This window comes from Sinohyriopsis cumingii, chromosome 1 (genome assembly GCF_028554795.1).
Source record: "Sinohyriopsis cumingii isolate HCF-2022 chromosome 1, ASM2855479v2, whole genome shotgun sequence".
Classification (NCBI taxonomy): domain Eukaryota; kingdom Metazoa; phylum Mollusca; class Bivalvia; order Unionida; family Unionidae; genus Sinohyriopsis; species Sinohyriopsis cumingii.
Genome location: NC_142961.1, coordinates 62,931,738 through 62,989,073, shown reverse-complemented (window position 1 = coordinate 62,989,073; position 57,336 = coordinate 62,931,738). Strand labels below are relative to the sequence as shown.

The following is a 57,336-nucleotide window of genomic DNA, read 5'->3' as shown; positions in this document are numbered from 1 at the left end:
ATACATTCGTTGCCTCTTTGTAAATTTTAATCATTTCTGTGAACTCATTATTTAAGGCCTGATGATATCCACAAAAATAATTTGGAGTATGCTAGCGTCGCTGTATGTAAATTTAATGTATACTCATGTAGTTTATTTTCGCTACATGTATATTTTTTTTGCGATGATATTAAGAACACCAGCAAAATTGTTGCTGCAGCTAAAACACAGATTGTTACAACTGCTGGTGAAGTCATTGTTATTGTTGATAGCAATACGGCTGTTCCAGCGATAACAGCGGACGCAGAATACGTAATTATGTCAACGACAAAATACACGTATGCGATTTTTCTTTACTTTTACTGTATACTCGTCAACGATATTCTTCAGATTGGTTTGCCACTCACATACTTGATTGTATTTCTAATGTTGAACGTCGATTGGGGAGTTCATTATATTTTAAGTAGGTGGTGTGTGTGTGTGTGTGTGTGTTTGTGTGTGATTTGGATTTGTAGCGTAGCTTTAACATTTTTTCAGTCGTATCGCTACGATGTCTGCAGTGTGGCAGTTGATAGTGATGTCTAGCACTGGGGCATCATGCCGCAGACATGTAGCATGATATCCCACCCAGTCATATTATCCTGACACCACACAGACCAGTCCTAACACTAACCTCTGAGCGCCAAGGGAGACAGCAGTTAGTACCATGTTTATAAGTCTTTGATATGACTCGGCCGGGGATCGAATCCAGACCTGCCACATCCGAGGTGGACGCTCTAACCGCTATTTAAGTAGGTGGTAGTTTAGCGACTAATACAAGACACCAATAATAAAACACGGGTTTGCTTTTGTCTTCAGGTTCCACCACGAACGTTCCCTCATCGTTTTGATTCAACATAACTAACACACATCCAGTAAACTCGTTAACTGGTTGACGCCGTTGTATTATGGTGGATATAGTAAATGTCGTAGTAGTAAGTACTGGGAACCTGTATATACCGGTAACAACAGCGCGGTGTTTAATGGATTCATTAAGTGGTGAATATAACGTTGATCCAGATGCTACCTTATATAAAACACTGTCGATAATATTTTTATGTCAGCAAGATTAATGTCGATGACTGGTGATTTCCAAAAAAATTAATTAATGGGTCTATTTATGTTTCTACGAAAATTTAAAAACGTTTTTACATGATTAGAATATTCAAATCTAAATGCGGACATTTCATCGTTGATTGTCATTTACGAGTTCATCATCGGAATGTTGCTATCATCGACGTAATTCTTCGATGCAGCGTCATTGCTTGATTCTGGTTCTCCAAGACCAGTCATTTTATTATTAGTCATATTGAGAGGACCAGTTATTGTATCACCTGCGATTAATAAACGGTCATTGATTTCAGTTCTGATCGTGTTGTTGTTGATTTCGACATATTGTTTGGTTACCACATCATCATCTGAGTTTGGTTCCCTCACATTAATAATTGTATTTTTACTCATATTGAGATCGCCGTACATAATGTCCCAATTCTTCTGATACGTCATACAGTTTCTCCCATGATTGATCAAACTGATTCATCCGATTGTTTAATTTTACCGATTTTAGCAAACACCACTAAGTTATCTTTGGTCGCATCTGGAACCCGCAGACTAATATCTGATCTATCAACCGGATATTTCTCGTCTTTATTCGTCCTTGTTTATCCTTATAAACAACGACTTCATTTTGGTCCACATTTGTAAGACTCAAAAGATTAGCGAGTTCATCCTTGGCCTCATCAAGGGTTGCATATTTAGATAAGTCGCCTTGCTACGGTTTACTCTGAGTCTCACTCAGAGAAGATCTTCCGTAAATTTCTACCATTATACTTTAAGATCTATTTAAAACGACGATGTACGGTTAGACCGTCTATTTGTATATTAGTGCACGACTTTATGAGGTGTTGTTGTTGATGATGACACAGCGTCGAGTACAGCAATTACTTCACGGCGACATATTGGCGGATCAGTTATTGTTTGTATTGATAATGTTGAATGCCAGACGGGAGTGTTTTGAAGATGAGTGCTTTGCACTCTGCCTAAATATTTTAAAAATTCTTTTGGTGGTGCCAGTCCATACGAATCAAAATAAACAATTCCACGTTGATCAATTGCGTATGCAACTCAATGAGTACCTGGACTAGAACTTTATTCTTGATTAATGATACTGGTTTCAATATTGTTTGATTGTTTTGGTAATTGAGCACGCATAAACACCTCTGAAGTTTTTATGTTTAGTTTTTTAGCAGCATCAATTAAGTCAAAATTTAACATAGGAAGAAGACGATTGCGTTTAACAACGTGTCCCGGGAAGTTTCAGACTTTTTCCGTAGCACAAATGAGGTGTTCCTGGTAGTCTTAGACCCTTTCCCTTTTTTAGAAGTTTCAATTCCTTTTCCTGTTGCTTTCTTTAGTGCCATCCCAGCAGCAGTTCCAGCAGCACGAAGTACAGCTGCTATTTCAACAGCGGGCTGCAGCGGCTAATAACGCTGGTATAGCTGCAGGAAATGGAAATATACCACCCGTCTTGACTGCGTCTTTAACGGCACCTGCAGAATGATTAAGTCTAACACCAATAGTTGATCGTTTGGCGTTATTTAAGTGAGATGATGTTCAGTCAGTGGTAGTTTATTTTGACCACCTGCGATTGATTCTTTTATTAGTGATATTTTTATTTCACATTTCTCCTTTGGTATTGATTGTAGCTTTTTAATCTGACCAGGAGTCAGACTGACACTAACATTATGATATGACATTATAATATCATGTGCGATTTAATTACATGCTTTCTACTGGGGCATCAATAACTCTCATTCGTCATCCAACATGTTCAAGCAACATCGCTTTATTTGAAAGTGTGACAGGGATTGCTGTATAATTAGAAATAGCTCCTATTGTCACACGAGCTCGAAAGTGTCAATCAACGACATATTGCCTAACTAAATTCAAAAGTTCTAGAATAAAGTAATAAATTGGATACAACGTTGTAAAATCTTGTTGTGATATTTGCAGACCAGAATCAACATTTTGATCACGTCCCATGAATGTCATCAAACGATGATATGTACATGCAACATGATTATTCTCAAAGTTTAGTATTATGGGTCTTGATTCCCGTTTATCCTTAATGAAAATTCAGTAACATCAAGTTTGTCAAATATCATTGGAGTGCGTGTTTGTGAGCTTACTCGTGTAGCATCTTGAAAATTTAGACATATATGTCTTGGTGCAGAATCACCTTGCTGTGATGCTACATTCCATGTGAATAAACCATTACTATTACTTTGAACACTATCTGTGGTCCTCGTCAACCATTTACCACCTTGACTCATAAAAGAGAGCAACGGTTATTCTTCGTCGATTTATGAAGTCATTACTGGCATCCACAACGCAAAATTTGTCAGTATTAATTTACCAGCATCACCGATAGGGTACCAGACTGCTTCATCGTCTGTAGTTTTTATTACAAGTACAGTTGTATGCGTAGCTCCAAAAATAACCTTTCTGACATTTTTGCAAAATCCAAATATATGTGACAGTGGAATTGCACATGAAAATCCTCTACGACCATCTTTCGGCATTAATCGACGTGTTGTGAATACCAAGTTTATTCTGTGTTAACGTTAATAATCATACTTTCCACATCAACTTCAGCAGCGCCGGTATTGTTTCTTGGTCGTCTTATATCATAGTGTCTGTTGTCAGGTTGATCAAAATTATCCTTGACAAACATCACTGACGGACGAGCTGATCTTGAATAATCATCTGAATATCTTGCTAGATCCAATATCGTAGTGGCAACGTTAACATCGTCCTGACATATTTCAATGTTTCTTTCGTCAATCATGTATGTAGCACTGTTGAATAACGCCATAATACCATTACTAACAAAACCAACTCTAGCATCAGATCCATATTCAATATCATCTGCTTTAAGAATTTTACCTTCTACTTCAATAAATGCTTCAGCTGGGAAGAAATATACATTTGTATCCTGAACTTGAAGTTCGATTCGTCCACACTGATTTGGCTCTCGTGCGTCATGAAAATAATACTGATAATCGCGCACAGATTCATCTTTGATAACTGCCGCATCCATGTCAAATGATGGATCAGATATACGTTTAAACATTTTATTTTAATTGCTATCGTCTAAAACGAAGACCACTATCAGACTTGTATTCATATCTTTTTCTGATAGTGGTACACCAGTCAACTCTGCTAGTGTTTGAATTGCAGAGTAATTTATTATTTTACTAACATTTGAAGGCATAACTTCAGTACTGGATAATTTTACTGGATGTTGTTTTCGTCGTATTAATCTTGCTAGCCTATCCTTGATTGACGATAATGCTTTGCTTCAACATCACCAACGGCACCTTTGTCACGAACAACGTCAATAGCAATCATTGATAATTGTTTTGCAATCGGTATGGCTTTTGGGAGTATCCCTCTAAATAGACCCTGAACAACATTACCGAGTCCATCACCGTAGATCGCTTTGTACGTTGGTAATTGCGAATTTATCACCCTGACCATGATCGGTTCACGTTGAGCATTTAGTATAATCATCTTATTTTCTTGTCACTGATCTATTTGCATACCCTCAATCACGTTGGTAATCGTCAACGATTTCATCGATGATGGATCGATAATTATTAATGTCCATGATGCCCCCTGTAAATAATCGTTGACAAATATCAGATGCTTCATTAATGATTTCTTGGAGAATTATTACCGGCTCATTTTCCGACAAGTAGAGGTTCCAATCGTTCAACATCGGCAAGGACATTCTTGGGACATGGAGTAACAAGACCACTTCCTCGAGTAGCAAGACCACTTCCGGTTGTTTCTTCTGCTGCCTTCTTATTTGGTGAAGAATGTAATTCTCTCCTTCGTCTAATTTCTTTAGACATTAATTTTTCTTTTCTTTTTGTTTCCTTTCTAGTTCAACCTCTTTATGTTTCGACTTCATTTCTTCTTTTTCGTTTCATTGCTGCTTTTGTTTTTCGAGTTGCTGCTCCATTTCTTCCTATCTTTGTCTCTTTTGATTTACTTGTTCAATATACTCATCTTTTTTCTGGTTAAAACTGTTAAACTGTTTAATATCTCTTTCATATCTAATCTGCGTAGTATTAGTAGCGATGTAATATTTACATCTCTGACCCAATCGAGAGCTTTTAGAGTTTTAACATATTCGGGGTTTACATAATTATCTCTATTATGATATCCAAACGCGGCAATATCAAGTATTTGGTCTTTGTCCTTGATAGCGGTAATACCTTCAGGTGTGAATTTATCCATAATGTTAATTCTAACTCTTGGCAGAGGATGTGGCTCATCTTCAGGTTGTGGTTGAGAAGGTTGCTGGGAAAGTAAAAGACGGCCAGAAATATCAACAAGCAATAATTCAAGAGCTTTTTGAACCGCCTCAGTTGTAATAATTTTCTTTGTTGGTTCGACAATTCGTTTAAATAATTGTTCTGCACCTTCTGCAAATTCCACCTGAGACTCCTGACGAGCTTGTAGTTGTTGCTTGACAGCATCATGAACAGGGATATATTTCTTATTTGCTTCTAGTCGCACTCGAGCTAATCTAGCTGTGTGAGATTCCATTATTGACATAATAATGATTTAATTACGCACACACTACAGCAACAGCGAGGGTGCGACCAACATAGAGTGTCCGACAGGTAACCGAAAACGCGTACAAATTTGAAAACACGAACGACAAAGATGAGGTAACACGATGAGCTAACCCAATTAGATTAACTCTCTGTTTTGGTCAGAGACTTTGGTTTGACGTTATTGACTTTATGTTTTTCATTTTGATCGTATGAAGTTTTATTTTCAAAGAATACTCTTCAATAAAAGAGGTCGATTCACCCTCCCTGCTGCTCCGACTCAGTAGTAATCCACGACTTCAAGGTAAACAACGCATACATGCACATGTACTCAATGCCGTAGTTACTTCCTTTATGATTATGATGTGTTACTAGTAAATGGCATGTGTGAGCGGTGCATAAAGGACTCAAGGTACTAATTCATTTCCCATAGTAAACCTATGCATACACCATGATGTTAAAAAATTTCAATCACTTTAGATTTCTGAGTGTTCATGATCTATTAGTATAGATGAAACCTGGATGTCAGCTTCTGTGTAGAGAAAAGGATATGAGCCTTGACATTCTGTGGATCTACTTGTGTTTGAAACACGTGCTTCCGATTCTGCACCAAAGAGTCGGGTGCTAATTTCAGTAATGCGTGTTCCAAACTTAAGACCGCTAAAGGACTGAAATTCCATCCATAAAACAATGATTATAATTTTTTCATTTACAACTAGGATAAGCTCTCAAAAGATTTTTTTTCCGTGAAAGTAAATTGCATTATTAACCATTCCTGGCCAGCCAAACCCATATATACTCTATTTCATGTTCACCCATTTCCAGGTTTTAATTTTTCCAAACAATTATTACCGTGTGTCCTGTAAGCTTACAAAAATACTTGGAGAGTCGAGGAGAAGCAAGCTAATTTGGGTACAATATATCACATGGTTGGTGAGATGGCGCTCTACTTAGGCCTCGAGTCAGAAAAAACTATAATTTCAATGATGGAGGCATTAGATAGGTTGCTAAAAGGTGCACGGACTGTTTCCTGATTGATAGTTTCGTTTCTTTAGTGACTTTGATTGAAGCACAACAGCCTTGGTTGAGGCTGGGTTGCTGGGTTGGATATATATATATATATATATATATATATATATATATATATATATATATATATATATATATATATAGTACCATGTTTATAAGTCTTTGGTATGGCTTGGCCGGGGAAATCACAGGAAAATGACAAATGACAGTCTCTTCAAAGGCACTGAATAAAAAAAAGTTATTTCCAATTATGGAGATATTATGTATGAAAGAAAAAGTGGCTATCAACAGTGCAAAAGTGGTACGAAACCAGCACAAGCCCTTTCGGATACTACTGATTAATTTTTCAAGGGCACAAAGCCAAACAAGAATATTTACACAAATGAAAGGATAACAAAACTCAAAACCCTACACAATGCGAGTATTACACAAAGTCTACGTTGTGTTTGCTGTACATATGTATATTCGATTACAAATTAAATTTGAACTTTATGATGCTAGCAAGGCAAGATAGTCTAAAACAATTGATCCCAATCGAAGGCGTTAGTAGGTCAGCAAATAATTGTTTGCGCCTTCTACAATAGTTTACATTCCGGATTAATATTTTATTCTAGATGTTGTATTTCACTGAGCTGGCTGTGTGTAATTTGGATTTTAACGTAGGTTTTACAATTTCTAATCATTGTGCGACGATAACTGCAGTTTGGCAGTTTATAGTGATGTCTAGAACCTCTTGCATCTGTGGAGGACGCTCTAACGAGTTAGGCCACCGGAGTGGTGCATGAATTTACGTTCTAGAGCAAAATTGCATTATTGAGAGCTGGTAATATTTAATAAATGCTTTATAATAAGTTTATTAAGATGAGCTGTGATATTTTTATATAAAAATGACAGTTAAGACCATGTGTTTGAGAAAGCGAATAAACGGCAGGAAATGTTTGGTAACTTGTAAATTCCTTGTTACCTATGCATAGATGAATGGCAGTTCTGATTATTCCTGATTTAAGCATCGCTGGATTTGAGTGTACACATTCGGCGAATCCAATAGGCTTATTGGGATTTCCTAATTGCTGTGCACCATTCTCAGCTATGGATGATCCCATTCAGGCTTACATCATTGAAAGCATGGCCTGGAGAAGAGAAATGTTCCGCCACTGGGCTCTTTTCTACTTCATTGGTTTGTCAGTCTGATCTGTGGAGATTCATTCTAGTATTTAATGTCTGCTTTTCTTCAACTTATTGGGAGCTGCATACCTTACATGTGATGAGGTAGATCACATTTTAACATTTTGCAATGTTATAGTATGGTTGTGAATATTAAGCTTGTCACCCGTGACTTTGATGGAAATTAAATGTATTTATTTTCTTAATGTGTTGGCATGTCGTGCATCACTTGTTTCCACAAGGCTTCGATTTAGCATCAATTTTTTTTAAAGAGTGGCTTTCAATATGCCTTGTCCACTATGTCTCAAATGTTGAGGTCTGCGATAAGCTCCTACTGGTTTGTGTAGAGAAATCAGTTTAAGTTGTTTAAACGATTAATTGTTAAATGTTTGTGAATGATGCGACCTACTTGTGGGTTGTCTGGGTTGAACAGGAGGACGAAGGGTGTTCGTTCCACGTTTTCTTTCCCTTGTGTTTTAGGATGTCAGCACGGTTTGTCAGTTTGGCATTATGTATCGCCTCCACTATTAAATGATTGTTGTAGCCCAGCTTTGTCAGATGCTGGGTCAGTTCTCTGCACCTCTGTTAGAAAGCTGTCTCATCAGTCAAGTACATAGAACTAGGCGGATTTGCTCTGATAAGACGAATTTCTGGAGCCACGTGCCCAGCTAGTGGAATAGTCAATGCAACATACATTTTCAAAGTCATCAATTGTCCGAGCATTAGAGGAGATAGTATTGCAACAGGTACTTCGTCGGTGGAGTCTTGAATTATTACAATGCAGGGAGAATACAGATTAGTCACTGGAGTTCTGAAGTGCTCATCAACGATTCGGACTAAATCATTATCTTGAAATTCTTCTAAATGCATTCAAGGAGATATTGGATTATATCATTGAGATGCATCAAGACTGTTAGCATATAAACACAATTCCTTTCTATTGGTATATCAGTACATTTAATATCGAAATTCATTCCGAATATCACAGAATTTATTCGGAACTCTATGTATTTGGTTTTGTGATAGAACAGTTAGGACTATTTGGGATTTAAATACTATATTTTATTGTTTAGTTTTCATCTTGTACTCTAGGAAAATAAATTATTTGTTAATTTTACTAAACTCGTTTGTTTTTACTCTTTTCTGTTACTTAGTTTAAGACCATAGAGTCGTAACACCTGTCGGTAAGGGGCTTAAACTTGGCACGTATGTTGGTTATTACAGCAACATTCAAGAGGCAACCAATGAAATGATGGTCAGAACCAACGTGTATGTCAACTTGTCCAGGATACTAGTGTTGTGGCAAGGCAGATAACAAGAACCTCAGAAGACAAAGAAGGAACAGATGGGATTCGACCTATCAGTGCCAGTATATATTGAAATAAGGACTAAAACTAGCACGATGCATGTCGTTCCGATAGTGCATGATTTGAAAGAAGCCTAGTTAATTAAACACCACTTGTGGTAGAGGAGATCGCGGTGGGATTTAAGCCGTCTATTTATTTTTTCTGCTGAGAGCTTGCACATGAGGCTAGCTAGCGTATTTGATTCAAGAGCAAGAGAAAGGCACTTGTGTGTTCCTAAAGACTTTTAAGACTGGACTATTGTAATCAACTCCTATCTGATTCGTCTCTGTATCTACTACAGAAACGATAAAAAGTTTTTAAAACACGGATGCTCGGATCATCCTTAGAGTACACCTCCCCTGCTTTGTAACATTAACTGGCTATTCGTTCGATCTAGAATCAAGCGCACAATATGTTCACTATGCAACATTTCGTTGAGTGGTTCCAGTCTAATATAGCTCTCTGGCCTCATCGATTAATATATTCACTCCACCTAGATACTTACCCTCCTCTTCCTACATTCGTGTTAATTTGTTCTACTGTTACAACGAAGTCATATAGAGAATGTGCTTTATCGTACCTGGGCCTAGCTAAATAGAAGGAGTTGCTCTTAGCTCTTAGAGACAATGATAATGTGATCTAATTTAAGACTGCCCTTTAAATTATCCTATTTTGACTACAAGAATACACTTAAAGTCTTCATGATGTTTACTTGCTTAATGATTGTCAGCGTGTTTTAATTTTGAATTTCATGGTGTTTTTTCGTAATATGGTCGTCGCATATGATTTTGTGCTATCTAATATTGTGAAACGCTTAAAGCTGCTAAAGGTTAGTAGCTGTACTAAGTCCATAAAATTATTATTATTGTTGTTGTTGTTGTTGTTGTTGTTGTTGTATGACCACTTGTGTCCATTATGCCGCGTGAAAATGTTGTATATTATCGAAATCAAAGATTAAAGAGAAAGAAAAACAGTTAAGCATGCTACATTTCACTCCAGCTTTAAGCTGGATTATGAGAAATTACATAATGTCTAGAAAAGCAGAACACAACAACTTTCTTTCGATGATATAAATCATTAAAGGCAAGTAGATAGAGACAGACGTAATTTTCATATGGCTGTCGATAACTACATACCTGTGAAGAAATGCTTGTGTACTCAACCGGTGTTCGGCTCAGACAAATGCACAAAAATAGCACCAAATCTAACTGTATGAGAGAAAATGATTTTAATTATATCAAACTAGAGTTTAAATGCGCTGTCACTCGCAGTGAAAATGACAAAATTATTATTTTCCTACCTAAACGCAAACTGCAGGTACCAAACTCAGTGGATATTACGGTTACTACTCTCTTCTCAAGTAAATATCGGTTCTTGAATAACAACATACCGATTTGTAAATGAAGGTCACATTATATTGTCTTTGTATTATCTGACAGGTCATTGTTAATTATACAACAACATAAGTAGATTTCACGACTCAGAACATTTTCATTGTCTGATATGACATTTCCATTTCATTTATCTGGTATTGTTTAACCACCTGTAAAAATTATTCCCTTGAAACTGGATCAATACATAATAAGTAACTTAAAATATAAACCTGGTTAAAAGAGCACTTTGCCATATTCAAGGTGCTCAGTACCTAATGTCAGTGCAAACTTCAAATTAGTTATAACCTAAATCTTACAGTGATACTACAACCATCAGAAGCAAGCATGAAAATAAATGTACCAATTTATAAACCAATATGTCATTTTAAGTATGAATCCAACTCTTAGCAGGGAAAACACAAATTTATTGGTTTTGTTACCTAATTGCAAGTTGCATACCCAGTCCACAAGACGGTTACTACTCCTCAAGTGAATATCGGTTCTTGCACAACATAACGAAGGAGATGATACTCTCTGTATTTGGGAAATTATATAAGATATCATAGTGTTAATTTTGTAATCGCTGAAGTAGATTTATCTTCCAGAACTTTTCATTGTGTGATCTGACATTTTAACGTCATTTTTCTAGTATTGTTTACCCAGCTGTATACATCATGCCGCTTGAAACTGTGTCAATACGTAATAAGTAACATAACTAGGTAAATACGGTAAAAGTGTACTTTGCCATATTCATGGCGCTCTAACCTAATGTCAGTGAAAAGTACAAATTAGTTCCAACCAAATCCTCGCATTCATACTACAACTATCAGAAGCAAGTTTGAAAATAAGTGTACTACAATTATAAACTATTAATTCGTTTTGAGTAAAATATCAAGTCTTAACTATTTTCTTGACTGTGTATCTATTTTGATATTTTGAACGCTTGAAAGTATTTAATATACATCCTCGTATAATAATAATAATAATATATATAGTCTTAAGAGTAATTCTTCTTAGGCCAGTGCCTGGAGTAATGCGACATTATTCCCTTATATAAATAAAACCAATCAAAAATGTTAAAACTATCTCGATATCTCGATTTTTTCCATCGCGTCGGACGTTTCAATGACATTATTCGTACAATAAGAAAGTAAATTAACTCAAATTTATTTCATAGATGCTTGAAAAATAAATTTTGGTTGCAAAGATAATATGGAAAAAATATAAAACGTTTTTGAAAAATACAATAATATTAGGAACGCGTTACATGCCAACCTCATGCTGTTTTTAAATAATGATATCAAAGTGGGATAATGAAATAGAATAGGTTCCATTGCCGTTTAAAATCTGCGATTTCGGTATCACTTAAAGAGTTTAATTTATTTTGTACTTATATTTTTAATGTTCTCAACATAATTATTTTTAATATTAGTTTTCATCAGAAACTTCTCAACTTAGTGATTACTAAATTAATTCGTTTATTTCGTATGTGGTATTAAATTTTATGGTGATTTGCAAACCACAGAGCGAGAAAACCACAAAGTAGGCAAACGATAATTAATGAATTAATGTGTATACACGTTGTTTTAATATATGTGCTACAGGATTAAAGCTATTGCTTTTCAAGTCCTAATGCACGAATTTGGATTGAAATTCTGAAAGGGGAAAGCTTTTATGTACTACATTGTGGAGGATGTATGTCTGCTTCAATAATTGTTTTAAACTTTGAAAGGTTTATGATAGGCGCCAAAGTGCACCGGAAATATTGTGAATAACAATGTTAAGAGCTTTTTCATTTCGCTTAGGAAGAGGGTATGCTCATTTAGAAATAAGATCATTGTTAGTAACCTTTTGATAAGAGTTTCACTTTGCAAGCTGACGTGATTCGCCAATAACTATCGTCATTTTAGTATTTCCTTTGTGGTTGTGTATGATGTTTTACGTGTAATTGATGCTAATTGGCTTTGGATTAAAGTCTGAAATAAAGTTACTATATAACTATATATATATATATATATATATATATATATATATATATATATATATATATATATATATATATATATATATATATATATATATATATATATATATATAACTATATATATATATAACTATTATTTATTATTATATAACTATATTTAGTTATATAATAATAATAATAATAATAATAATAATAATAATAATAATAATAATAATAATAATAATAAATAACTCATTCAATTGGATTTCTCAAAGCTCAGATGAAATAAGCGTATGGATATTTCTAATTAGAGACTATTGATGGTCAAGGTCGGAGGCGAAGAACTGATAAAAATGAAATGCATGGGTCTCATGTATTTGGTAACTGCAGCTTTAATCCGTTACTACCAATTAAAAGTAAATGTGGGCTATCTGGCCAGGTGTTAGTCGAAAAGCCCAAAGGACAGCAATAACTATTTGAGTAGTACCAGAAAAGCATTAAAGCGGGACGAGAGAAATATATATAATCGGACAGACCTGGTAGTGTTATAGATAACGGCAGGCCAGGATGAAGATGAAAACTCCCACCAGGATCTTGTTCATACTAGTATGTCACTGTAAGTATCAACTTACTGAAATTACAACACTTTATAACTTTTGCAGAAAGTGTCCTCGATGCATGAATAAAGGTCAACCGACTAGGAATATATTATTTTTTGGAACAATGATTAAATCTTATATTATTCTGATACTAGAACCATTGCATCTGCCTTTAATGAATCGGCTTTGCGATCCTGATATTATTGGGTCCAACACCATTTTTACCTTTTGAGTTTGACGCCCTGGTGCTATTTGATGGATTAGAGTGAAATTGGTTATAGGACTTCTTGGTCTAGATACATATGGTAAGCAATGAGTATTATATGTTTTCTAAATACTTAAAAGCTGTTTTTTTATGATACTTTCATCAAATAATCTCAAGGTGAAATTTGTTTAGTCATTCTAAACTTTTAAAAACTTACACTGTAATCACATTTGATGTGAAGATTCACCATATTTCATCGCTTTGATTAAATTAAATATTTCAGTTAGCTGTATTTCTCCTTTCAAAGAATCCAATTGTTGTTTAGCTAGTTTTATGAAATGAAATGTTCTTAGCAGTTTGTCCAAATCAACAGTTACGAGTTAAGGCTCTTACAAAAGTAACAGAAAAAAAGTAAAGACAACAAGCTTTGTAAAACTTAACAAATACTTTCTTTCCTTAGAATATCAAGTGAAAAATGAGAAAAAAGAACTTACTGTTTTACGAATCAAATCCAAAAAATAATCCAAGAATTAAAAAAATAGAAGTTCTTACTAATAAAATGTCCTGAATGAAGCTGAGTTCGAATGCCGATGAAATCCAAAAATGACGACGTCTGTTGTAACCTGCCAAGTTTCGTTGGGTCAACAGTTTCTTCTTGAATCACAGAAAATATAATTGCAGTTTTTAATTCAGTATAACTTCTATAAATGTTTTTATCCAAGAATTTTGTAGAAGCAGTTGCGTATTTCCAAGGAAAAGAATCACTTGTAAATGAGATAAATACAATTTCAACTCAGACCGGTCACAACATAACGTGAGTTATAAGACTAACTACAACGGAAATCAGATTTCCGGATGGGGGCCAAGAATTAATCATTCCAGAAGGAATGGAAGTTTGTTACATGATAATTATCACATTGTCAAGGTATGGCCTTGACTTAACTTAGTAATTCTTACCCTCAGAAAGAAATAAAAAAATTGTTTACCAAAACTATTACTGTTTCTGAATCAAGGTCAGAAACTAGATACAGTGTTTCTATTCTTAGGTGTTTATCAAAAACAGTCAGATTAAACAGAACTGAACTGAATGTTTGGACAATGTCAAATCCAGTATATAAAGTTATATTACAATAGCATGTAACGGAAATAAAAAATTTACAACTAAGAAAAGAACAATTAAATTAAATCAAGCATACATAACACTTCCCCCAAAAAAGAAAAAGAAAGATTTAAATAATGCAGCTTTCTTTTTACTATAGGTCATTTTTACATGAGATTATTAAAATAATGACATAAGAAGAAATCTTTTGAGTGGTACAAAGTGTACATGAACTAATATTTCTATACACGGGAAAGTGCATTTGCTATTAAATTGTCTTTTACCTTGATTTGCCCGATGTCAATATTATATTCCTGTAACAGCAAACTCCTTCTTAATAATTTCTGATTTTTTGATCTTGTGGATGATAGGAGGTGGGTTGTGACCACATAACACAATAGTCGAAGAAGGAGCTGAACTAATGTAAACTTCAAAATGTTGTAATGCTAATATCAAAGCCAAACAGTCCTTCTCGGTTGATGGATAATTTTTTTGGTGCTTATTTAATTTCTTAAAAAAATAGCACACTGGATGATCAACACCATTTGTATCTTCTTGAATCCATACTGCTCCAACCCCAACATCACTTGCATCAACAGACAATTTAATATGGCATTTAACTTATCAAAAGACTCCTGACATTTTCAGTCTAATGAAACTTGGTTTTCTTGCTCAGTAAATTTATCAGGGGTTCAGCAATTATGGAAACATTGGAGCATAATTTCCGATAGTATTCAGTCATACCTAAAATCGCATCAGTTGCTTTTTACTAACAGGTACAGGGAATTCAGAGATAGCTTTGACCTTATCATCTTAAGGTTTAACTTGTCCATGTCCCACGATATGTCCTAGAAATGTTACACAAGCATGGCAAAACTCACTTTTGGATGAATTAATTGTCGAACTTGCATCAGTCAGCCTGTCAAAGAATTTCCGAATTGTCGCCAGATGTTCTTCCCATGTGTCGTTGTAGATGATGACATCATCGATGTAAGCATCACAATTATCTAGACCAGAGGTAATCATGTTCCTTAGTCGTTGTAAAATACATGTTAATTAGTCGTTGTAAAGTACTTGGCGCACCTTTCATCCTAAACGGCATCACTTTATATTGATAAAGTGCATATGGAGTCAAGAATGCCGAAATTTCCTTTGCTCTTTCCGACAGTGGAATTAGCCAAAATCCTTTCAGAAGGTCAAATTTGGTGACATACCTTGCATTTCCGATGTTATCAACGCATTCATCGATTCTTGGTAATGAAAATGAATCTGTTTTAGTCACACTGTTCAACTTTCTACAATCAGCGCACGTCCGGAAAGTTTTAACTGGTTCCGGAACAATTATACATTGTGAACTCCAGTCCCGTTTACTGGGTTCTATAAAATAATTCTCCAGCAAATTCTGAATTTCTTTTTTCAAGTATTCCTGTTTGTGAGAGTTCATCCTGTATGGGTGTTGTTTCACAGGTGTGGAATTTACTATTTCAACGTCATGGTAAATTTTGCTTGTTCTTCTAGGAACTTCTGATAATAAGTGATCATATTCAAGTAACAACTGTTTAAATTCATTCCTGTGTTGTTGTTGCAAATGTGAATGTTTCTGGTCCAGATTATTCATAATTTCTGAATTCCAAAGATCTGTTACACCAAAAGCAGTACAGTCCGATTGCATTAATTCGCTTAAATCTTTAGTGAGTGGGACAGGTACAACTAAATTAATGGTATGATTAACCTGAGTATCTCTTTCAGCATAATGGTGCTCCTTTAATTTATTTACATCCTAGGAGTACTGATGTCATACTTTAACTCATTCATTGTGTTCTTAACTTTGTAAGAGCTGTAATACCTAATCTGAAGAAAATTGTTAAGAATGAACAAGAGAGACAGAACTCTATTAGAGACTCAAAAGTTGTCTCCATTGTAGTTCTGTCAACCATAATTTCACTTTTGACTTGAATTGCTGAATTCCAGGTGGAAAGTTTGACCCTTGATAAGACTGGATAGATTTGGGAAGGCCAAATTGAGTACAAAACTTTATGAAAACTTATACTATTGTTTTAAATGTTATATGCATAAAAGGAATAGCCTATGGGAACCTTCTAGAACGCACACATTAATATCAACAAATAATGATTACCTGACTTGGTCTTAGGTAAGGGACCAACACAATCTACCATTATTCTGCTAAACGGTTATTCAAATGCAGGAATAGGTTGCAGATGAGCCTTATGCATCTTCTGATTGGGTTTATACCATTTGTTAAGTATGAAAAGACCTACATTATTTACAAATGTCACTTTTAATTTTTGGCCAATAGAAGTGTTTCAAGATCTTGTGATAAGTTTTCTTCATCCCTAAATTACCAGCCAAAGACGTTTCATGGGCCAGACTAAGTAGTTCCTGTTTGTATGGTTTTGGAACTACAATTTGATAGTTCACTGACCACTCGTGACCAGCAGGTACCTCGGGAGGTCTCCATTTTCTTATAAGAATTCCATTTTTGAGAAAATAACAGACAGGTATTTCAGTGGCTTCAGTTTCACTAATGGCCCTTTGAAACAAACAGGACATCTCATTATCTCTTTCCTGTTTGACGACAAGTGATTGTCTTTTGTCACCCTGATTAGAATAAAGAGAATGATTAGTTAAATGAGGGTCACTGTGATCACTACCTTTTGATTGATCCAAACAAGGAGTGAATATGACCTTTCTTTACCATAGCTCTAGTAAAACTGCACAAGCTGAGAACAAATTAGTGAATTCATTTCCAATAGTATCGACATTCTGATCCGAACAATGCTTGTCAGTTACAAATGGATTAACCACAACCTTATCGTTGCCTAGTAATAAATAAATGCCCTCAACGTGTAAAGCATACATAGTTTCGACTGTCACGGGTCCTGAAACTAAGTCTGATGACAAATTTACACAATGGAGAGGAACATTAACAAAGCCACGCTCTAACTCCTGACTAAGAACACTCTCATTAGAAGAAGACTTCACAGCAAAGACAAAGTACCTGATAATAAAAGACTCGGAGAAGCTTCCATGTCCCTTAACATTTTAATAGGGATAGGATTGGCCAAGTCACCCAAGAGTGATATAGAACTCTTTGACATGAATGGTTCATAATTGTCGATAATAAAATCAGGCTGGGGTTTATTAGACCCAACAAATGTATTGTTTTCAATAAATGATCGTGACCTTGAGCATTTGGAATAGGTGTGTCTTGATTCTGATGACTATTTTTCAATTTGTAGCAGTCAGAAATAAAGTGTCCTTTCTTCTTGCATTAGGTACACATAAGAAGAGACAAGGAATTTTCATCAAGCTTATCCGAAGCTTCATTTCTAAATGTTGTGCCAGACTAAAATTTAGAATGGATAGTACTGGGCTGAAATACCGTTCTACCAGACGACTCCTGAATTGAAGACTTGCATACAAAAGAAATTTTATGAGCTAATAAATACTCGTCAGCAGTACGAGCAGCATTTTTCAAGGTTTCGACCTTATGCTAATCGTGATAAGTCCTAATGTCACTATGGAGACAGTTCTTGAACTCTTCAACTACTATCAGTTGTCTGAGACTTGATAAACCTTTTTAGTAGAGCACCACCTATCAAATTGTCGTGCTTTTTCCCATGCGAATTCGACATAAGTCTGGTCAATTGATTTTCTATAATTCCTAAAATCTTATAGATAGGCCTCAGGGACTAACTCGTAACCCTTTAAGATGCATTCCTTAACCAGATCATAGTCAGCAGTTTGCTGTAGTGAATTGCAAATATCACTAGCTTTACCAGTAAATACACATTGTTTTAATAGAGTCTAACGCTCCCTTGGTCATTTCAAATATTCAGCATTTGTTTTCAAACTGAGGAAAATATGCGTCTACTTCTTTTTCTCTACAAGGGGCACTAAGTTAATATTCTTAGTAACATCGAAATTTGAATTTGTATGTGAAGTGGGAGCGTGCATTTCACTTGACAACTCTATTTCTTTTATTCTCAATTGATATTTCATCTCTTCCTTCTCTCTTTGCATCTGCATTTGCATCTAAATCTCTCTCACGTCTTTCTCCGATTGTAACTGCATTTGTTTCTCTTCTTTTTGTAACTGCATTTGCTCTTTCTGTAACTGCACTTGCAACTGCATTTGTTTTTCTTCTTTCTCTTTCTGAAGTTCCAGCTTTCTTAACTCTAATTACATTTTGTATTTTAATTTTAATTCATTTACTTGTATGTCAGTCTGATACAGACTTAATGATCGAAATGAAAACACTTTCATCCAAAAACATTATTTTCCACGAAATACTGGACCAAAATAGATTTTATTTCTTGCTTTGCTAAAGACGCTTTTGCCTCAGAAAGATTATATTTTCTGGTAGGTTGGAGCAATTCATCTTTGTTCCAAAGGTGTAACTCTTCCTAGGTAGGATTTGAAAGAAAGATCTCCACTTTTGAAGAAATTGTATAAAAAAAGCCAGTTGATTTCGCTAAAAATTTCTAAACTGTGAAATAATACTTGGGATTTTGAAAACTATGGGGAATTTAAATGTCAAAAATCAAAGTTTTCTGAAGTGGTGTAGCCATAATTCATATATCCCAAGGTCGAGCGTCCAATTTTCCTGTAACGAGTCTAGTAACAGGAAAAAATGAAGACAAGAAGCTTTGTAAAATGTAACAAATATTTTATTTCCCTAGAATATCAATCGAAAAATGTGAAAAAGAACTTGCAGTATTACGAATCAAATCCAAAAAACAATCAAAGAGTTAAAAATAGAAGTCATAGTAATACATGTTCTGAATGAAATTGTGTTCGTATACCGATGAAATCAAAAATGGAAGACGATGACGTCTATTGCAACCTGAGAAGTGTTGTTGTGTCAACAGTTTCTTGTTGAATCACAGAAAATGTTAATCCAGTTATGAATTCAGTTCAACTTTCAAATAATGCTCTTATCCAAGACTTTGGTAGGATCATTTGTGTATTTCCAAGGAAAATAATCACTTGAAAATTCAATAAATTAAAATTTCAACTCAAACTGGTCACATCATATTTTTGGAGCCCGACTGACAATTCTTTATTATAAGACTAACTACAAAGCAAAACAGATTCCCGGATGGGGGTCAAGAGTTCATCTTTACAGAAGGAATGGAAGTTTGTTACAGGACAATTATCACGTCGTCCAGGTATGGCATTGACATTACTTAATAATTCTTACTCTGAGAAAGATTTTTTTTTTAAAGTAACATTGTTTACCAAAACTATCACTGGTTCTGAATCAAGGTCAGAAACCAGATACAGTGCTTCTTTTATTAGGTGTTTATCAGTAACAGTCAGGTCAAACAAAACTAAAGTGAATTTCTGGACAATGTCAAATCCAGTAAATAAAGTTACAGTACAATAGCATGTAATGGAATAAAAAAATTAAAATTAACAAACAAGCAATTAAATTAAATCAAATATACATAACACAACGTTTATTCGATTTATTCAATCTTTTAATCTGATACAATTGCTTCTGAAGTATCTATTCTAATAATCAATTTTGTAACAATTTTTTCCATAAGGCACACACACGCATAACCTTGTCGTTTAATTTGTTCTTAAATTTTTGAGTAGATTTCTTTCTTTTACTTTAATTTCTCTAATTATATATTTAGGTCATTTTCTAACCAATAAATTTCGTTAACTGGATTCCTTTTTCCATATCATCCCATTCCTTTTATTTTATATATAGCCAATGAAATCGGTGTGCCCCGTTATTCCATTAAAACACTTGTATAAATAGACGATTATAAACATTATTATAGGTATCTGGTAGACTCATATCATTGAACTCATCAATATTTACAACAGAGAGTGTGAGTTAATTGTTTTTGTTCTGTTCTTTGAATCGTTAACTTTCGTCGCATACTCGTTATCATTTAATAGACTGTCTAAGTTTCCAGAATCCTTATCCGTGCGTAAAGTTATTTAGTTGTATTTTAAGACTGGCGATCTACTAATTGGACCTATAACATGATGCGATCTTTACTTCATTTATTAAGTTTATTAGACATTCAAAAATAAAGAAACGTAAACTACACAATTCGTAATGCCGGTGATACAGCATAACAGGTACGGTAATGGAGGCTTGATTTCGGGCACATATACACCATTTGGTTTTCACCAAACAGCACGTTTTGCACGTGCATATATTACACAACCACATATATAATGTTTGGAATGCATATGTGTAAGCATTTCAAGCAGAACAGTACAACGCTCCTCGCGCGAAAAAAGTAAACTAATATCACCATAGATAGATAAAATAATATCAGATAGAAGTGTTCATAAATCGTAACATTCTTTCTTGATATTAATAAACTACAATCAAACATGGATACACCTTTTAATAATCATTGTTTTGTATTTATTTATTTACTTCTTGCGTTTTATATTACTGGGCATGTTTTAGCAGGGATTTACTTGTACTATTGAAGATATAAAGATGAATACATGAGCTATTGGGTTAAGAAGTTAACGCTTGATACGATTTGTTAGTCGTTTTGCTTTTGTCAACCAGTTATTTACGGAGTTTCACGTTTTGTTTCCAATGCGTATATGGGCCGTAAATAAATCTACGTATCGAAATACGCAGTTATTTTCAAGAATGTCTTTTACAATTAATTTACAAAGTATGTCGGAAAGGTCCTTTCGAAAACCTTAATGATGGACAATATAATTAAGCATGTACACGTCTGGGGAGACTGATAATTGAGAATGACCAATGGCTTTAATTTTGTGACAGGGAATATGTCCGGTAAGTTTAAACATCGTTTTAATTATCTGTTTGACTTCCTCCTGCTCTGTATTGTGGGCATCTCAAAAATAAACGTAATGTTTAACTAAAAAACACCAAAAAGAAAATATTGTTGACTGGTTCCTCTTTCATTTTTTAAGAGGTACTGCTTGTTATTGTTACACAAAACGTTATTCTCTGCATTATCAATTCGTTCAATTTACTGTGATCATTATATTGAATATTATATAGTCGCTGCACCAGCTAAGTTACTCTTCTCTTTATTTCAGGTTTCATCAAGGGCTCGCATAGTGTTTGCTACAAAGAAATTGGATGCTTCACAAACAACAAACCCTTCAACATCGCTTTATTTCATGTACCTCAACCACCTTCTGAAATAGATGTCAAACACAAGCTCTTCACCCGTCGAAATTCAGACAGTCCTCAGATTCTGAAAACAAATGTGTCTGACATTCAGATATCCAATTTCAATAGAAGCACACGTACCAAATTTATAATCCACGGTTACAAACACAGCGCCTCAACTGCATGGGATATCAAAATGAAGGATGAAATCCTTGAACGGGCAAGCTAGTGTTGTCCGTCTACATGTCTGTCCGTCTAACTGCATGTCTGTCCGCCTGTCTGTACGTCGTGTGTGTCGTGTCTGTCTTTCCGTCTGAACGTCTGTCGAAACGCCTGCCCGTTCGTCGTGTGTGTCGTGTTTGTCTGTCTGTCCGTCCGAAAGTCGTTCGGGACGCCTGTCCGTACGTCGTGTCTATCTGTCTGTCTGCATGCATGCAGTGGGTATTGTCACAAAAAGCTGATTAGATTACAGCAATGGACATGAAAATGAGAACTAGGCAACTGTTGCCGTTATTTTCGAGCAGGACGGATTCATGCCTGGAAGGAATTTGAGGTCTTTAACCAGTTGAATTATTTTATACATACATCCCTGGCAAGGATACCTTTGCATATTTTTATATACGTGAATAAGAGTGTTTTGATAAAAGTATAAAAGCTTTCCTTGTGTTTCGTTCAGTTAAACCCTTAATATAAAATTACCCTTCGATAGATTTCGCTGGTTCAATCATTTATAATTCTTAGGGCTCGAGGACGGAGAAATCAAGCCAAAGAGGAATCGCTGTTTGTATTCATGTATCCATAAGGAAATCGAATGTTTCTAAATAAATATTTTTACAAAAGTTGGCAAATAAGGTATGGAAAGAATTTGTAAACACAGAAGGAAAGCAAAATCAAATGTAAGTCTGAAAATGATTTCACCAAGCATCAAAAGCATTCGCCTTAGCTACCGTGTTCTATGCTTTTATCAACAGCAGTAAAGCAGCTTTTAGCAAATGAAATTTGTTTCTTCAGCATATAAAATCTCAAAAACATTTTTCCTCTAAACAATCTTCTTTTAAAAGTCAGAAAAATAAGTGAAAGCTTGCTTTCGACATATTGCTAATTAATTTCATCGTTACAACATAGTGTATTTGTTTATATAGGTCATATGTGTCGGGATGTAAGTTTTCAGATATTTGAAGTACCCACCAGATACAGTGGAAAAGATGGCCTACACTGTATCCCGACGTGGGGAAAAAGTAAACAGCTGGACATCTATGAATCCAACCCATGCTTTGAAATAGAATAGATTTATTGCCGTTACAGATTACTAATTATGTATCGGGCAAAGCGAATGGTTCTATAAATCCCACCATGTTCTCAGGTAACGTGATGCGCAATATTTGAAGATACAATTTTCTGATCTTAAGTAAATTTAGCTTCAATACGGTATAATGACGAACAATTATTTTAGTAATAGTTTAGTCCTTTTTCTCAACACATTTGGATAAAGCTGAAATCTCAGAATACTGGAAAGTATTTTACTTTAGTTTCGAGTCTGAAGTAAGTTTTTGTTCTGTGCAGGGTTATATTAGTTCTTGTTCTGAAGCACACACGATGTTGGCCTATACTTATTATTGGCATCATATACTTCTGCCAGAATCAAGCATGTTAGATTATCGAATATCATCAGTGAGAGGTTTCTATAAAAGTACTAATATATTATATCTGTCGTTATTCAATCAGGAAGATGTGAACGTCTTCTCCTGGACTGGGTTAAGGGTGCTAGGGATATGAATTACGCTCAAGTTGCGGCAAACACACGCGTGGTAGGGGCGCTACTTTCGAAGTTCATGGAAACACTTGAAAAGGTAGCAAATGGAAATGGAACTTACTTTAAAAGAATGCATCTTATTGGATACAGTCTGGGGGCACATGTTGCTGGATATCCTGGAGAGAGAATTGATGGACTTGGAAGAATTACGGGTTGGTTTCATACTGTCTGAACCCTTGTTTTAATTCTACTTTTGAAATATTTCTCGTAAATAAGATTCACAATTAGAATCCATAATATAATTGTTATTTTAATGAATAAATGGTTTTAGTTTTAGACGTGAAAAATGCTTACAGCATGGCCTGGATATTTTGCCCCCAAAGTGCTATGTTTTGCTGACAATATTCCACCATATTATACAATTTCATTTTGATATTGCAATATAAATGTGCTCCTTGTATAACAAAATGACTTTTGCAACACTTGTACCCTACACGAGAGATATTTAATATCGCAAAGTGTATAGTTGAACTAAGTTGTCAAATAAATAATGTATTTTAGTAGATATCATACTACTGATCATAAACACGAATCGATAATCAATCTGAAGCCCAAAAGGTTTGGAATGGACCTACCACGCTCCTAATCACAAAATTAAAGATCTTGGTTGTAGGCTTGGACCCTGCTGGACCGTTATTTGAAGGTACAGATCCAATTGTTCGACTCGATCCGACTGATGCCTAATTTGTTGATGTCATTCACACGGATGGAACAGGTAATCTACTGGATTTCTATATTTGGTTACACATTATACTTTCTGCATTTACTTTAGGATCCTAATAGTATGAAGTCAAGTATGAGAAATGATTCTAAAAGCAGTATTAGAAATGAAAATGATATCAATGGAATGGGCCTGCTTCTGATTTCTTAATCTATTCACGTATTTCTGAAATCTCTATGATTGATGTAACGTTTTACTAGCAACCGACCCATCTCGTTTTCTTTGTTTTAATATTCAGGCTTCGGCATGAAATCTTCTATTGGTCTCGTGGATTTCTACCCAAATGGTGGACAAAATCAACCTGGATGCCAGGCATCGTACTCAGATTATTTTGTAAAACTCATCAAAGGTGAAATTAGAGGTAAAATTTCTCTTGTACAAGATTCTAAATGTTAACAAAAGATTTCTCCTCTTATCCATCATATGTACTTGAATGTCTTTATTCATTGCAAGTAGTAAATGGGGCCACCCTACGTACAATGGGAATTAGCATTACAAGGACCCCTGGCCCACTCTACGTACAATGGAAATTTTAACATGGCGAAAAATCGTGGGCCACTCTACGTACAAGGGGAATTGAACATGGTGAAAAATCGTGGGTCACTCTACGTACAAGGGGGAATTTAACATGGGGGAATAGAGTTTGGGTTTGTCTAGGGACAAGGGGAATTGAATATGGGATTTTTTTTTTTTAAATTTAAATTTAAATTTAAATTTAAATTTAAATTTAAAAAAGGGGTAGGCAATGGAAAGGCTTTCTCTTTTCGAGAAATATGGCTGGCCCTGAAAAGGGCCTTTGGGTTTTCTTCTTCTTCTTCTTCTTCTTCTTCTTCTTCTGCTTCTAATTTCTTCTTTTTCTCCACCAAGTTCTTATTTTATCTCCTACACTCTTTCTCTTCTTCTCTTTCTTTTTTTCTTCTGCTCTTCTTTCTACTTCTCTTCCTCCTCTTCTTTCTTCCTCTTCTCATTTTCTTCTTCTTTTTCAATTTTTTCGTTCCATTTGCTTATTCTTATTCTTTCCTCTTCATCCTCCTTCTCCTCCTTTATCTCTTTCATGACACCACTAATCTTGTCCTTTACCTTTTTCAAATTATTAATTTCCATCTTTACACGATGGGGACTATAGGAATAATGGTCTTCAACGAGTCTTATTAACATCTGCTCCATCATTCCTAAGTTGTCTAAAACGTCTTGCAATGTTTGTATTTTGTCCATTTGGTTAGAAGCCATCTTCTTTGTAGAATGGTTTGAACGACGAATACTGTGGGTTCTTATAGTGAAAGCGCGTACGTGAAGGAAAACATCCCCTAAAACATAAAATAGATCTTATCTAGATCATGATCCAAAGAAACAACAACGCGCGGACGTGAAGGAAAACATCCCTCTACTTTTCTCATTTCATATAATAAAACCCAAACTATACTCTCCACATACGCTAAGAAACCCATAATCTACTATTCACACAAACTTACGTGAACGGTTACAAACACAAACACATACACTCACATTTTTTAAAAAAGAGTTAGTGTTTATATTCACACTACTCTACCTATACACATTGGCAAATTAATAGTTATTTCTTTTTTAGAGTATTGGGTTAGCCCTGAAAAGGGCTGGTTTTTTTGGAACTTCATGGACACCTGGCTAATGGTGACACCTTCCAGGCCTGGCGCCACATACACATCTTGTCCCCCAGTTACTTTTTACCTTTTTGGGGGAGAGAGCAGAGGCAGGATCTGTGGCTTCAGAATCCCAATTTTCGGTTTCTGGGATTCTGAAATTTTTTCTTCTTCTCTCCTTTTCCTCCTCCTCTTCTTTGTATCTTCTCTCCTCCTCTTTGTATCTTCTTTCCTCTTCTTCTTTATATCTTCTCTCCTCCTCTTCTTTGTTTCTTCTTTCCTCCTCTTTTATCCTTCCCTCTTCCACAATGGCTTCCGCGGCCAGTTCATTTAATATGCGCCTGGAATATTCCAGATGCACATGAAGTTCCAACAGTTTCTCCAGTCTCGTGTTCATTTTTGGTGTTGATCAATCAACAACGGTAGCTAGACTGCCGAACGAGTTTCAATTTATAGTGAAAGCGCGGACGTGATGGAAAACATCCCCCTTAAAACATAAAATTGATCTTACCTAGATCATGACCCAAAACAACAACGCGCGGACCTAAAAGAAACACTCACTCACTTTTTATGCTACCCATCACTATTTTAAAATTTTTTATTAACTACTTCAATAGACTATCCACATACGCAAAGCAATCCAATCTAACCCCAAATATACACCTCAAACACCAAAAAACATGATTTTAATCTATTATCCACACCAACTTACGTGAGCACTTACAAACACAAACACACAAACACATACCCTCACATTTTTTATAAAAGAGTTAGTGTTTATATTCACACTACTCTACCTACACACATTGGCAAATTAATAGTTATTTCTTTTCTAGAGTATTGGGTAGCCCTGAAAAGGGCTGTTTTTTGTTTGCTATGGCATTCTTTTTTTAGTTTCTAAGAATGCGATGTCTTCTGAGGATAGACTTTCTGGCGATAGGTCTGCTTCTTCGGAAAGAGAAGAAGAACTCTTTGGTGTCGATACGACAATCGACAAAGCCTCTGTCAGCTTCAGGTTGCTGCTGCTGCTGCTGTTGCTGCTGTTGCTGCTGTCTCTGAAGTCTGTACTTCTCTGTCCATTCTTCTTTTTCCCTGTTCATTTCTTCTCTGAAGAGCTCTTCTATCAGGTCTTCAGTGACTTTTAACATTCTCACATTCTCTATTTCTTCTGGCTTCGGTATCAGACTGTGTCTGACCCTATGCAAATTCACGTAGGCTTCGTTGAGCTTAGCTAGTTTGGAGCACATCTTCGTAGGAGGATGAGTCGACAATGGATGGTTAGACTGGAAACAACCCCGGTTCTTAAAGTCAAAGCGCGGACGTGAAGGAAAACATCCCCCACACGGTTTTCGAGCCGCAACGTACAGTGTGTGTCATGAGAGGGATAGTAAGAAATGAAAGAGCATCAATCCAACATTCTTATAGCTAAACAAACCAGAAAGGCATTTTTTTCAAAACAACATTTTTTATTCAAAAATCACTTAACACTAAACAACAACTCTAACATTTTTAACAATAATCCAACACTATAACATCAAACATTTTTTCAAATCACAAACATTTTTTTCTCAATTTTACAATCTACTTTAAACAGGGCTGACAACGTTGTGAATGAAATTGTGATTTCCACTGTTGGAAGTCATTAGGCCATTGATGGACACTACGTTTCCTAGCTTGAGACAAAAGATAAGCATAATGGTCACAAAACCGTCGATCTACTTTCACATCGTTTCTAGTAGAAGAACGAGGATCAAAATGAGTCACTAAATGTTCTAAGGAATAGCCCAGGCTGCGATGATGCAGAAAATACACACAGTACTGTCCACACACCAAGGAATCTGTGCCTTGTAATTTCACATTATTGAATCGGGTGGTCTGAGCATTTCTTCTCATAAAGTCGATGATATCGTCTTCCAAAGGGGGTAATCCGTACGAATCGAAATATTCCACACATCCTTCTTGAGGAAAGTAGACGGCTACCAAGTGGGTTCCTGGGAGATGACTTTCGTCCGTGTTGATCACGTAAGCTTGATGGTCTTTAGGTTTGCGATGAGGGAGTTCATCTTTAGCACAGACGACATGATTCCAAGAAGCCGTATACGAACTGTGGTTCAAAAGGTAATAAAGTTCCCAGGTATCCATGTTTTGTGTGTGTGTTTTTTTTCTTCACAGGTAATAATAAGTCGTCAATTCGATCCTGACTTTTTGCTTGAAAATGTCTGACGAATAAACGGTTATTCGTTCTGTTTCATCACTCTGATTCAGGAGAGCTTCGATACGATGGATCTCTTGAGTGGTTAATGGTGGACAAGAATGTTCACGCATGTCTTTATACCACTGGTGCAACACGTCTTTGTTCGAGATGAGACTCCAAGCTTCGTCCAGAATCTCGTCCAATTTTTCTTCTTGACTTAACATCAGGCATTTATCGTGTTGAATTTGACTGGGATGATCGTTTTGACATCCATAACAATTTTTCTTGATCAATTCCGTCATTTTTTCGACCAAGTGTTTGGCAAAACAGGAGACTAAATGGGCTTCTTGTTCTGGCCATCTTGACTTCATCATGATCACTTCTTCTTTTTCCACGGTCTCCTCACATTTCATGTCCAAAGTTTCTCCACTAGGTAAAGAGGGACAACAGTCTTCCATGGTTTCTAGTAATCTAGGATGACTTCTCTCAAACTGTTGATTTCTATCGTATTATCGAATTCTGCATACAGGATGACGTTCACCGTTTCATCAGGGTCTCGGTCTTTAAACTGAATTTCCACACGAATCTGGCCGGATTTTATAGGGTGGAAATGTCCCTCATCGCTGCCTTGGTCTGGAGTGAAATCAAAAGCCCACAAAGCGTAGCCTCCTGCATAATCCTCGTACGTAATACCGTGACTGGTATTGGTTCCTAACTGTCCGGTGGCTTCGTACAGGGACAAATACGATCTCAAGTAATTCTTCTTGGTAAAGTCAGGTTCAAACGGTCGGGTACACAAGGTTTTGCCATCGCGACTGACTTCGATTTTGGACACGCCAAAGTGTTGAAAGTAGAAAGGATTTTTTTCGGCAGCTCCGTTGAAGGCTGTATTCTCGACGATACCAACGATCAAACGTTTGGGTAACTGTCCTTGGAACAGATGATCTTCGATCATGGATCGCTGTCCGTTGGGAATGGTGAAGGTTTTCACTTCCACGCGTCGTATGGGATACTTGGCGGTCGTTCTGCTCAACGTCTGACTGATGTCGTTTCCCACTTTAGGTAACACTTCCACACGGCGTACGTAGAGTCTGGCTTCTAGGATTTTGGTTTTGTAACCGTCACTATCAGCCAATAAATGGAAAGCGGTACTGCTACGATTCAGTCTCAGACGGACATCCACCCCGTTCAGCAAATACTTTTCTTGCAACCACATGTCCAAATGCAAACGATCCATCAGTTCTAAACTTGTGTCGACTCCCGTGATTCTCTTTCTTCGTTCTACAAATCCATCATTGTTGTCTTTCTTTTCATCAGTTTCCAATATTTCAAACTTGGTAGGTTCGTCAGCTTCCCATACCACACAGGCATTGAGATGAGTGTTCTTGGCATCTATTCCGTACGTCAAGAGATTTTCCAGGTAGGCACGATAAGGGTAAGTATCCATGCTGCTACTGACCAGTTTGTTATTCAAGTACAAGTCCACCCCACTGAACAAGGAATGCATGAAATTGTTGACGGGAGCTACTGCTTCATCGTCTATAGCACCTCCAGTCTTATCTAGAATTTTGACTTTCAGGTACAAGTAACTGCTATTCAGATCGATATAATCTTCGGACTGTCCTTTGATTTCAAACTCGATGGGAGCGGAATCCGTCAAAGAGGAGACGGGGTGAAATTCCACCCATTGCGATTCTTGCATGGTCATCACGGTGGGGGGCATGGCAAACAGATCCAGTTCCATCTTGGAACAAGCGCAGGACTCTCGGTGCATCATTTTTTTGTTCTTTCTCAATAATCGAAAACGTCTAAGTCTCGAACGGTTCTTCTTTTCTTGTCCTTTCTCGCTTGAAGTCTGGTGAAAGGGTGTTTTCTGCGTCGTCTCTTTCTGCCTTGTCCTTGCTGAATGCCTGACTCGGTAGCGTGCAGGGCATTTATAGGTGTGTCTCGGCGGCCTAAAATGTCTTTGCCCGTTTGCAGCAAGACATTTTTGCCTGCCCTCATGAAGGCTTCTTTAGGGTTTTGTTTGTCGATGATGACATTTTGGAGAAATTCTTTGCCTTGCGTCAGTGCCGCATCTTTCAAGGCGTGCAATCCGCGTGTCACCATCGGTTTCAACACCGGGGCCACCGAACGAAAGGCCGATTTTAACATATCTCCTAAACCGTGTCCTCGCTGTCGAGCAACCCCTCGGTACACTGGATACATGACTTACTTACGAGTCGTGAGAGAACCGTTTTCGAAAATGGAGTTTCACCGTGACTTTTCCTTTGGTGAATGGAATATTTTGTCCCAGATCTCCTTTTATAGCAATGTTGACCGTGTCCAAATACGACTTACTGACAGGCAAATAGTGAGGATGGACAAATTCGCGGTGAACATGGTAAGTGTTTCCACCTTCCTCGTCAGCGCCCGTGGCAGAATCCACTTTGAAAGGAATGACACGCAGTAACGGCACGGAGGTGTGTCCCACCACGTTGTACTCCACCACATCGGAATACACGAACATCAAATTCAGTCCTTGGTTCAGTTCTACCGGGGTACGAAATAACTTGCTAAAAGACTCGTTGTCGTAAACGATGGGTAATTCGTTTTTCTTGAGCATGGCCTTTCTCATGTCCATGTCTCCGCCCAACATGTCAAACAATTCAGGACAAAATAAAATGGACATGATTTTACTCCGTTCAAATTTCATCAAGAAGCGACGAGCTGCTTTGTGGTACTCCAGGGTGACACTTTTGTTGACATGCTCCAAAGCTTTCAGAAACACGACATTAAACCTGGAGGCTATAGTGCTGACCAAATGTTGACCACTAAAATAATAGCCTGGGGGAATGAACAAGTGATAGGTGGTGTACTTTTGATTTTGTGTACGGGTTTTCTTGTCATATTTGACATTTCTATCCATCCACTGTTGCATTTGCTCGTCATGAACTTCCACATCAAAAAAATTTTGATTGGGAAGGACATTGAGGACTTGGGTCGGGTGAATCATTTCTACTAAAGCCACTTCCCAATGGCCTTCGTGATCTAAGGGGATGGCCTGAGGTAATTTGGCCGTGTAACAGCACAACGTGTTGTGGGGAAACACCTCCATGGAACTGTCACTGGGTAAGGTTAACTATAATTGGTTTTGGTGACTCATAATTCCAGAGTTCTGTGGCTGTCCGAGGGGTTAGTGGACGTCAGAGGCGTGTCTCCGCCCAAAATGGGGTTCTGGTTGTGGTTGGAGTGGTGACTGACACTGGCACTGGACACAAGGTTTCCGTGGTTCCCGTTCGAGGAGAATTTCAGGGAGGGATTGGGAAGCAGGTAACCGATGCAACTGCTCAATAAAATGGTCCACAATTGTTTGTCTCCTTGTTGCAAACTCAAATTGGCGATGGCTGCCCCGATGACACAATACACCACGAAGATTTGGCAGAAAAAGACGATTTGCGTTTTAGGCACACGTTCTCCACACCACACCCACAAGGGTTGTTTTTGTAAATCTTGCACAGAAGAACTTGGTGAAGGAGGAGTGGTCGACGTAGCTGCGTCTGTGTGAAAGGGCATGATTTTCACTTCTTTTTATAGTCGATGACTTGCGAAGCGTCGATCCAAGAATCAAAACTGGGTGGATATCCTTTCCAACGTACTTTGACTTCTTTGACACGTCGTTTGCCCACTTTACGGGTTCTGCGTTCGAGAATGCTTTCGATGTCGTACACGTCGTCTTCTTTTTTGGTGACACGTTGTAACTCGGGCAAATAAAACGTTCCTTTGAGCACTTCTCCGTTCATGTCTTCCAATTTATAGACGGCAGGATGACGGCCATGTACTCGTCCAGTGACGCGAAACAGTTCGGTCGTCCAGTTAGGTAAGTAACCTTTGTCGAAAGTGCGTTTGGTTTTGCCAATGCGCACCCAATCTCCTACGGCCAACTCTCTACTTTTCTTGGGGACAGCCCTCGTTGGGGACGTACCGAACAGGCGCTCAAACACCAACACTTCGTTCTCGGGAGTCACGTCTTGCGGGGCACGTCAGATGCTTCGATGGTAAGATTGGTTGTACGCTTGCACCAGGTGCGGTAAGATGTCGATGTACTTCAGAGTGTGGTGATGCGTAAAATATTTCCACATGCGTTCTTTCAAAGTGCGTTGAAAACGTTCCACGATGCTGGCTTTGGTTTCGGGATTCTCGGTGGTAAAAAAATGAATGTCACGTTCCTTTAATTCTTTTTGGAAAGCTTGGTTCAGAAATTCGGTGCCTTTGTCCGTTTGCCATCGAAGAGGGTGACGACCGCTTTGTTTCAACACCCGTTGCAGGGCTCGCACTAACTCGCTGCTCGATTTGGAAGTCAAGGGCACGACCCAGGCAAATTTGGAAAAGACGTCGATGACACAAAACAAATATTTGTAGCCACGATTGTAGCTGGCCAAATGAGAGACATCGGCTAAATCGGCTTGCCATTGATGATCGATGCCTTCCACTCGGGTGCGACTTCTGGCAAACTTGCGTCGAATGGGTTTGTGTAAAGTGTAGGTAGCTTGTTCTTGTAACCATCGTTGCACTTGAGGTAAACGGAGACTTTTCAATGGAGTTTTGGCAGCACGATACAATTTTTGAACTCCTGCGTAACCTGCAGGATGCGAGGGATCATAGTAAATGCTGGCTAAGACTTTTTCCATTTTTTTGTGTTGGTTGGTGTGTTAATAAGGCACCCACTCTTGGAGGATGCTACTCTTTTTCTCTTGGGGTATTTTCTTGGATTGCAATGCTTTGCGTGTGCGACCGGCAATAGGTGTCGAAGAGGAGGATGTCTGAGCGGGGGATATCGGTTCTTGTTTCACTTCTGTCTTCACTTCTGTCTTCACTTTCTTTTTCTCTTGTGATGAAGAAGGGGTGGCCATCATCTTTTTAATCCATCCAATTCTGGAGGTAGGTGGTGTTGTTAACTTGCGTACTTTTTCTGGTGGAGTTTGAAACCCTTCTTCTTCTTCTTCTCCTTTTTCTGTCTTGGTCACGGGTAGTGATGGTACTGGTACTGGTACTGGTGATGGTGCTGGACCTTTCATCAAGGTCTTAAAATCTTTCAAAGTGGGTAGAGCTGTTTCGTCTAAAGCTTTCTGGTGAAAGAGTTGCAGTCGTTGCAAGAGTTGACCGTACTTTTGCGATTTTTCTGTTTCGGACAAATCTTGGCGATCCATCAAGGACTGCAATTCGTGTTGTAACTGGGACATCTCGCTCAAATTGGGATTGGGAGGTAAATGCGGGGTACGTTGTTCTTGCCACCGATGGTATTCCATCCATCGTTTGTAAGGCACTAAAGCTAGTTTTCGTCCTTCCATGTGGTTGTCAGGGGTCGATTCTGAGATCTTGGGACTTCCGAGGGGCTTTTTATCTTGCTCCCACCAGTCCTCCCAACATGGTTCCCAAGACTCCTTTCAGTATGGGGCCTAACAAGAGAGGTAAAATACCTCCACGTTGCACTAACATCTTCTTTATTTGACGAATGGGAATTTTCTTTTGAACCATTTGGCGAAGAACGTGACGATGTTTGCCTAAGCATTGTTTCTGGTGTTTGGACAAAGGGATCGTGCCTTTCAAGACGTTCAAACAACATTCGCACACGGTATCGATGACCTCTTTGGAGGCCGATTGAATGAGTTTTTTTCGTAGAGGTGGAGAAGCTTTGGACAGGACAGATAACATGTCCCCATGTTTGACTAAACGTGGAGGCAATCCTTTCCTTTTCTTTCCTTGGGGTTTTCTGGAGGGTGACATCTTTGCTTGTGGGTTCCGGGACATTCACCAAACAGACACTAACGTCGATGACTTAACACACACCCTTTTATCTTTTTTGGGACTATCGCTTTGTCATAAAGGTGACAATGTTTTTCCTAAAATTGCCAAGGAATCCTCCCCTTTGTTGACGCCTCTTTTTCTTGGAACGACTGTGTCTTTTCATAGGGTAATGTCGATGCTTGGCTAAGCGCTTTGTCGGATGACGCGTCTGCCTTTGTCTCTTTCTTTTTTGGCTTCTTGGAGGTGACATCTTTTACAAGTTCACTGATACCCCTACTTGGTCACAGGTCTTTTTTATACTGGTACGCGTCGCCACTGATTGTCTTTACGTCGTATTAGTTTGAGGGCAGGCATGACACGTCGTGCAGGGGTACGTAACGGACTAAATCGAGCCAGTTCTTGCTTGGACAAATCCAGTAAACTTTGTAACATGCCCGATCTTTCATGGACTTTGATTTTGGGAGAAGGTACTTTGTGAGCAGCAGCCACTGCCGCTAAATGGGAGGGTCCTGCCACTGGGGAAGTTCTTTTGGGGGTCATCAACGGAGAAGTTCTTGGTGTAATCAACGTCTCCAAGTACTCTTCAGTTCTGGGTGTCATTAACGGAGAAGTGGACAAACGTGAGGCTGCCGGAGACGCAGTCACCGCCGTGGCAGGTCGTGGTTTGCGAGTGTAAGGTTGCATCCTGGCCGAAGTACCTTTCTTGCGACTAGTTTTCTTCTGTGGACTTTTCTTTTTCTGAGGACTTTTTTTCTGTTTCTTTTTCTGGGGGCTTCTTTTCTTTTTCCGGGGTGGTGGTGGTGTCTGGTCAGAGGAGGGTCCTGCCACTGGAGAAGTTCTCCTTGGGGACCTGGTCTTTTTCTTCTTCTTGGGGCTTCGTTGGACTTTTTTCTTGGGGATAACTTTGGGGCCATTAGGATCCCATCTTAAGAGAGAGCGAATGATGACCCCTCCTAGAGTACCGCTCCCTCCAGGTTTCAAAATGATTTGTTTTTTTGGTCTGAGTGTCGATGCGGGGATCGGCCAGTTGGACCAAAGCGACTTTGTTTCGATCGAAAAAGCGTTTGGTTTGATGAGGAATCTGAATGATTCCTTGGAGTAATTGACGTGCCGTCACCGTGAACCATCGTAAGACTTCTTTGAGACTAACTTCTAAGACACGAGCTCGTGTTTGTGGATTTTTTCTCGACTGATGCCATACAAGGCACGAATCAATTTGACGGGAAGATGCGACTGAAGGGACGTCATGTTCACACTGTGTGAGACAGACGAAAAAGGGTCTGAGGTTTTTATAGATTTCTTTTATGGGGAGCGAAATGAAGTCGAGGACGGAGACGTGTACAGGACAGGCCTTCCGTCTTGGCACCAGTGGTGAAACAAGTGGGTACGAAATCGCAAATCCTCGGGAGTCGTAGGTTTCAAATCGACGAGTAAATAGGCGTGTGGCGTTTAAGTGGCATCGTCGTACGCCTGAGTCAGCCAAGGCGTTCCTAACTGTTTGGCTAAGACTTGCACTTGCGATTTATCTCGAGGGCTTTTAAACAAGACCACGTAATGCGCATTGAGACTGATGGTGCGATGGGCTTTACTTTGTTGAAACAAATTTTGGGTGATGTAAACGACACTGGCATTACGGTGATGCCCTTTGCGCGTGAACCACAGTTTAATTTCTTCTTCGTCTTCTCCTAACATGTCGTCGAAAATGACCAAATGGGTTTGACGGGAGTCAGAGACGATGCCGTCGTCTTCTTTAGGAATGCCTTCCACAAACACGATGGAATCGCCTTGACTTTCTCGCAAGAGGTTGTACGCCGATTGCCACTCTTTGTAACACCACACGATCCGTTGAGGTGGCCGATCGATCAAATGATGTTTATGTTCGATCAAACGTTTGACGAATTCGGTTTTGCCTGAACCGCTAGGTCCAGCAATGAGCATGTTAAAGGGATGGCGAAGATACAAAGCCTCCCAACTGGCACGATCTAAGTGTTCGTCGATGACTTTGACAGTAGAGGAAGAGGGAGCAGAGACAGCAGAGGTAGCCATTGTGTGAGAAATGTCACTTGTGACACGAAAAACAAACAAGACAAGAGTTTATATACTTTTTCAGGACACGTTTATTGAATGTTTTTTTTCAAACTTGAATACGAAAGACAAAAATACATAAAAGCCAAAGGCTTAAGTACAAGAATAAAAGGCACATGATAACCATGAACGTGGAATAAAAACAAGTGTCTGTACAACAACCACATGTTTTGGGTAAAGTTCTAACCAGTTCTATAGTAGGGGGTAAGGTCACACAAGTGTCCTCCCGAAAGGGTCTTTCAGGCCTGTCCACGACAGTCCTGTCATGGGTGACGGGTTCTTCTGGCACCGTCACTAACACGGGTTGAAAAGTAACTTTTTTCCTTGAATAACTCTCGTGCATACTGGGCCACCTCTTGGGTCCAAGCCAATCTGGTTTCTTCTTCGTCAACGACATGGTAAGTTACTTCAATGAACAATGAACTATCGATCTTGCCTAGGGTTCCTTTTTATATACAGACCAATACCGACGTGTCCATACGGTAAGGTGAAATGATTGGGAAGTCGCACTCGCTTCTGGTACACGATTTGATAGACTTTTTCCAAGGGCCGACTGACAATGTGGTGAGTGGGTAAACGTACAATCTTGTTCGGTTGATAGGTGGTCACTTTAAAGTTTCCATCCTCTCCCGATTGCAAGGCTTCTTTCAATACCCCAAAGTTGACCACTCGACTGGTACGATGATTCAGAGTCAGTCCTTTCACTTTGCACGTCGTGTGCACTTCTCCTTGTTTGTCCCGGTATTCGTAGCCGTAATTTTTGGGACCGCCACTGACGAAACTTAGAATCTTGTCGTCGGGATGCTCGTCTGTCCAGGCTCCTAAACGGTCTCCTTCGATGTCAGGGTGATGTTGAATCGGGTGATGGATGTAAATGCAACTGTCCGTGTCAAAGTACAGGACGCGTTCCCCTAACAGTTCTAAAGCTTCGTACAATTTTAAGCGAGCATGGGATGTCACGTAAGCCGCAATGATGACATTTCCAAAAGGGTCGTCTTGTACAAAGTCCAGATCTTCTTCGTAATTGACCAAGATCAAATCCTCTCGAACGACGTCCACGTGTTTCATGTGTTTGGTTTTGTCGTGAATCATCTGGAAGTAGCGGGAAGGTTCTGTCAAATATTCCGTCTTGGGTAAACACGGTCGTTGTGCCATTTTACCCCACAAGCAATTTAACATCACTTTGGCAAACGATCGCCTGCCTTCGTTTTTCTCGATGTGGTCTAAAGAGATGCCTTCTTGTTCATAGTATTTCTCTTTGAATTGTATTTGGTCTTCGGGAGTGTGACACCAGGACGGATAGCCGTTGGCTTCTTGTTTCAGTTTCAAAAAGGCATCCACGTAGTCAGCGAAAATGCCTTTCTGCGTGGGGTCACCCTTGTGGTATTGTTGTGTCTTGGGAAAGTGACAAATTTCGTACACTTCTAACAGTTCGTATCCCATGTCCAGAGCTTTGAACAATTCTACGCTGACCCAGGTTCCCGTCAAGGCACGTTCTTCCTGGGTGTGATGGCAAGGCTGGTCTTGGTTGCACGTTTCGGCACAAGTACGGCACAAGGGAAACATCAGTTTGCCTTGACAATGGTGAGGTAAGACGGGATGGTATAGGTTCGTGGGAGGCAAAACTTTACACTTGATCAAGCCTTCGTATTGTCGAATGTTTTTCAGGTCGATGTGTTCCGTCAGCAATTGCGAGTGCCCTACAGGAAAGCGACAATATTTGCACACGTAAGGATACAGCAAACACACGTCCAAGTATTTGATTTCTTCTCCTTTCTCTTCGTCGGCTTGGTACAGCAAACAGATGGCATTGGTCCTTCCTCCGTACAAACTATCCCTCGGGTTCAGCGGGTCCATGAACTGGTAACTTTCCACGAGGCGTTTAAATTCGGGATCGGTTTTCATACGGTGATCGTACTCGTGTTCCCACATTTCCACCACTTGGTTTCCTTGCTGTTCTAACTTTAGGCGTCGCTGACAAGTGTCCTGGTACAAGTCTTCCATGGTTCGTTGTAAAAACTGATTTTTAGTGTCACGGTCAGGGTAACAGACGGGACATCCGTGAAATAAGCAACCGTTAAACTCATACACGATCTTGGGGTTTTCTAAGTCCCAGCCATCGACCGAATACGTTCCGATGGTCTTTTCACCCCCTCCGTTGCGGGCATGCTGAATCCATTTGTCTTCCTTGTCGCACAAGTAATGTAACTAACGTAGGGCTTTGACCGAGTATTGACGCTTGACAGAGTGGGTCGTTTGAGGACTGATGACAGCCACGGTGTTTTCAGGCATGAATCGTTTTCAATACACTAAGGAACACGCTTTGGCAATGGTGCAAGCTTCTTTCAAAGGATCAACCCCTCCGTGTTCCATGAACAGTTCTCGAAATTTTCCACAGCAACGCCGTAAAATGTCGGAACGACAATACTTTAACATTTCTTCCTGAAAGTCGAAAGGGTCCGAGGCGTGAGCCTGGTACCAAGCGTAGAAAGCTTCTCGTTGTTCGGTACGCATGTTGTCGGGGTCGTAATAGTGAGCCTGAGGTAAATGGGGTAGAACGGCGTGTTGATTGGCTTCCGTATTGAAAAAGTGTGGAAAGTTCCCTTTAGCCATTTCTGTCATTCCAAACGTTTTAGGCATTCGACTCAAAGGCATGGCCAAATAGCTCATCGAATCTTTAAACTGCACTTGTCCCACTTGCATGAAAATGATTTTGGCTCCGTTCAAAGTGACTTTAGGACGTTCGGTGCCTTGTTCCGTATAGTACCTCAAAAGAAACTGTCCATCGTATCCGGAAAAATTGTGAGCCATCACCGTGGCATGACGATGACAATCTCCGTAACGTTCGATGTCCTCTTGGCTCCACGTCTTGTCGATGGGGTCTAAAACCCATTGGGCAAAATCGGCTAACGTGCTCGGTCCCCGAAAGATTTTTTCACGCCCTCCGGGAATCTTGCTGCAGTGAGGGCAATGACTGAAGATAGGTTCTTGAATGCACTTCTCGCACGCTCGATGAGCCACGCAGAAATTAGGAATGTGAATGCCGGTCTCTTGCATGCATTCGAAATCGAAAAAGATGAATTTGCCTTTCTTCTTGTGACCGTCCTCTTTCTCTGGTGGGGGTTGGTATTTTTGCACGTAGCATTCGTGTTCCAAGTCCACGATGTGGTGACAAATGTGACATTTTTTCTTTCCTCGACATACGTGTGCCTTGGTACTATTGGTACGTATGCCTTGTCCACAGGTAGGGCACAATCTCAGGAGTTGACAAGCACATTTCTTCTGTGAACCTTGTGTTTTCAAATGTTGTTGGTAACAGGTAGGGCTGACAAACGTGCGCAGACAAGTCGAACAAGGCACTGGTTCTTCGCTCAGACAGGGTGGAGAGGCCAAACATCCTGGGCATTTCCATCCACAATGCTTGTGTTGCTCTCGATTGTTATAACCATAATCACATTTCTCACAGTAATATATGTATCCCAGGAATCCGGTGATGGTGGTAATGGTATCGAAATGGTCATCGTGATAATAAACATGAATGTATTTTCCGTCCTTAAAGTCTTGGCCTCGAAACAACAGAGGTCCGCGCATTTCTTGAGGGTGCACTTTCAAGGTGTATCGTGGAGCTAGGACATCTTGCAATTTTTGCATCTCAGGAATGCCACAGGGTGTGTCTTTGGACAGTCCGGCTTGTTGTAACAGGAGTTCTGCTTCATTTCGTTGTTTGGCTCGATGGGAACGTTGAATAGTTTTCCAGGCTCTTTTCCATGCTGTCGTGTCGTTCTTGTTGGCATAGGTTCGTCCCACCACGATGGCACGGGCTAAGCACATCTGGTCATGAGGGTTGTTAATTCGGACGAGACTTGTTTTGGTGTTGCGAAGGTCGTCCACCAATAACATCTTTTTGCGTCCAGTCCCTTGAGGAGGAGAGACGTGGGCCATTTTCAGTGTGGCTTTACCATCGGTGATGTCAAACTGGTCATTAGATTGTTGTACGTGTTGAATCTTGTCCATGACTTTGGAAGGGGTTAGTTCTGCGGGTCTGCTAAACTCGATCCAAACAGGGGATTTCAAACCGTCGTGATCTATGGATAGTGTCAAGCGATCGTCTTCTTTGGGTTGACATTGTCGCTTGAGTGCGGTGAGCAAAGAATCCCACATCTCAGTGATAAACCCTTCTGCTTTCTCTAAGGGTACGTCGGACTTGAAATCTTTAAACTTCACCGTGTAGGTGTAAGCCGTGGTTCTAAATTTTCTAGAGGAGCGCTTTTCCGTCTCTCGAATGGAATAGTACTTTTCAGGGTTGACTAAGGGTGGTGAACTTGGTTTAGAGGGTTCGGATTCTGGTTCACTCATGTCCTCTTCAAAATCACTGGCATGAATTTGTGCCAAGATTTCAGCCCTGGTACGAGGCGATAGATCACGTTTCTGCCTCTTACTTTCTTCTTCTTCTTTCTTCTCGAATGAATAGGATCGTTTCATCTTGAGTGAAAAACGTCAAATGATTCAAGTTTAAACACCATAGACTAATTTATAGTCATGGCAGACCAGCGTATATAAAAGGGTGTGTGTCTTGTCCTTTTCACTATTCATTTCACTCTCAAGCCGAGCACAACGATGGAAGAGACTAACCAAATCGAACGTTTCGTCAGAGCTTTGCGAGGGGTCATTAGAAAATTCTCTTCAGACCAGCCTACGGACTACTCTCCTTCCTTTCGAGATAAAAGTCAAGATACTTGCTATATCTGTCAGAAGAAAGGGCATTGGTCTTCAGAGTGTCCAGACCGTCAAAACAGAAAAAAAAACAGGGGCTAAAAAAGACAAAAGTCAAGATACCTGTTATTATTGCAAAGAAAAAGGACATTGGTCTCCAGATTGCCCAAAAAAGAAACAAGAGGAGTCGGAAGAAAAGAAGGATTCTTCAGAAGAAGAGAGGGATTCTTCGGAAGAAGAGAGGGATTCTTCGGAAGAAGAGAGGGATTCTTCAGAGGAAGAAGAGGAAGAAAGAAGACAATTCTATTTACAAGAGACAAAGAAACAGGAGAAGAAAAGAAGAAGGGAAGAAAATGAGGAAAAGACGGTGAGGAAATTCAAAAAACAGAGAGACTAAATAAGGAGAAAGAAGAAGTCAATGAACTTTTAATTAAAGTGTTGTGTTGTGAATTGTGAATTGGATTGTAAAAAATGGAGAAAAGAATACATTAATGATATAAGGTAAGTGTCTTTGAGTTTTGATTTTAAAATAAGAAGCTACACTCACGCACTCATACACAGACACGTACTATAAGGGTAAAATGAGTGGTTTTTTTTTTGAGTTATTGGCAAATTGAAATTGTATTTCTTTTCGAGAAATGTGGGTGGCCCTGAAAAGGGCCTTTTTTGGTGTAGGGGTGAGTTTAACCAATCAACTTTAACTGCCTTAAGCCTTTGCCACGGCCAAGGCCTACTTCTGAACTGCGTAATGTTGATGATGATGATTGAGTTGAAATCACTAAGGGTGGTACGGCAGGCTTAGTCACAGGGTTGACGTGTTTAGCTCGGGAAGGTCGTATTCTCTTCGGTCGTGATAAAGAAGTCTGATACATTTATTTCAGACTTCTTAACTCCGCTAAAATGTCCAACAGTACCGTGACCGTTTGATTTTCACCCTCTTGTTTCTTTGCTGCTACTTCTTCTTGCTGTTGTTGCTGTTGTTTTTTTCTTACCTCTTCTTCTTGCTGCTGCTGCTGCTGCTGTAGGAGAAAAGCTTGTTCCGCTTCCTTTTGTCGTTGTATAAATTTCTCCAATTCTTCTTTCTGTCTCTGTCTAAAATTCTCCACTTGCGGTAATGAAGAAGGTAACGAAGGTTCCGGAACAAATTCTTGCGAGGTAAGAAAATCCACAAAATCCCAATGTACCTCTTCTGAAAGTAAGTCCGGGTTCCCTTGGGCAGTCTCCCCTGCTGGTGCACCCCAATGGATCGTTTTTTGAGTTTCCGTCATGTTGAATCACTGTCGCATAGATTGACTGCACACAAGCGCTAGCGAATCTATATAGACCACGTGACGTCACAAACTGTTCTCTTCGGATTGGATGCGAGCTGACTGAATTTTGTAACGCGTGTTCGGATTGATGAATGAACTCAATCCGTTTCAATCCTACCTCTGCCTATAAATAAGCGCAGTTCACTACATTGATTCACCTGTTCTCGTCGCTTCAAGATGTGGACCACAGTTGAGTCATCCACCCTTGTGTCTTCCATGATGTTTAGGACGGACATACCCATGTATGTCCGATCCAAGTGGACCGTTGTCCACAGGACAAACACCAGTCTGTGGATACGTAGGATCTACGTTGAAAGACAAGGATGCCTGAAAAGAGTGCTGATTTACGGACCAACAGTGAGACGCAGCCTAAGAACAAGAAGAAGAAGACCAATGCGGTGCCCTTTATGTTAATGGATACATTAACATAAACCCAAAGGCCCTTTTCAGGGCCAGCCATATTTCTCGAAAAGAGATAGCCTTTCCATTGCCTACCCCTTTTTTAAATTTAAATTTAAATTTAAATTTAATTTTTTTTTTAAAAAGAAAATCCCATATTCAATTCCCCTTGTCCCTAGACAAACCCAAACTCTATTCCCCCATGTTAAATTCCCCCTTGTACGTAGAGTGACCCACGATTTTTCACCATGTTCAATTCCTCTTGTACGTAGAGTGGCCCACGATTTTTCGCCATGTTAAAATATCCATTGTACGTAGAGTGGCCCAGGGGTCCCTGTAATGCTAATTCCCATTGTACGTAGGGTGGCCCCATTTACTACTATTGCATATACTGAATGACAGACGAGACGCTGAAAGTCAGCTTTTAAAATCTACATCTCATCTCCGAATAGAACTATAAGCTACTTATACAACTGGATAAACGTTAACCTGATTATCTTCTTTTTGCATTTCTAAGCACTAGTCCTACTGCCCGTGTTATAATTGTTTCCTCAATGTTATACGAAAGGAATGTCAAGAATTACCGGCCTTTTACAGTATTGGCTTAGAAACAGACTAGTTTCCTTTCTACAACTTTCTGTAGATATTTGGATGCTAAGAATCGACTTAGTTTCGTGCATTTGATTTAGGTTGTGATTGCTTACCAATACGTATTTATCCAGTATACATACATCATGGTCATGGTGAATAGAGCTTAGTGTCATGAGGTGAACTGTTTAGCATAAGGAGTAAATGCATGAGTGCTGCACCAAATGACTAAATCCTGTTTCCATGCTTCGATTATTATAGCTTAACATGTGTAAAAAGTGGATACAAGGCCAATGAGCATGGTCAAAAGTTTTGATTGGTTGTGTATTTATAAAGACGCAGTGCATTATTGCAGGCTAAGCAACAACTTTTCGCCTTTTACCATTGTTTATAAAATAATACGCTTGGTGACATTATATATAATTCCCGGCATTTTACGAATATTACGTACATGTTAGCATTGGTAGTAACGGGCAATATAATATGTTGCTATACATTTGTTTCTCACTGAAGTGTGGTGAAAGTTTTGCACAACACTTATTTACTTCACATTTATTCAGGAATCATGAACATTTAAATAAACCGCACGAGGGTGCAGCAAAGTTCTAGTTCCCTCGCAGGTATTATTTTGAAATTATGATGTTATTTAGGCACTTTTAAATAGTTAGAAAAATGTATGCTTGTAACATCTGTCATCGATAATTTTAACTGCCTAAATTATTCATGTACGGTGAATCATTTGTTATTTTGTTTTCCAGAAATAGAGAAAAATATCGCATGCAGTCATATGAGAGCCCTGGCGCTGTTTACAGAATCTATTAACTCCAAATGTTGGTTCCTGTCATTCCCGAGTGAAAATGACGTCACGTGCGATAGTGTATGTGCTATAATGGGTTATGACGCGCCTAGTGGAGACCCCAGAGGAGACCGTTTCCTTCCTACGGAATCTTATGAACCGTTTTGCAGTGAGTATCTTCAGAGACAATAAGGAATTAGGCCGTTGTCTTTAAATGTTAATTTCTGTTATAAATTAATTATTACATTCCAAGTAGGTGGATCTCTATAACTTTTCCAGTGGAGAGGAAATTAAATGTAAGAACAATTCAATCCAAATTTACTTACTTTTCTTTACTCAGTTGTTTTTCTCTACATGCATCCCATTGTGCATATTGGATGGTTCAAACTTGAAGCTGATTACAGTCTCAGACTTTCACATGAAAATGAATGAAAGCCTAAATAAAACCAAAAAAAACCCCAGCATTTTAGACTATTTTGCCAACTTGCCGGAGAAAGCTTTTCTGTGAGTTTGTGACTTTCTATAGTATGTAACGTCGCAATTATCGCTGCCACTCGAATCGTTAAAAAGTCTTTCATGTTGTGTCATTTTACATATATTGGGACTCTATGGTCATAAACTAAGTAACAGAAGAAGCAAAACTACATGTTTTGTAATAAACGATATAATTATCAGAGTTGTACAATATCGAAACAGATATTAAATGCCTCTGGGGACGGACAGTGCAGCAAGAACATAGGAAATATAAATTGTCTACCACAGCGTACCTATCTACGAGCGTAAGGGGTAAAAACGCATTTTGTTATTTCTCGCTATGTGGCATTTTGAAAACATCTCACAATGTTAAAAGAGCTCACTTGATCAAACCCATCGAACGGGAAAGGACCCAATTCTTGTAATAACCCATCTGACAGATCTATGCATTGGGAATAAACTCAAACTTATAAATATGGCGATTGCGTATAGATCGTTCGCATACTACTAGCACTCTTAATATTTTTACCAAATAATCTATACTCGTGTACAAAAATGCTATATATAACCACTGCAATTTTCAGTCAAGAACCAAAATGCCATACAGATTACATAGCACTTAAATATTGATCTCCATCTGCCGTACTGTGTGTTATGTTATCGCCATGTCCCGCCATTCTTCCCTTAACAAATTGTTTTCACTTTAATTTTGCTTTGTAACAGTATAGAAATGGAATGGAGTTTTGCATCAAGTGAAAACCCCGAACACAATATATGCAAATAAGCAAAATTTAGGAAATGAAGTATGCGAGTTTAAGGACAATATTAATGTCACAATATACAACAACAAATAAACACGTACACGATAATAACTATTTGCCTTACAGACTGACAATTCAAAATATGTAACTCGAGTCTTGACGAAAAAATAACATTGATGAAACGATATGTATTTGCCATACCGTGAGTGTCAAAGATTAATTTAAACGGTTTATATATCCATATACTGTATTACAGAAATGCTTATGGATCATATAAGCACAGGATATCATAAAGATGAGCACGGTTAATGCAACCATACGATATTACAAAACTGAATGCAGTTCATACAGCTATATGTCCTTATGATCAGAATCTACAATTCTGAGTAAATTTTGGAATTCATAGCCTTTAATGAACTTGTCCTGCCAAAAGTTATGCGGCGACAATAACAGCAAACTTACACAATGCCATTTATGCTAGTACTCTGCATGCAACACTGAAGGTTATACTGCTAAATTATCAGCTACGTTGCCACAATGCCGGTTAAGCTACCACATTACGAACTCTTTGCTGCCACAGCGCCATCCCTATGTTACTGCCAGCCCTTTGCCGAGATGCTGTCAACCTTATGAAGCCAAGCTGTCAACCTTATGATGCCAAGCTGTCAACCTTATGATGCCAAGCTGTCAGCCTTATGATGCCAAGCTGTCAACCTTATGATGCCAAGCTGTCAGCCTTATGATGCCAAGCTGTCAACCTTATGATGCCAAGCTGTCAGCCTTATGATGCCAAGCTAGAAATCGTTCAATATGGATAGCGTATTATATTGAATAACCGTTATAAATAATAAAATATATAATCTCATAAATCATAATCCGCAGATAAAAATATACTAATCATTGCAAAAAGCCATTAAAATACTACTATCAATTATCTACGTCAAAAGAAATATCTCAAAAATGAACTACATTAAATCGACTATTTTCCATACCCAAACATCATTTACTAGAATTTCAAACATCACGAATACACGATAAAATGGTATATCCGTAAAATGCATTTAAAATATAAATATAATTATAAACTAGACTTCTTAAAATCTAATATAAATGCCTTCTTATTATATTGGTGTGGTCCGTCTCAGAATTACATCATTTGACGGACCCGCTAGTTCCGAAATGCCTTCTGATAAGACCTCGGCATTATTGTGTCTGTACATAGCAATATGCTACCTATAATTCTTTATAAAAAAATGTGCAAGATCCTTTGGTAAAGTACTTGTGCCTATCATGAAATAAGGACATCTCGCTGCGAACGACTTCAAACGAGATGCACATATTAATCAGGCATTACACGAAAAATTATACTAAGTAACACTGTACGCGTCAACGAAATAAATTACACAGAATCGTTCTAAGGCATTACCATGCTATTTTCTTGCCTTATTCTGTGACACGCTTCACTTGCATATACCAATCCTTGCACTATCGGAGGCAAAGAACCCTATCGACTGTAGAGGTTAAGGCTTGATGTCGCTGATAATAGCAAGAATTTGATTCAGTTACTTTTGCTGGTTAGTTACCGTATATAAGGCAAAAAAATGAGTTGACTGTAGATTTCGAATGGCCAGTGATCACGACTGAAGGTCAAACTTCCATGCCACCATGACGGGAGAAAGTAATGGTCTACTAATGCTATAAACAAGAACATGACCTTCATCAAAATCTTAGATATGTGAACATGTGTGCTTTCATTTGGCCAATTGATTGCATATATATTTGAATTACAAAGGTCACTGTGATAGCAAAAGCTACCTACTTGCTTAAAGTCTTCATATCTATCAAACATAGCTCCATGAAACTTATCATAGTTAATGTTACCTTCACCCATAAATGTATAGGTATGCTATTATAGTTTGTTGTACCCTTGGTCAAGGACTCGGAAAATATCAAATTTAAAATCTAAAATAATCGTTTAAATACCTAAATGAATGTTTCTTTCTGACTAAAAATCACAACTGACCTGATTAAACTGACTCTGCATAACCGAATGAGATCATGAAGAATGACTCAAAATTTAAACACAATTTACATATTGGTATCTTTCAGTTCCATGATGAACACAATAGTTGCAGCTTCAAGGAATGCACTAAGGCTTGGGGAATGACAAAGGAAAACAATCACTGTCTATTGCATGGTGATAATTTATTTTGCAAGACTTAATAAAATAATCCTTTCTCAAATACTTTAAAAAATATTGGTTTTGTTGAATTATTGATAATTGTATCCCTGGACGAATAGTACTCGTAATTCTTATGGACTTTTTCTAATACTCAACTATCGATGTTGTAAAAATACTAATTGCCTCAGCAAATAAAGAAATGATTGTGTCTTAAAATGATAACATGTTAACTAAAGTGTGAAAGAACAACGTGAGGCTGGTAAGGAAAGAATAACACAGTTACGCATTTTTATGGCTGATTGTTGATAGAGCAAGAAAATGACAGCAGCTAATTGGGAACATTTTCGAAAAGGAGGGCAAATTGTTCAACCAGGTAAGCTAGAATACAAGAATGTGGGTATGCTAACATTATTATTAACATATTATCTACAATTAGTTTCAACGATTCAAAGAAATTTTGATGTAGATTATTCATGGTTCATCAAGTCATTTAATGTATTGATTGCTTGGCTCAGGCTTCAGCGATTTAAATTGTGAATGTTTTCATATGGAAATCATAGGTTTTGCAGTTTCATGTACTCCACGTGGAAATAAATATAAGCTACCACATTACCAACTCTTTGCTGCCACACTGCCATCCCTATGTTACTACCAGCCCTTTGCCGGGGCCCCGAGTGGCCGAGTGGTCTAAAGCGCTCACCGTTCCGGATCACTGCCATCTCACCTCTGTCTGCGTATGTTCGAGTCCAAGGTTCGGCTAGCGTGGGTACGTGGGAAAGCCTGCCAGTAGCTTCTCGTGGGTCGGTGGTTCTTTCTTGGGTTTTCCAGGGTTCTTCCTCCACCAGTTATACTGGCCGCCATATATGGCCTATCGTGTGCTGAAAAATGGCGTTAAACCCTAGAACAACAACAACAACAGCCAGCCCTTTGCCGCGACCCTGTCAACCTTATGAAGCCAAGCTGTCAGCCTTATGATGCCAAGCTGCGAGCCCTATCAGATGTATGCTGTCACGGTTCGAGCTCTATCTGCTATGCTGCCAGCCCTTTCGGCTATAAATCGTTCAATATGGATAGCGTATTATATTGAATAACCGTTATAAATAATAAAATGTATAATCTCATAAATCATAATCCACATATAAAAATATATTAATCATTACAAAAAGCCATTAAAATACTACTATCAATTATCTACGTCAAAAGAAATATCTCAATAATGAACTACATTAAATCGACTATTTTCCATACCCAAACATCATTTACTAGAATTTCAAACATCACGAATACACGATAAAATGTTATATCCGTAAAAAGCATTTAAAGTATGAATATAATTATAAATTAGACTTCTTAAATTCTAATACAAATGCCTTCTGATTATATTGGTGCGGTCCGTCTCAGAATTACATCACTTGACGGACCCGCTAGTTCCGAAATGCCTTCTGATAAGACCTCGGCGATTATTGTGTCTGTACATAGCAATATGCTACCTATAATTCTTTATAAAAAAAATGTGCAAGATCCTTTGGTAAAGTACTTGTGCCTATCATGAAATAAGGACATCTCGCTGCGAACGACTTCCAACGAGATGCACATATTAATAAGGCATTACACGAAAACCTACACTAAGTAACACTTTACGCGTCAACGAAATCAATTACACAGAATGGGTCTAAGGCATTACCATGTTGTTTTCTTGCCTTATTCTGTGACACGCTTCACTTGCATATACCAATCCTTGCACTATCGGAGGCAAAGAACCCTATCGACTGTAAAGATTAAGGCCTTATGTCACTGATAATAGAAATAAGTTGATTCAGTTACGTTTGCTGGTGAGTTGCCGTATATTAGGCAAAGAAATTAGTTTATTGTAGGGTTCGAATGGCCAGTGGTTATTCAAAATTCAATGCCACCATGACGGGAGAAGTTACTGGTCCACAAACGTCATAAACAATAACGTGACCTCCATCAAAAGCTTAGATATGTGAACATTCATGCTTTCATTAGGTCATTTGATTGCACACATATTTAAATTACCAAGGTCACTGTGATATGAAAAGCTAAATACTTGTTTAAAGTCTTGATATCTGTGAAACATAGCCCCATGAACCTTCTCATAGTCCAGAATGACTCAAAATTTAAACACGACATGTTGATGTCTTTCAGTTCCATAATCATAATCAACATATAAAAATATACTAATCATTACAAAAAGCCATTAAAATACTACTATCAGTTATCTACGTCAAAAAAAATATCTCAAAAATGAACTACATTAAATCGACTATTTTCCATACCCATGGGTAAAATTCCCGTGCTTATCATGAAATAAGGCCATCTCGCTGCGAACGACTTCCAACGAGATGCACATATTAATAAGGCATTACACGAAAACCTACACTAAGTAACACTGTACGCGTCAACGAAATCAATTACACAGAATGGGTCTAAGGCATTACCAAGTTATTCTCTTGCCTTTTTCTGTGACACGCTTCACTTGCATATACCAATCCTTGCACTATGGGAGGCAAAGAACCCTATCGACTGTAAAGATTAAGGCCTTATATCACTGATAATATAAATAAGTTGATTGAGTTACTTTTGCTGGTGAGTTGCCGTATATAAGGCAAAGAAATTAGTTTATTGTAGGGTTCGAATGGCCAGTGGTTATTCAAAATTCAATGCCACCATGACGGGAGAAGTTACTGGTCTACAAACGTCATAAACAATAACGTGACCTCCATCAAAAGCTTAGATATGTGAACATTCATGCTTTCATTAGGTCATTTGATTGCACACATATTTAAATTACCAAGGTCACTGTGATATGAAAAGCTAAATACTTGTTTAAAGTCTTGATATCTATCAACATAGCCCCATGAAACTTCACATAGTCCATGTTACCTTCACCCATAACTGTATAGGCATGCTATTATAGTTTGCAGTACCCTTGGTCAAGGACTCGGACGATATCAAGCTTAAAATCTAAAATAATCGTTTTAATCCCTAAATGAATGTTTCCTTCTGACTAAACATCACGACTGATCTGATTAAACTGATTTTGCACCACCGAATGAGATCATGAAGAATGACTCAAAATTTAAACACGATTTACATGTTGATGTCTTTCAGTTCCATGATGAACACAATGGGTTGCAGCCTCGAGGAATGCACTAAGGCTTGGGGAATGACAAAGGAAAACAAGTAGTTACTGCCCATTGCATGGTGCTTATTTATTTTGCAAGACCTATCAAAAAAACTTTCTCAAATAGTTTGAAACAAAAATTATTTTTGTTTAATTATTGACAATTGTTTTTCTTTCGACGAATATGTCTGGTAAACATTATAGACTTTTTCTAATACTCAACTACAGATGTTGTGAAAATTACTGATAACTACAGCAAATAAAGAAATGATTGTGTCTTAAAATGATAACATGTTAAATATAGCATGAAAGAACAAGGTTAGGCTGGTAAGAAAAGAATAAAACAGTACTGCGTTTTATGGATGATTGATAGAGCAAGAAAATGACAACAGCTAATTGTAAACATTTTTGAAAAGGATGACAAAATGTTCAACCAGGTAAGATATAATACAAGAAAGTGGGAATGCTATCCCGCAACATATTAACATATTACCTAACATTCATTTCACCTATTCAAAGAAATTTTGACGAATATTATTCATGGTTCCTCAAAGTCATTTGATGTATTGATTGCTTGGTACATGCTTCAGCGATTTACGTTGTGAACGTTTGCATATCGAAATCATACTTTTTGCCGTTTCATGTACTCCACGTGGAATAAATATGAGAAGTATTCATTTACAAGTCCACCACTGCAATCACCAATATATAACACATTTTCTTTTTACATTTTTAAGAATATTTCTTGCTTTACAAGTACAGTCTCTAAATTATTTGCCTTAGAACAAGAATATAAAACTGTTGATAATAAACGTATATACATAGTTACGAATCTATGGTCATCTCTTCCGCTCAGGTGGTTAGAGCGTGCTAATCGGATGCAGAAGGTCGCAGATTCGAACCCATGCCGAATCATACGAGTTACTTATAAAAAATTAGAATGTTCCGAATGAATTCTAGATCCTCGAATGAACTGATCTTCCAACAGTACTGATGTATCAAAATGGCATCTTTCACAACTCCTATTTAATCGTTTCACATTAATTCCAGAATATTACTTTAGTTCATTGCACACTTTGCGCGCGCGCGCGTGTGTGTGTGTGTGTGTGATTCGGATTTTAACGTAGCTTTAACACTTTTTGAGTCATATCGCTACGATGTCTGCATTTGTGGCAGTTTATAGTGATAATCTGCACTGGGACACCATGCCGCAGACACAAGACACAAGTCACACACACACACACACACACGCTGTGGTCATCTCTATTAACATACACTATGTAACAGAATGAAGTAGAACCACAAAATTTCTTCAAACTTAAAAAAAATTAAATTAACAATGTTATACAATTAACATTTAGGTGGAACTTAGAGTATTATGAATTAAGTCCAAAATAATTATGAAATTTTTTACACAAGGCCCTTGGACCCCCCCCCCACAAAAAAAAGAAAGAAGATAAATAGAATGTTCTGAAAGAATTCTAGATCTTCGAATGAATTTATCGTCCAACAGTACTGATGTATGAAAATGGCATCGTTCACAACTCCTATTTAATCAATTCACCTTAGTTCCTGATTATTACTTTAGTCCTCTGACCACTTTGTATTTCCAGTGATCCTACATTAAACATACATGAAGACTGATATTAACACAAGAACCGTCTGACCTGCATAATGAATCTCCAAGAAATTGCACGTTCGAATGATATGGATCAGTGGAAAGGCAACACATGAACATAGTAATAGTCAAGATAAGCAAGCTCAAACCAACATTCCTACATTGCATTACGAAACATTTATTGCTCTAAAACAATTTTTAAAGGATTATATCAGCGTCAGTTATAAAAATATTATTGAAGAAATGAAGAGAATGAGAAAATATATTGGTCGTTTGAACGAGTTGATCCAAAATAAGGACGAGAGAATTAAACGACTCGAATCGAGCATTAACAAGGCAATTATGTCTTAACTGCTTTTGGAAGCAGAACTGCATGCAACTACAGATGTAATAAAGAGTCAGACAATTATAATCGAAAAGCTACAAGCCGTAGATAGAAGCGAATTGAAACAGGAAGTACACATATTCTATCAGATCAACATGATTATAGAAATACCGGTATAACTAACCTACGGCATCTCACAGCAGAGAATCATAATTCAGACGTGCTGCGATCTCCCGTAGAAAAGAGTACGATCACAAGTATAATACGGACAGGAAAAGGCAAAACAAATGTAAAGAAGACAGATGACAAAGAAAATACAATAAATCGTGGCCAGCTATCAATTATTGGAATACAGTAGTCAAAACACCTTACACGAATCGTACGAATAATGTATCGAATGCAACGCATGTGCTACTCAATGACATGAGACTTAGTGGAGTGAAGAGTATCATAAATACGGCTTTTGTTATCTTTAATTAAGGCAGACTTTGACCCAAAGGAGCTATATCATGTAATATACAGACGTGCTTACGATGGAGAAGTGAAAGTTGCAAATATTCGAAGTGTTCAAATGACAGATGAGAAACTCAACCCGTTCGTGTTACTGTTCCGGAAACGATACTTTGCAGAATTTTACGTCAGGACATTTGGCCCAAGTTTATATTTGATAGGGAATAGCAAAATGTATAAACGATCCAGTGTTCGCAACTGCATGTGATGGGGTATTTTGGTTATTATTTGCATGACAACTTAAGAAACATATTGACTTTGAACGACAAGGGCATTATATTAAGAAGGTCATCTTTATGTTTTTAAAACTCTAAAGTGAAATTATTGTGCTCATAAAAGAGCACTTGTTGCTAACACTGTCTTTGATCGATTATGATATTGTACCCTCTTCAGAAATATATTTAGTCAGTAGCGTCAAGTTGGAAGAGTATCATCGTCTAATTCTTGCTGACCACCTATCAGAAGGAGCACAGTTGAAAGTTTCTGTCAACTCCCGAATGAATGAATAAATGCTGCGACTCTTTTGGACGATTCAGCTAAAAATCTCCCAAAGAAAACTTTCTAACCGCATCTAAAACACTCATGGAAATGTTTTTATGTGGTCGAGCTTTGTAAAGAGATGAGAAACAAAAAGAGCTACAATAATAAAAGACGACATATGCAACTTAAAATATTGAGAATGCAAGAGTGCGAAGAGAACGTTCGGAAACCAATTAAAAAAGGCAAACGAATAATATGAACAGGAGCTATTCGAGGTATTAGAAAACAAAAATACAAAAACTGGATGAAGTGAAGATGTATAAAATAGTAAAACTGCATAATAAGGGACCGAGACAATATATCGTTCAACTAGATGTAGATGAGAATATGATTTGGGAAACTCATTTTATACGTGACAGGTGCAGTCATCATTATAAAACAATAGGAGCTGAAATACAAGATAATGTTCATTTCAACGATGTTTTATCCAGTGAAATTAGGAATACGGTGAAGAATATCGTGTATTCAAACAGTGAAGAAAGAAGTGATATGCAGCTGGTTGGTAACATACTGTAAAATGCCGTTGAACAGTCTGTGAGAGAGCTGAAACAAATAAAACATGTGGTCATGAAAAATAAATACGGAACATATCATCTATGCCTATCAATCGATCAGTTCCATTGTGTGTTATGCGTACATTTGGAAACTTACTTCGACTATTTTAAATGTCTACTCGTTATTCCGATCTTCAGAGGGGTATGAAGATAGGCTTGATATAAATAGCTACAGAAACATCTCATTTGTTCCAGTTTTAATTTTTTTGGGGACAAATACTGCTGAATAAACGTAAGTTGTTTAGTGATAGGATAAATGGCCTTAAACACTTACAACAAAGGTTTTGATACCAGTTTTGTGGTATTACTGCAGCCATTATTATGAGAGATGGAGGAGCCCACTATTTTGAAAGATGCTCAAAATTATATGCTGCATTCCTGGACATTGCGAAGGTATTCAATACAGTATGCTTAGATGTAGTTTTCTATAGGCTTTTCCCGCTTGAAATAAAAATGTGGATATTGATTCGTAACTCAGTTCGTGATTTTAAGGCCCTCGCTATATTCAATGGCCAAAATTCTAAAAAATGCTTATTAAACCAAGGGGTCGGTCAAGGAATAATGCTTCCATCATGAGTATTCTTAGTCATGATAAATTATATGATAGCTTTATTGGAGTCAACACAATCTGGAATAGATATTGGCACCTAGAGCATCCCATAGTTCGGTTAGCTGATTACACTACCCTACTATCCTCAATTGTGATGAAAGCAGTATTGTCAAATTCTGAAACAAACCAATACTTCAAGAAAACTCATTCATGCTCGGGGATAACCAGCATAGTATAGTTTGGTCAAGAATATATGCTGGAACTATTCTCTCCTCAGATCCTCCTAATACTGCTACAGTGAATTATGCTGGTGAATAGGGGAGAACATCATGTTTCCCTTGCACTTACTGGGATAAGAAAGGATGGTATGAATCCAGTTAACAGTGCCAAAATCTGATCAAATATAGTTTTCCCCTCTATATCGTATTGTTGCAAATTGAGGTCAAACTTTACTTTGTCATAGATATGTGACCAGGAAGCCTTACAAAGAAAAGCTGCAAGAAAAAGTACAGGTCTTTATCAGCTCACAACTGAAGAGACAACAATAAGCAATATTGCATTTTAGTCAGTTAAGGTATACGTTGATAAAATGAAATTGTTTTCTTCAATAAAATCTGCATTGCGCATGGAAATTTGTTTTCAGGAAAATCGTGATTTCTCGATACATGAGTGCGAAGATGAAGATGATATCTGAAGTCATCCTTTTATATTATATAGGTTCATGGACCCATTTCATTTTTGACTACCTTACATCTTATGCACAAATTTAACATTCCAAACATGCAGAGGAATAGAACACGTGATGAGACAATTAAAACGTGCTAGTAAAAAATATATAAATAATTTCAATTATTACAATGTGTTTGCATTCAATTTAGTTGTTGTTGTTGTTGTAGGGTTAAAAGCCATTTTTTAGCACACGATAGGCTATACATGGCGGCCAGTATTAATGGCAGAAGAAGAACCCGGAAAAACCCCGGAAAGAACCACCGACCCACGAGAAGCTACTGGCAAGTTTTCTCACATACCCACATTGACTGAATCCGAGACTCGAACCCACGCAGACAGAGGTGAGATGGAAGTGATCCGTATTGGAAAGCGCTTTAGACCACTCTGCCGCATTGCATTTAGAATGTTATTCTTGATTGCTGTCCATTGATACTTCATTTGTTTCGTATTTTCTCGCGAATGTTATTATATGTTGGTGTTTGCCTCAAAGCCTTTAATTTCAAGGATATTTTTGTACCCCTTGATGATATTTTTGTATGCATTCGCTCATATATATATATATATATATATATATATATATATATATATACACAAACACATACATACATTGAGTGTGGAGCGCCACATGCCGAGTGAGCGCGCTTAAAATGTTTTTTTTTCTTCTTCACTCTTCACGAATGAGTAAAATCCTCGTATTGGCGGAAAATGGGAATGTCTTCAGACGGTTGGAGATGTAAGATAGGCCGTTTCTTTGAACCGGACACAAGAGTCAAGTGTGAAAGCATGGTTTGAAAGTTTCTTGGAGTCACGTAGGTTGCATAATTAGACGCTTGAGAGCGCTCGGTCTTCTTAACATAATTTTGGTTATGGAGCTAAACCCACTCCCCGATATGGTGCTCAGAAATAAGGAAGACACGAATACATAACCAGACAAGGTTGTGTGTCAAATGTGATGGTGTGTTTTAGTTAGATACTGGTGGGAATCCTGGTCACAGTCTTTGTAAACATGGTGGAAAATGGAGGGTGAACAAACCACCTTTTAGAAGAGTCCATTCACAAAAAATAAAGCTTCCTACGAAAATGAAAAATACAACGGAATCATCTATTCAGCCGACATTTCTCTAATTGGGTAACTTTTTTTAACGCTTATAGTTCTGTATCTTTGTTTTACAAGTCGGACTACTCATTGTTGTTCGTCACACTCCCTGCGTCTGTAGTGTGTGAGTAGTTAAATCATTATTATATCAATAATGAAATGTCACACGGCTAGATTAGCTCGAAAGCGACTAGTGTCAATTAAGAAATATCCCCCGGTCCATGATTCTGTCAAGCAGCAACTACAACAGTGTCAGGTGTCGAGGGTTGATTTTGCAAAGGGTGTAGTACAATTATTTGAACCTGTTACAAAAGCTACCAAAGATCTTCTTCCCACGTTGGAGCAAACGTCTAAAGCAACTGGAAAAATAGCAGAAAGTACGTAAAAACAAAAAAGATTCTACGAGAACTTCCAGGTAAAATAAAACCTGCTCAACCAAGGTGACAAATATTTGAAGGTATTGACCAAGCTCGTGCTAAAATAGGCGATATAAAGGATCTCGTACCATAACCACAACAAAAAACAAATAAAAGACAAAGTTGAAATGATTAATAAATTTACCAAACAAGTATTACCACCATAAGAGGTATTAAAATCTTGGAACAATTATCTAAGTTGCAGCGGCAAGGTTTAGTAAAAGAGAAATAATCGTCGCAAATGATCTTCAGAGTATCAAAGGTGATATAAAAACTATGCTAAATTTCAGCAGAAAGTAAATGAGGATAAAAATCAAATGGAACACTTAACACCAGGTGATGAAAAAGAATAATGGCATTATATAGAACCTGGCCCCAGTGCCACTGGAAGTAGTATTGCTACTTGAGGAAGTGGTCTTATTATTCCATGTCCCAGCAACGTCTTTGCTGATGTTGAAACTAGAAATAATGATTGGCGGAAAAGGAGCTGGTAATAATTCCCCAGAATTCATTAATATAGCAGCTGCTATTTGTCAGGGGGCCCCGAGTGGCCGAGTGGTCTAAAGCGCTCACCGTTCCGGATCACTGTCATCTCACCTCTGTCTGTGTGGGTTCGAGTCCAAGGCTCGGCTAGCGTGGGTATGTGGGAAAGCCTGCCAGTAGCTTCTCGTGGGTCGGTGGTTCTTCCCTGAGTTTTCCATGGTTCTTCCTCCACCATTTATATATATTTATTGTGATGAAAAATGGCGTTAAACCCTACAACAACAACAACAACAACAAAGCTATTTGTCAGTGATTATTCACAGGCGGAATCATAAACATTAATGTTAATCGGCCT

The 57,336-nt window shown here is 38.1% G+C and overlaps 1 pseudogene across 1 annotated transcript; it reads left to right on the top strand.

The window, feature by feature from the left end:
- The first annotated feature begins 7,649 nt into the window (after positions 1-7,649).
- On the top strand, positions 7,650-43,790 carry LOC149806984 (pancreatic triacylglycerol lipase-like; annotated as a pseudogene). The gene is made up of 7 exons (XR_016419657.1): positions 7,650-7,848; positions 21,498-21,793; positions 22,879-22,936; positions 23,299-23,538; positions 24,000-24,101; positions 24,346-24,468; positions 43,561-43,790. The product of XR_016419657.1 is annotated as a pancreatic triacylglycerol lipase-like (transcript).
- The last annotated feature ends 13,546 nt before the right edge of the window (positions 43,791-57,336 follow it).